The 72089-nt window shown below is 35.6% G+C and overlaps 4 protein-coding genes and 1 long non-coding RNA gene across 8 annotated transcripts; 2 read left to right on the top strand and 3 right to left on the bottom strand.

The window, feature by feature from the left end:
- Positions 1-19052: 19052 nt before the first annotated feature.
- Positions 19053-22390, top strand: LOC145031871 (soluble inorganic pyrophosphatase PPA1-like). Its single transcript, XM_078980520.1, has 9 exons — positions 19053-19253; positions 20801-20936; positions 21050-21078; positions 21183-21248; positions 21394-21501; positions 21576-21641; positions 21792-21912; positions 21992-22073; positions 22156-22390. The coding sequence occupies exons 1-9, from the start codon at positions 19068-19070 to the stop codon at positions 22196-22198; spliced, it is 837 nt and encodes a 278-aa protein (XP_078836646.1). The 5' UTR covers positions 19053-19067; the 3' UTR covers positions 22199-22390.
- A 142-nt stretch (positions 22391-22532) lies between these two features.
- LOC145031870 (dihydroflavonol 4-reductase-like) lies at positions 22533-24896 on the bottom strand. 2 transcript variants are annotated; one of them, XM_078980518.1, is made up of 6 exons: positions 24739-24896; positions 24467-24636; positions 24180-24377; positions 23324-23483; positions 23028-23235; positions 22533-22956 (listed from the first exon to the last, which is right to left on the bottom strand). In XM_078980518.1, exons 1-6 carry the CDS (start codon positions 24857-24859, stop codon positions 22701-22703), a joined length of 1113 nt encoding a protein of 370 aa, XP_078836644.1. In that variant the 5' UTR covers positions 24860-24896; the 3' UTR covers positions 22533-22700. The 2 variants fall into 2 exon arrangements, with proteins under 2 accessions (XP_078836644.1, XP_078836645.1); XM_078980519.1 differs by having other exon boundaries at positions 23043-23235.
- A 5957-nt stretch (positions 24897-30853) lies between these two features.
- LOC145031869 (uncharacterized) lies at positions 30854-31337 on the top strand. The gene has a single exon (XM_078980517.1). The coding sequence runs from the start codon at positions 30931-30933 to the stop codon at positions 31288-31290; it is 360 nt and encodes a 119-aa protein (XP_078836643.1). The 5' UTR covers positions 30854-30930; the 3' UTR covers positions 31291-31337.
- A 3465-nt stretch (positions 31338-34802) lies between these two features.
- On the bottom strand, positions 34803-35927 carry LOC145030181 (uncharacterized). The gene is made up of 3 exons (XM_078978588.1): positions 35612-35927; positions 35147-35305; positions 34803-35041 (listed from the first exon to the last, which is right to left on the bottom strand). Exons 1-3 carry the CDS (start codon positions 35925-35927, stop codon positions 34803-34805), a joined length of 714 nt encoding a protein of 237 aa, XP_078834714.1.
- A 7155-nt stretch (positions 35928-43082) lies between these two features.
- On the bottom strand, positions 43083-47333 carry LOC145029149 (uncharacterized). Of its 3 annotated transcripts, none has more exons than XR_013676394.1 (12): positions 46760-47333; positions 45721-45770; positions 45552-45633; positions 45350-45461; positions 45118-45277; positions 44790-45006; positions 44627-44696; positions 44018-44074; positions 43774-43928; positions 43591-43700; positions 43385-43510; positions 43083-43272 (listed from the first exon to the last, which is right to left on the bottom strand). It is a non-coding gene; the product is annotated as an uncharacterized LOC145029149 (long non-coding RNA). The 3 variants fall into 3 exon arrangements; XR_013676395.1 differs by having other exon boundaries at positions 43399-43510; XR_013676396.1 differs by having other exon boundaries at positions 43591-43674.
- Between the last annotated feature and the right edge of the window lie 24756 nt (positions 47334-72089).

The following is a 72089-nucleotide window of genomic DNA, read 5'->3' as shown; positions in this document are numbered from 1 at the left end:
TTGAGCACTATTATACACGTTGTTGTGATACTGTACATGAAGTCCTCCACCCCCAGACGTTTCCGCCATCCTTGGTTTGGGGGTGTGACATATAGGGAACTCAATAAACTCACGGTCAAAAATCGCTACCCTCTCCCTCGTATCGACGATCTATTCGACCAACTACAAGGAGCGAGTTACTTCTCCAAGATTGATCTTAGGTCCGGGTATCATCAGTTACGTGTGCTTGAGGAAGATGTTCCGAAGACAGCCTTCCGAACCCGCTACAGACATTTTGAGTTCGTAGTGATGCCCTTTGGACTGACTAACACCCCCGCAGTATTCATGGACTTGATGAATAGAGTGTGTCGTCCATTCCTGGATCAGTTTGTTATCGTCTTCATTGACGATATCCTCGTCTACTCTAGGAGCGAGGAAGAACACAGGGATCATTTACGACGAGTCCTGGAAATGTTGCGATCCGAAAAGTTATATGCGAAGTTCTCTAAGTGCGAGTTTTGGATCTGAAGAGTTGAATTCTTAGGTCACATGGTTAGTGAAGAAGGAATCCACGTGGATCCCTCCAAAATTAAAGCTATTGAGAACTGGTCAGCACCGAAGACGCCTACAGAAATTCGTCAATTTCTAGGCCTCGTTGGCTACTACCACAGATTCATCCAAAACTTCTCTCGGATTGCGAATCCTCTCACTATGCTGACACTGAAGGGTGTATCATTCGACTGGGAAGAGAAACAGGAGAAGGCATTCCAGACCCTGAAGCGAGCTCTATGCACCGCACCAGTATTATCCCTTCCCGAAGGGACATAAGATTTTGTTGTATACTGTGATGCATCCAATCAGGGGCTCGGTTGTGTCTTGATGCAACAAGGTAAGGTTATCGCCTATGCCTCAACGCAGCTAAAGACCCATGAGGTGAACTACACTACTCACGACCTCGAGTTAGGAACGGTCTTCTTCGCACTAAAAATCTGGAGGCACTACTTGTACGGGACGAAGAGCGTGGTCTACACTGATCATAAAAGCCTTCAACACATACTGAACCAAAAAGAACTCAACATGAGGTAGCGTCGATGGGTCGAGCTACTTAACGATTACAACTATGAAATTAGATATCACCCGGGGAAAGCCAACGTAGTAGCAGACGCCCTGAGTAGGAAGGAGTATTCTGGTTGAAGGACCAAATCGATGACGATGACTATCTATTCACATCTATTCACACAGATCAAAGAGGCTCAGCTGGAAGCCTTAAAGCCTGAGAATGTGACAGGAGAATCCTTGCACGGAATGGATAAAAATTTGGAGGTTAAGGGTGACGGAGCCTACTACTTCATGGACCGAATCTGGACTCCACGCCATGGAGGTTTCAGAGACTTGGTCATGAGGGAAGCACACAACACTCGCTACTTCGTCCACCCGGTTCAGATAAGATGTATCTGGATCTCAAAAAGTTATATTGGTGGTTGAACATGAAAGCGGAGATCGCTACCTTTGTGAGCAAGTGCCTTACTTGCATGAAGGTCAAGGTCGAATATCGAAAGCCATCAGGACTCCTCCAACAACCTGAGATACCGGAATGGAAGTGGGAGCGGATCACAATGGACTTTATAACCAAACTGCCCAAGACAGCGGGTGGGTAGATACCATTTGGGTCATCGTCGACAGGTTGACCAAGTCCGCACACTTCCTACCCATCAAGGAGACGGACAAGATGGAGAAGCTCACTAGAACATACCTTAAAGAAATAGTACGACTACATGGCGTCCTTATATCTATTATCTCAGACAGGGATAGTAGATTTACCTTGAGATTTTGGAAATCACTACAAAAGGTGCTAGGGATGAGGCTGGACATGAGTACAGCCTACCATCCGCAGACCGACGGACAAAGTGAGAGGACGATCCAAACCTTAGAAGATATGCTGCGAGCTTGTGTGATCGACTTCGTCAAATCATGGGACACACACTTACCTCTTGTGGAGTTTTCCTACAACAATAGTTATCATACGAGCATCAAGGCAGCTCCATTCGAAGCCCTCTACGGCCGGAAGTGCAGATACCCTTTGTGTTGGGCTGAGGTGGGTGACATTCAGTTAGCTAAAGGGCAAGTTCCCGATAGCACCCTCACTGGTTCGGAAATCATTCAAGAAACGACCGAGAAAATTGTACAGATACGTGAACGATTAAAAGCCGCTAGGGATCGACAGAAAAGCTACGCCGACAAACGAAGAAAACCCTTGGAATTCCAGGTGGGAGACCGAGTCCTTTTAAAGGTCTCGCCCTGGAAGGGAACGATACGCTTCGGAAAGCGTGGAAAGCTGAACCCAAGGTACATAGGGCCTTTTGAGATTCTCGCTAGAATCGGCCCTGTAGCCTACAAACTCAACCTACCCCACGAGCTAAATAACATACATCCTACCTTCCACGTCTCAAACTTGAAGAAATGCCTGTCCGACGAGACTCTCGTGATTCCCCTCGACGAGATCAAGTTCAATGAGAGCCTCAACTTTCTGGAAGAGCCTGCGGAGATTTTGGATCGGGAAGTAAAACGAACGAAACAAAACCGCATCCCAATTGTGAAAGTTCGGTGGAACGCCAAGCGGGGACCGGAATTTACTTGGGAGCGCGAAGATCAAATGAAACTCAAATATCCCTATCTCTTCACTTAGAAGTATTGTAATTCTTACCTGTATGAATTCTAATTTCAGCACGAAATTCCCCTAACGGGGGGATGATGTGACAACCCAAACTTATTGTCGTTACATAATCCCGTCTTCACTAACGGAATTAGTCGTTATATATTATTTTCCCGTAATGATTGGAGTCGTCAATAAATAAATATCTAGTTATTTATATTTCTTGATATTATCATAAGTAATTATAACTTGTAAGTGTTAACCCCGTTCAACCAAACAAAGCTATATACTCATAACCACTTCACCCGGGTAAAAAGTTTTAACTCCGTTAAACTTTAGCATCGGGTAGCCGTGTACCGGGTGCAATACCCGAGGCATATAAAATAAGAGTGAAAACCATTTGGACACTCTTTTACCACCCTCTCACACTCTCTCACTACTTTCTCTCTCTAGACCCGAACTCGACTCCAAAACCGCGAATTCCGACTTCCAAACGTAAGGGTTTCTTCCCTATCTTGTTCTAAACATACTTCATTGTATTTAGAGGCCAAAAATCATAGGATTTAGGGAACAAAAGAAAGTTTACGGCCTAGGAAGCCCCTTAGGTCGTAAACACCTAAAACTTTACCAAAAGCCCCATTTTTCCTTCCTTTAAGCTTGTGTACTAATTAAGGGATTTACCTAGGTGAGTTTGGACATGAAAACTTAAGATTTTGAAGCCTAAAAAGGAGTTTATGGCCCAAGCTTATGCTTAGGCCGTAAACACCCAAAAACCCTTGGTAAAAGTCCTAAAAACTCATCTAGGGCAAAAAGGAAATTAGCTATGACCCTAGGAAATGTTTAAGACCATTAAACAACACAATTTGGTGCCAAAAAGACGAGCTTATGGCCAAGACTAAGCTTAGCCCGTAAACACCCTATAATCATGCCAAAAAGTCCCCAAAACCCCATCTAAGGCCTTCAAAATTTTATCTAAAGTGTAGGAAAGTGTTTTGGACCATTTAACATGTCTTTTTGAAGAACAAAATGGATTTTACGGCCCAAGCCTAAGCTAGGACCGTAAACTCCCCAAAATGTCACAAAATAAGGATTTTAACCCTCCAAATTGGTCCTAGGCACTTGCTAGAAAATTTGGGAAGTGAAATAAGGCCTTAACTTGCACTTTTGGAGGAATACATGAGTTTACGGCCAAGCCTAGGGGGATTACGGCCGTAAACTCCCAAGGAGTCGCCTTTGGGCCGTAAACTCGAAGGGAGTGAACTCATGGACTCCCCCGCAAACCCCTCTTGGCCTTGTACCACTCCCGGGAACCCCCTTTTAGGCCCTAAAACCCCGAATCGATGCTAGAATGCCTAAATACTTTAATGAAAGGCATAAAATGATTAATCTCTAATAAAATACATATTTCATATGACATTAGGGTCCTAAAAGGTGCACAAGTCGTTATTTGGTACAAAACGCTCAACCGACACGTCCACCCGATTTACCCGATTCACCCGATTTACACGATTTCAGGTGAGTTCATACCCCCTTAAATGAACCTTTCAAATGTTTTATATGTTTTAGGGGGGGGGGGTACAAGTTTATTATACATGTTTGTGGAAATTTATACAAGAAAATTATTCATGTTACGGAAGTTAATCACTTGTGATTCACTATCCCTAGTTCAAATCACATGTGATTTATCACTATGCCTTATAAATAGATTCTACGTTTTCAAAAATATTTTGGATAAATAATCAAGTTTTTAAATGCTTCTTTTGGACAATACTTTTATTAAAAAAATATTCTTATAAAATGTAACCACGCTAATATAATTATATAAGTAAGACTTGAAGGACTTAGGACCGATAGCTCGCCTTATTTCCTGTTCTTGTTTGATTGTGGGCTTAGGGTAGTGGTTATCCGTCCGGCTGTCGTTGATTTCTTAGTTATATATCCTGTATATTAGTATGGGACACGAGTACTTCTCATTTCATTAGATGCCTAAATCACTAACATGACAAGAACCATACACACTAAGTTAACTATAATAGGTATAGTTAATGCTGCTACTACTACTACTACTCCTCACTATAGCTATTACTCTCTACACTATAATATGCACTATTATCAAACAATACACTAATAAGAGAACACCCTATGAACTATACTAAAAGACTACCACACTATTGTTGGAATAGTGTCTAAGGCTGCAACTATATTAGGCAAGTATTTGATCCGGTTGTGCATGGTCCTTTTGGGTTGCCTTCACCATAGCAACTTGATGGATGATTTGTTAAGAGAGAGTAAATATTATAAGGAATAATATATGGTTATTTGATTAATATAAGTCATAGATTAATTGGAATTAATTTGGTGACTTAAAGAGATTAATTAAATAAGAGGGTATAAACTGTCAATTGTTTGATAGTTACACTTTAGACTATAAATCCTTATCCATGATAGGATGGACGATTTCTAGGGCTTGGATAAGCCAAAATCTTCCATAGGGTTATCAAGGAAAGGATATGGATCAACTTAAAGTCTAAGTTATCCAATTATGGTTAAAGCTGTAATCCTTAAGGAGTTTACAAGTATAAATAGACCCTAGGGGTGAGGGAATTCGGGGTAATCACAATACACCATCTAAAGTAGAGACACTCTAGCCGAATTCCTCCCCTCTCCTCTCTCCTAAATCATCTTGCTTGCTATTGGTGTTTGTAAGCCATTAGAGGAGTGACATTTGTGACTCTAGAAGCTCCAAGACAACAAGATCCACAAGGAATCCAAAGGTATGATTCTAGATCTGTTTCAATGTTGTTATTTAACCTAATTAGCCATTAGAAGTCTTGGATTCAAAGCATGTTTAATTAGAAAGCCTAGATCCGAGCAATAGGGTTTTGCATGCGCACATAGGAAAGTTCTTATGGCTAAAACCCATCAGTGGTATCAGAGCCTAGCTTGGTTTTCTTTAAATTGTTGCTTGATTAACTGAAACAAACCTGCAAAATTCGATTTTTGGTTTATGAGTCATGGACTCGGCGAGTTACAAAGTGGACTCGGCGAGTACGCCTGACTCGGCGAGTCCCTTTGTGTACTCGGCGAGTCCGGGCGTCAGGATTAGGCAAATCCGGGATTTTTTCATGTTTATCTTGTGGAAACTTACCTTAATCATATTAGATCAACCCTAATCCGATTTTTTGATATATATGACTATAATCTTGATCTAATTAAAGATATTTATCATCTAATAAAATATTTAATTTCCTTATATGATAATTGATTAATTATTTTGATAATTATCTTAAAAAGAAATCTTGGATAAATCAAACAAAGATAATTAGGATATTAATTGTTAATTGGAATTATTTGTTATTTGATCCTCCGTGTTTTAAATGTTTAAAACCTACCCTAAAGTTTTGAAATTTATATTTGTGATTAAAAGTTTTAATTTAGACAACTTAAATTTCAAACCATACGTTTTAAAAGGTTTAAAACACAACCTTATACTAATATGATATTACTAGAATAATATATATATGTATAACTAAATTCTAGTCTTACCGTTAGTAGGCCTCATTCACGAAGCCAATCTATAAGGTGGGTATAAGGTTGCGGCCTATAAAATGGCGCTTAATGGGTGTACACTCACACCCACCGCTTGCTTGATTGGTGGAGGGTCGTTAGCCGAACGGGTAGGATAGGGCAACCTCATCCTCTCATTAAAAGTATAATAAGAAATACAAAGTAACTACACGTTTTAAAAATTTCCCAATCTTAGTTACTTTAGGAAAAGTGAATTGATGCAATCCCATGAAATTACACTTTGCACCCTTGCTAAGATGTTAGTGGAGCGTGTGTGGTTTACCAGCACACTAATTGGTTCTAAGCAAAGGTGGCAAAGGGTGATTCATTGTTTATCATAGTTCGATGGAGCGTGTGTGGTTTACCGGCACATCGAATAGGTGATCGTTACAATGAAGGCACCATGTGAATTTGCATGGTAATTCACACCCGCTTTGTGATCCTCGGCATCCCAGTCACAAACAAGAGGGGCATATCGAGATTTAAACATGCCATTGAATAGTTCAATGAGTCTCATCCGAACCTAGGAATTCTCAATACACTTAGGACTAATATTCTAGGTTTTGTTGTGGAGAATTAGTGAATCGTCATTCACTTACCTTCAATTTATTTTCATGTTAGATTACGGCATCCCTTTTCTAATATGTAAATGTTATTATTGGATCCTAACCCTAATTTTTCTTATTGGGTGATAATTAGGGATTCTTATTCTAATCTATCTTTGTCCTTTCTATAGATGTCGAACGCAAACAACGTTGCTGCTAGTTCTTTCACGTTGATGAGCCTTTGCCAAAAGGTCACCTTCGATGGAACGAACTTTAGCGAATGGATAAGATACATTCGCACCATTGCTCGCTATGAGGACAAGGAGTATGTCCTCGATGAGAAGCTCGAGAAAATCAACCCCGAAGTTGCTACTCCCGCCGAAATCACCGCCTTTGAAAATCATGAGCGAGATGCAACGAAGGTACATTGCATCATGATCGCCACCATGAACTCCGAATTCCAAAAGTCCTACGAGGACATGTATCCATACGAGATGCATCAAGACTTGTTGGAGAGATACCACCAAAACGCGAGACAAGAGCGTTATGAGATTTTCACTAACATGATTTCCGCTAAGATGGGTCATGGAGAGTCTCTTACCATGCACCTGCAAAAGATGCAAAGGTATGTCGATCGCCTTCGCAAGTTAAATGTTGACTTCGGTGAAGACTTGGCGATCGACATGGTGCTTCACTCTTTGCCTCCAATGTACAACCAATTTAGGATGACCTACCACATGAACAAAGAGGAGGTCACCCTAAGCAAACTCCAAGGTCTTTTGAGAGTCGCTGAGAGCAACTTCAAAGACAAGTCTGTTGCACCTACTCCCAATCCGTCCGCTGCTCCTGTTTTGGCTATTGGTCAAGGGAAGGGAAAGAAGAGGAAAGCTTCATCGAATAACTATCGCAAGGTGAAAGCCCGAGATGGTGCCTCTTCTAGTGGGACCAAAGTTGATCCCGCTAAGCCCTGCTCTAACCCAAAAGAGGCAGAGTGCCACCACTGCCACAAGATAGGACATTGGAAGAGAAGCTTCCCGGATTACCTGCAAGCGATCAAAGAAGGAAAGATCAAGCCATCTTTCGCAGGGATATACACAATCAAATCTAACGATTCTAATCATGCTATTTCTTGGGTTCTTGATACCGGTTGTGGTTATCACATTTGTTCTAATGTGCAGGGACTAAGAAGAAGTGGGGATGTAGAGCAAGGAAGGATCAATATAATCATAGGGAATAGAAGATCGTCGCCTGTGACCAAGATTGGAGTGTATTCTTTAGTGCTTAGGAATAGTTTGGTTTTAGATTTGAACAATTGTTGCTATTCGCCAGAAATGGCTAGAAACATCATTTCATTTCATGGTTTATATAGACAAGGATTTAGATTTTCTTTTAATAATGAGAATGGTTCTATTTTGGCTTATCTAAATGGTGTCTTTTACTTTAAAGCTATACCATGTAATGGAATATATGAAACTGTTATGATTGTTGATAACTTAGGAAATGATGTTTTGAATATTGATTCTTCCACTAGTTTGGATAAAGCATCCTTGTGGCATTGCCGTCTTGGACATGTCAACAAGAAACGCATAGCCCAACTCCAAAAGGATGGAGTGTTGGAGTCATTCGACCTTAGGGAAGATGACACATGCGAGTCTTGTTTACTTGGAAAGATGACTAAGTCACCCTTCACGAATACTTGTGAAAGGGGTGAGGGGCTATTGGACCTAATACATACCGATGTATGTGGACCCTTTAGATCAACCACGAAGGATAGGAACCGCTTCTATGTGACTTTTACCAATGACTATAGTAGATATGGGTATATCTACTTAATCAAGCAAAAGTCAGACACCCTTGAAAAGTTCAAAGAGTTCAAGAATGAAGTGGAGAATCAATTGGGCAGGAAAATCAAGATGCTTCGATCCGATCGAGGAGGAGAGTACCTAAGTCTTGAATTCCACGATTATCTCAAGGAGTGTGGAATAGTTTCGCAATTGATGCCTCCTAGGACACCGCAGTTGAATGGTGTGGCAGAAAGGCGTAATCGAACCTTATTGGATATGGTTCGCTCTATGATGAGTCGTGCTTCACTACCTATCTTCTTTTGGGGGTATGCCTTAGAGACTACCGCCCATATCCTTAACCGAGTCCCTACTAAGAAGGTTGCCAAAACACCTCACAAGATGTGGATGGGGAAAGCTCCCTCGTTGGCACATATCAAGGTTTGGGGTTGCGAGGCTTTCGTAAGACGAGATACTCACGACAAGCTTGAACCTCGAAGTGAGCGATGTATTTTCATCGGCTACCCGCAAACTTCCTTTGGATATCTCTTCTATAGACCGAAAGACAATGTTGTCTTTGTTGCGAGGAGAGGAGTTTTCCGAGAGCGAGAACTCATAAGCCAAGGAGACAGTGGGAGGCAAATCGAACTTGAAGAGATTCAAGAGTCGATAGATGAAGGAACCTCTACCGCTGGCATTCAACCCGAGGAGGAAACTCCGGTTGAACCGATTGACGAATCCTTACCTCTTAGACGTTCCGATAGAGTTAAAGTTCATCCCCAGTTTTATGGTTTTCATATTACTACCGAAGGGGACACGTATATTAGTGATGGTACACTAGTAAACCTTGATGAACCTAATAGCTATAAGGAAGCCATGGCAGGCCTGGAGTCTGCAAAGTGGAAAGAGGCGATGGATAGCGAGATCCAATCCATGTACGATAACCAAGTTTGGAATTTGGTTGATTATGTGCCCGGACGTAAGACCGTTGGGTGCAAGTGGATCTTCAAGAAGAAGACCGACGTGGATGGAAACGTACACACGTATAAAGCGCGATTGGTTGCGAAGGGCTTTACTCAAACTCTCGGAGTTGACTATGATGAGACCTTCTCACCAGTTGCGAAGATTAAATCTATTAGAGTGATGCTAGCAATTGCCGCATTTCATGATTATGAGATTTGGCAAATGGATGTCAAGACCGCTTTCCTTAACGGAAAGTTGGCTGAGGATGTCTACATGGCTCAGCCAGAAGGGTTTGTGGATCCGAAGCATCCGAATAGAGTGTGTAAGCTTGAGAAGTCCATTTATGGACTTAAGCAAGCGTCTCGTAGATGGAATCTTTGCTTCGATGAGAAAGTCAAAGAGTTTGGATTTGTATAAAGCGAAGATGAATCTTGTGTATATGTCAAAGCCAGTGGGAGTATAGTAAGCTTTCTCGTTCTATATGTCGATGACATATTACTCATAGGAAACGACATCCTGACTCTGCAGGAAGTCAAGTCCTGGCTCGAGAAGTGTTTCGCTATGAAGGACCTCGGAGAGGCTTCTTACATTTTGGGAATAAGGATAGTAAGAGAAAGAAGTAAGAGACTAATTGGACTTAGTCAGAATACTTACTTAGAGAAGGTACTAAAACGTTTTAGTATGGAAAACTCAAAGAAGGGAGAACTACCGATACAAGGAAATGCCAAGTTGAGTAAGACTCAAAGTCCGAGTACCGAAGCTGAGATAGCAGAAATGAGCCGAGTACCATACGCTTCCGCAGTTGGCTCAATCATGTACGCTATGACTTGTACTCGCCCTGATGTAGCCTTCGCTTTGAGCATGGTTAGCAGATATCAAGGGAACCCTGGAAAAGCACATTGGATTGCGGTGAAAAACATCCTTAAGTACCTTCGGAGGACGAAGGAATGGTTCTTGAGTGATGACTTGAAGGTGCAAGGGTATAGTGATGCCAGCTTTCAGACCGACAGGGACAACTACCGTTCACAGTCGGGCTGGGTCTTTACCCTAAATAGAGGAGCAGTGACATGGAAGAGTTCCAAGCAGGAGACCGTAGCTGATTCAACGTGCGAATCAGAGTACATTGTAGCGAGCGAAGCATCGAAGGAGGCAATATGGTTGAAGAACTTCATTGGTGATCTTGGAGTTGTTCCTGCCATAAAGGAGCCCATGGAGATTTTCTGTGATAACGAAGGTGCGGTTGCTTTGACCAAGGAACCGAGGGATCATGGTAGATCTCAACATATCGACAGAAAATATCACTTCATTAGACATCGTGTAGAAGAAGGACAACTCGTAGTGAAGAGGATATCATCAGAAGATAACCCAGCAGATCCGCTTACGAAGGGACTGAGTAGGGTTAAGCACTTGCAGCATGCTAGGAGTATTGGGATGAAGGATGATACTAGTATAGATTAGATAGTATTAGAAACGTATAATAGATAAATGTAATTAACATTTGATGATTAAATAAAGGAGTTTTATTTATAAGTAAAGTTACTGTCATATGTTAATTGTTTAACTATTGTTTCACTTTGCATGTTTTGACTTCCAGAATAATTAAGGTTATCAAGAATAATAGAAATTGTTCAAATTGTCCACAATCGTTCATATGTTGGAAGTAGATATGAATGAAGATTGTCATGAATTGGTGTGTAGATTGTCTAAATGGTGTTAGACATAGCAAAGGATTGCTGCAACGTTCATGAGTGCTTATGAACTGGTTTTGAGCATTGGAATAAACCCGCGCTTGCTGGAATCACTTTATGGAATACGATATAAAAGGTGATCGCAAGACGATAATATCATATAGTCTTAAAACCTAGATATATGGTTTATTATTTGTTAATTGATTGTACATTGATAATGAGAAAACGCATCAGTAACTTGGTGTTATAAAACGTATTGTTGTGTATAGTTGGTTAATGAATAAGTAAATGCATATAAGTCGAAGTTTATCTGTAAATTTTATCCTAAGAGGGTAGAAGAGATATCTTGGCCACTCGATGATTTGATTTGACTTATGTGTCGGGCCCGGTTAGAACTGAATCGATATGTTTGATTAAGTTCTATGTCGAATAAATCAGAGATCGAGAAAGCAAATGCTAGACTAACCATTCCATAGGATTGTCAGCATGATATCTAACAGAGGACTGTACGATCCCTTATCTAAAGGACAAGATTGATTAGATCAGAGTTTCATAGCGTCTTTGAGAGCTACGATTGCAAACTGAATTGTACTTGTATAGTTACTAGACTTATCCAAGTGGGAGACTGTTGGAATAGTGTCTAAGGCTGCAACTATATTAGGCAAGTATTTGATCCGGTTGTGCATGGTCCTTTTGGGTTGCCTTCACCATAGCAACTTGATGGATGATTTGTTAAGAGAGAGTAAATATTATAAGGAATAATATATGGTTATTTGATTAATATAAGTCATAGATTAATTGGAATTAATTTGGTGACTTAAAGAGATTAATTAAATAAGAGGGTATAAACTGTCAATTGTTTGATAGTTACACTTTAGACTATAAATCCTTATCCATGATAGGATGGACGATTTCTAGGGCTTGGATAAGCCAAAATCGTCCATAGGGTTATCAAGGAAAGGATATGGATCAACTTAAAGTCTAAGTTATCCAATTAGGGTTAAAGCTGTAATCCTTAAGGAGTCTACAAGTATAAATAGACCCTAGGGGTGAGGGAATTCGGGGTAATCACAATACACCATCTAAAGTAGAGACACTCTGGCCGAATTCCTCCCCTCTCCTCTCTCCTAAATCATCTTGCTTGCTATTGGTGTTTGTAAGCCATTAGAGGAGTGACATTTGTGACTCTAGAAGCTCCAAGACAACAAGATCAACAAGGAATCCAAAGGTATGATTCTAGATCTGTTTCAATGTTGTTATTTAACCTAATTAGCCATTAGAAGTCTTGGATTCAAAGCATGTTTAATTAGAAAGCCTAGATCCGAGCAATAGGGTTTTGCATGCGCACATAGGAAAGTTCTTATGGCTAAAACCCATCAACTATAACAAAAGAGAAAGCACTAAACAGACGATAACACACTAACTCACTACGAGATACTCTATTCGCTACCCACTACGCCCAGAGTTTTCCGATAGGAAGACGACACTCTATGTATAGATCTATACGGGGCAGACGCTATTACATCCCGACTGTTAACTTCAGTCCGAGCCACACAGGCCCAGGGATGCCACTACTTCACTACATTGTGCATGACCGGGAAGGTCATGGGGTCCACTATTACTCACACTATTGGTAACATACAAGAAATACACTATAACCGCACTAAAATACTAAACTAAAGGTTAAGTTAATATCCCAAAGTAACCAAGTATCTAATACTAAAGGAAGTTGGTACCACTATTATTGACTTTAGGCATAACTTGCCATATTGCATTACTTATTGGAGAGTCACTATTATACTTTTACGATAAATGGTTTTCAAAGATGAAAATGACATGTTTCTTAAAGGTTTTCACTTACAATGTATTTCTGGAAAATATAGGATTTTTCTAGGTTTTACTACTACTTATAACTGTAAATTTACAACTTTTCATACTATCGGTTCTAATGCTTTTTGATACAATAACTCACACTAAACTCTTATGAACTCACCAGATTTATGCTGATATTCGTTTTCAAAATAACTTGTATCCTCAGGTCAAAGATAGACAGGTATAGGTGCAACATTTTGGAGAAGGTGGAGCATACAAGATCCATCTCTTATTTTTGTATTACTTTTGGTGTTTGTTGAACATTACGAAACACACTTGTAACTAAACTCACTATGTAAATGAAATGGTTGTATGTTTCTTGTTTTTACTATTATGCAATTGTGATGATACTGTACACTACGTCCTCCACCCCGAAACGTATTCCGCCGTTATCGGTTTTGGGGTGTGACACTTGGTGTGATTTCGAGTCCAATCATGGACTTCGTCTAGATGGAAAAGACGAACTACGATGACTTCGGTGGAGGGGCCAACCTCCATGATGTGGTTAGCGGATGCCCTTGCTTGTTCACCATGGCGAGCGATGCGACGAACTTTGACAGGGAGAGCCCTGTCTGCTGAGCCCCCTCTATCGAGGTTTTAGAAACCTCATTTCATACCATAGGGAGGGCACTAGCCTTGTTCCTAACTCCATCTCTTCAAATCTACCGCCCATCGAGGCGTCGGGCCCTGGTAGTTCCGTCTAGGAGTGAGGACAGGAGGTGGATTGTAGACCTCTAGTTTCGAGTCGGTGTCTTCCTGATCCTCCTCTTCATTTTCTTGTTCCTCTGAATCATCTTCAGGGTCTTCCTCCATTATTTCTTCAGGATCTTCCTCGGGATCCTCTTCGATCCAACCACCGTTCCCTGGGTTAGGGAAATAGGGGTCTCTGGGTACATGAAATCCTGCCATTGCGTTTATGCGAGAATAGGGATATGAGAAATATTTGAAAAACTTACACGTATAATTCTGTAATATATTTGAGGGAAAAATAATTTTTATTAAAATATTTTTAATGAAAATTTTGTGTTGTGACCTGTGACATCCCCAATTTCACGGCTAGAAAAATACCGATTTCATTTATGATTTTATAATAAAATCAAAGTAACTTTTTAAGAAAGGTGTTGCGGAATTTGTTCCCAAAACAAAATATGATAAAAAATTATCAAAGCATTTCTTAAAGAAATGTATTTTCATTAAATTACAAAACTCGGGATGTCATTGTTAATACAGATCAAAAGCATAAACAAAACATCATAAGACAAAATTGGTCTTGAATACAATATAGGCCTTTACAACATTCCATATATTTCTACTGGCCTATAAATTCATAATCTCTCGTCAGATCATCCAACAATGCTCTTGCCACTACCTATAATACAAAAAACTGAGTGGGTCAGGCTGGGGAGCCTGGTGAGCATATAGGGTTTTCAACCCACAATAAATAAGTTTATTAATTTCATCAAACCAAACAAACCTTGATTATCAGTTTTCGTTATCCTCACTTTACATCCCTAAAACATCTAATAAAAAGGACCTAGCCTAAGGATCATCATCGGGGTAACAACATTGCTTAGGGGATACCTCAGCTGCTTATGTCAAATAAGGAAACCATGAGGGGAATGGAGTACACCTGGTGAACACTTAGTTCAAATAAACACCTACAAGTTGTGAGCCTGCTAGCGTTCCACTAGACTTCCTAGAAAAGTTTGTGGTCGTCATCTATACTCTGCTAGATGACTAGATCATCGTTAACACCGAGGCCTCTCATTATTTTATGTCATCACACCCCAACTATTTAATCTACCCATGCTTTACCCAACATATTTATAGATAAAAAATACATATAAGTTCAGATCTGAAAAATGAAGTTTAAATCTTTCATACAACATAGATCTCAAAGTATTATATATATATATATAGTTTAAATCTGAAAAGTTTAGATCTGAAGTGAGAAGGTCTAGATCTGAAGGAAAAAGTTCATATCTAAAAGAAAGAGTTTAGATCTGAAAGAAAAAATTCAGATTTGAGAAGAAAGAAGTATAGATCTTTTCATCCAGCATACATCTCAGGTAAACAGATAATATATATATATATATACACACACACACACACACACACACACATAGCACGTAATTTATATAAAATACTTCAGATCTATGTGTAAGATGAAAGTGACTATTGTGACATCTCCAATTTCACGGCCAGAAAAGACCGATTTGTTTATGCTTTGTTTTTAAAATCAGAGTAATCGTTTAAAGAAAATTGTTGCGGAATTTGTTCCCAAAACAAAATATGATAAGAATTATCAAAGCATTTCTTTAAAGAAATGTATTTTCATTATATAACAAAATCTCGGGATATCATGTTCAATAGAGACCAAAATCATAAACAGAACAAAATAGACCTTACAACAATTATTCATAACTACTGGCCTATAATCCAAAATCTCTCGTCAAGTCCACCAACTTATACTCTTGTGCCATTACCTGTAATGCAAAGAAAACTGAGTGAGTCAGATTTGGGAGCCTGGTGAGCATATAGGGTTTTCAACCCACAATAATATAATTATTATATTTAATTATCAACCAATCAATTCAAATACCCACCCCCATTGTCTCCATTTATTTCTTAAAGATTCACCCTATGAACCAGTTACCCTTCTCCCATTCATTCTTATGGATTGCCCTAAGGAACTGGCACAAAGTCTAGTGTTGCAAAGGTTCTTAGATTACCTCTGGTGAACACGCAATTCACAATAATTAATGAACACCTAGTTCAAGAACACCTAATGAACACTTAGTTCCGATATTACCCAATGAACACCTAGTTCACAAACACTTAATGAACTCTTAGTTCAATTATCCCTGATGAACACTAAGTTCAAATATCTAATGAACACTTAGTTCGAATATCCCTGGTGAACCCAATCACCTAAGGAACACAGAGAATGAAAGCTCTTAGTTCAAACACCGTGATAATAAAGTATATCTCGATCCTGCGAAACCACTAATGTTATAAACACATATAAATTATATTTCTAAAACAATATATCCCATCCCGTCGATCCCCACATATTGACCCTATACAATGATCTTACGAGATCTAGCCTAAGGAGTCGATATGAACCACAAACTGATGAAGTTGCTTCGGAAATTCCCTGGCAGCAAACGAGGATCAATAAAGACATCAATTGAGGGGAATGGAATAAGTTTCACCACGAACCTTCGCTCGTAAAAGAAAGAACCACAAGACAATTAAGTCATGGGTAATTATCAATGCCTAGGTTGTGGTCTGAATATCGTGAGGTATATAACCCCCAGACGCACCCTATCTGGCAATGGAAACGCTGACTAATGCCTAGGTTGTGGTCTGAACCCCCAGACTCACCCTATCCGGCATCGGAAATGGAAACACCGACTAATGCCTAGGCTGTGGTCTGAATACATGAGGTATTTCACCCCCAGATGCACCCTATCCAGTAGTTTAACACCAGACATACCTAGCAGTGGTGTATTACCGATGCACTTTATTAAGCAGTCTACGGAGTTCCCTTAATTACTTCGTGAGAGGAAACGCTGACATATGAAGCTCGGTCGATCACTTCATAAAAGAAATGTTGACTCCAAAGCTCTCTCAAAATAAAAGTATGGGGAAATACTAATAGAGTATTCCCGTACGCTCCCGTAACCGACACACAAAATTATCAAAAGACTTTGTACATGATGGTACTTCTGGCACAAGCAACACCCAAGACACAAAGCTTTGAAAAGGACTTCGTACATAAAATGTATTTTTGTACGTAAGACGTACTCCACCGATCATCAATCTCACAACACACGTATTCTTAATAAGAGGCTACCCAATGTCCAAACTTAATGGAACTAAACATCCCTATTTAAGTCTTAACCCATCACTAGGCAAGCCTACGATGCCTATAATCAATTTTCGATACTATCTCCATTTGGAAATGCTAACTACGAGTATACTTAACACAAAGTTTTAAGTAATATATACACATCTTAACACATATGGGACCATAACTGGTACGTACGTTGTATATCATCAATTATATATATAACACATATTTCGGGCAAGAACAAATACTTCACATACATATATAATTAACACTTTAATCAATACTTGTATTAAAATTATGTCCATGAAAGGGACTATGCACATGATATCCTGTCATATGAACACTTAGTTCAAAAATACATAATCCGTACTCCCGGATCTAACATTTACCTCATTATCTAATCCGTATTCCCGAATCTAAAAATAACCTCTTGATCTAATCCATACTCCCGAATCTATAACAAGTTTATCTCTTTACTCTTATATCTTATGATCCAAATCATCTTTTATCCCATACCAAGAATCTCATCAACCCATGCGCTACCCAACACATTCGTAGATACAAAATACATATACGGTTTAACTCATTAAAACCTATATAATTTATCCATTCCACAGTTATTTCAAATAAACAACAAATATATATATATATATATATATATATATATATATATATATATATATATATATATGTATATATCTATACACACACATAATACGTATTTCATAGCAAATACTTAATATTTATGTGTAAGAAGAAAGTGACCACACACTTACTTGATTAGAAGATGATCGGACAGCACTACGACTTGTAGAATTAGTATTCTTGGGTAGATCTGGAAGATCTTCACAAAAACCGGGCTCCTCGCGGGCAGGGCTTTAGTTCGGGAATCTCACTTCTCGGGATCTTCGGGACTTCGAAACTTGCTTCAGGGATCGGGAATGATACCGGGGCTTCGGGATATAATTGGCACACAAAACGATGCAAAGCTTAGAGAGAAAAGAAGAAAAATCGCAAGGAAAATGGCTGATCTCGAGTTCTATTTATAGGCTGCTGGGTCTGGGATTACGCTGGACGTAATTTCCAAGTAAGCTGCGCGTACTTCGACGTCACTGCATGCATCATTTGGTGGCACTCGAGTATTGGTCAGACAACTTGCACTCCTCTGAGTACGCTGGGCGTACTCAAATTACGCTCGGCGTAATTTGACTCGTCAAACTTCTAAATTGCGTAACTTTCGCATACGAGCTCCGTTTTTGACGTTCTTTATATCCACAGAAACCTTGTAACATATAATATAACTTAGTTAAGATTATTCATTCTAAATAATTTTTCATGAAAAATCCATTTTTGACGCATATCGTCTCTAAATTGACTAGCCCGGATCTAAGGACGTTACAACTATGTACTCACTTGATAAGGTGGTGATTTGGACAACACTTCGCTTCTTAAAATGATATTCTTTGACGAAACTGGGAGGTTTGCTTGAAAACCGGGCTCTGCTTGGGCAGAGTTTCTAAACCGAAAAACTCTTTTTCCTGGAGCCTTCGGGCGCGCTGGAGCTTTCTTCTAGTGCTAGGGAGGTATGTCAGCTTAGCTAATGCGAACACCGTCCAGGGTTGTGGCCTAGGCGCTTCCTCGTGTCACACTTCTCTCCTGTATCCTTCTTTTATTCTTTCACTCTTTTTCTCTTCTTTATTTCTTCTTCCCTCTCCTTGTCCATTGTATGAAATAGATGACACCACCACCATTTGCCCTGGTAGAACAATAACATCATTCCCTCTTGCCTAAGGGCTAAGGCCTATACAATTTAGAAGGTTTTTTGTGTTTTTGTACTTACGCACATAGCTTTTTAGTTTTGTACTATTCTGGAAAACAAACATGCCATATTAAATTCTTTCTGTCCAACAAAAAAATTAAAATTCCTAAATAAAAACAAACACCACAAATCTTTATTGAAAACAAATCTAAAAAAACGATTCTTTATTGAAAACGACATGCGAAACAATACACAGTATAACGAATGTCATATATTTTTGCTATAAAGTATGCAATACAAATAAACAAATATTCGCATCAAATTTTAGTTAAAATTGATTCCATTTTCATGTGCAAGAGGAGTAACTGTTTAAACAGCGTATTATCCACGTGTACAGATCGTCGATGATATTCCCTGCCAATCCAACGGTTCGCAGATTCCGTAGACCATCCGTTCCTTTTTTCAGAAAAAGGTTTCAAAGCGTCAAATTTGTGCGTTCACTCTCCGACCCCAATATCTCTCTTCTTTTTTCTCACTCCTCACATTCTTTTCCATTCCAGAACTCGATTTCGCTGTCAATCGTTCAATCTGTAAGTTTTTCTCTACTTTTTCTTCTTCTTCAATGGCCTTCGTTGATTACTAGTCCTAAAAGTAAACAAAGTGAAAATGTTAAGGAGAAGAACAGAATACAGACTCACTGTTTCACTGATTTTTTGCTGGTAAATTTTTTGTTAGTTAATTAGTTTTTGATTCGATTGTCTTTTTTGTTAGTTTGCTGTGATGAGTTTGTGTTCTAAGTCAATGAGTTTGAGACTGATGGTTAGGTTGTTTTTTTTCTTAGTATGTCGTTTCGTTCATCATCGATGGTTTTTTTGGGATCAATTTCCAGAAGATGGAATGAATCAAGGCGCTAGTATGTTTATTGAAGGCTTATTAGTAGCAGAAGTGTGTTTTTGTAGAATCTTCGCTTCATAGATTATTGTTTTGATTTATCCGATTTACTTTTACTTCTAATTTCACGACAAATTAGCATGCACTTACATTTTACCAGTTTGATTCCGGCAAATTTCATCCGTTTTTTTGATCAATTGCCAGATGTTGGAATGATAGAAGTTCCTAGTATGATTATCGAAGAGCTTGTTTGTTAGGGCTCATCTTCTAATTTTCTGTTTCATCTTCTCCAGTCAGATGTATGGATTTGAAGTCGTTTAGTGTTACAAGATTGTTCGCGTGGATAATTTTTTTTTCCTTTTTCCAAAAACAAAGCGTATACATTAAGTGTTGAATCTTCGTTTCATGGATTATCGTTTTAATTAATCGGATTTACTTCTAATTTCATTCCAGATTAACATGCACTTACGTTTCACCAATTTGATTCTGGCAATTTTCATTTTTCAATACTCCTCCATTTGACTTGGAGAAAAGTCTTCTAATTTTCGATTTTGAAACTTCTGAAACTCAAATTTTACATCGATCGTTTTTAATTATCAATTGGAAATGTTCTTCTCACTTTCTCATAGTTTTATCTAATAATCGTTTTTTAATCTACAATCAGAAGAATTCTTATCAGTTTTTGGAATCAAACAATGGGAATCGGTCTATTGAATCAAACAATAGTTTGTTAAAAAAAAAAAAATTAAGCAACTCATTCATTTGTGGAGCAAAATTTAGGTTTAGCATAAATGCATAATTGTTTCGTTTGTAAATCTATGATTATCATCAAAGTCGCCATATCTTTAAGTGTAAAAATAGAATTTGATTTAATACACATTCTGTTCTCACAATTACACACTATTCAATAATAACGAAAACAGAAATAAATGGATTTTTTATAGTAAAGTTGGTGTAGCAATAGATTTGGCCTTTATGTTTTGAATTATTTGGTTGGTTAGTAAGGTCAAAATATTTTCTGTATACCTTTTATATGGTCCCATAATTATTTCAATTTTTCTTTTAAAATAAGCCCCCACTTTTTAGAAGCTAAAACTCGTTCATTTGACTCTTAATGTCAATTGTGGGGTCTTCTTATAAAAAGGTTGCAGGTGGAGGATATTCTCAACAGTTTCATACAGTTAATCTGTATTATCAGAAGTGATAGTTTCACAATTATAATTTGTTAAATAATTTCAAATTGAAGGTACACATGGCTAACAATGAGGGAAAAGGAAGCGAGAAAAGCTCTGGAAATAATCGTGTGAGCCTCAATGAAAGGATTCTCAACTCAATGTCACGAAGAGCTGTTGCTGCTCATCCATGGCATGACTTGGAAATTGGTAAATCCTTTATTTTCTAATACTCTATTCATAATCAGAGTTTTATAAAAATCTAGTGTGCAATTAACAATCACTCTTCTTAAAGGTGTTGTTTTTGTGTTTGATAAATGCAGGTCCAGGTGCACCTGCGGTTTTCAACTGTGTATGTTTTTCGACATTTCTGTCAATTTGTGCTTTTGCTAATTCTTGTAAATTAAGATTTTTTTTTTTTTTTTATTTAATTAAAATGGTGTAACTTTATGTTAGGTTGTTGAAATTGGAAAAGGCAGCAAAGTGAAGTACGAACTTGACAAGGCGAGTGGCCTAATCAAGGTAAGGTTCTTCTTATTACTACCTTTTTATCAATTTTCCTTCTGCTTAATAACAATAATGAATTTTAGATAATTGATTTTCTTATATCTCTTCTACATTTGTTGGTGCATTGTTGACTTTTAAATTAAAAAAAAAAAAAAAACAGGTTGACCGGATTCTCTACTCATCTGTGGTTTACCCACACAACTACGGTTTCATCCCAAGAACCATTTGTGAAGACAGTGATCCCATGGATGTATTGGTACTCATGCAGGTATAAAATTAAAAAAAAATTAAAAAAAAAAAAGTCGATTATATAATATTTTTGAAGTTAATTGGCTTGTACAGGAACCAGTACTCCCGGGCACCTTTCTTCGTGCGCGTGCTATTGGATTAATGCCTATGATTGACCAGGTACATGTCCTTTTCAATTTTAAATTTTCTTATTTAATTAAATAACAAAACATCTGTTTTCATAAAACTATGTTAATTTGTGTCGTTTCCTGCATTTAGCTCCATTGTTTGACTTATTTGACCAATTTGAATTTTCTTTTGGTTTTGCAGGGTGAATCTGATGACAAAATCATAGCAGTATGTGCAGACGACCCTGAATTTCGCCACTACACTGACATCAAAGAACTTCCTCCCCATCGTCTTGCTGAAATTCGTCGTTTCTTCGAGGACTGTATCCGTAAATTTGCGTTTATTTATTTATTTTAATTATTATTTTGGGGCATTGTATAGCCTTAATTAACTTGATACAGACAAGAAGAACGAGAACAAATCAGTGAAAGTGAACGATTTCCTCCCTGCAAATGATGCAATTGAAGCTATCAAGTATTCCATGTGAGTAAATAGTAATCCAGAATCTTTCATCTTTCTGTGTTTCTTGCATGTGTTTCAAATGAATATATATTTGTGATTGCAGGGATCTGTACGCCTCCTACATCGTTGAAAGCTTGAGGCAGTAAAAATTGGTGTTATTATTATTATGTGGTAGGATCCTTGAAAGTAATATAATAATAATATATGGGTTATGTTGATGGTTTGTATAATCATCGTTACTGTGTTTCTAGAACAAGAACAAAGGTTTAAAAGGGCTGTTGTGGTGATGGAATATTGCTCTACACATTTTAACAACAGAAACAAAACATCTTTTCTTATACTGTCACTAAATAAAATATATACGTATAAATAATCTAGGATGCAGTATAAGATACCGTAAATTACAGAAATGGTCCTTGTGGGATATTGAAATTCTCACTTTAAGTCCAAGTTTCAAAATTTTGGCACCATTATTCGTCATAGTATCAAGTTCTTCCATTCAATTTATTTTAATATTTATGATAAAGATACAGTGGTTGATAAGGATGCATTTGTGGCTCCTACACCGACAGTATCTTTCCGGTAAGAAAAAGAAATCATACAAACATACACATAAAGGCGACTTCTTATAATGAGACACAATACTTTTCAAAAGTCTAAATTTGCCCCCTGATACTCTATCACTTGGTCTTTGATAGAACGAAGAACATCATGAACATGGTCTCCAGTACATGTGATCAATTTCTTCTTGATTGTGGAATATGGAAGAAATCCTTTTTCTCTGCAACTATCAATGGCTCCTTTGAACATCTCCTCCATATCATACTTAAACTTGAACCCCATATCGGTTAATTTCTTTGATGAAAAAGAAACTACGGGTAACTCATCATTAATCCCTGGAAACCTACCAAATCACCATATATGTGAATATCAACACTCAACACAAACAAGATGAAAGAAAAAAAAAACGCTAACTTTAGATTTTCATACTGAGTTGGAACGTGGTATTCGGGCCATTTCTCATTGATCATTCTTGCCAATTCATGAATCGTGGCATCATGGGAAGAGCAAATGTATCTCCCTTCAGCTTTCGGGTTCTCATATAGGTATATATGGGACTCACAAAGATCATCCAAATGCACGTATTGACCTTGTTTTATGATCGAATAGTGTGATTCCTCACCTGGTTGAAGTGTAAACACACACACAAAAGTGAGAGCATATATAGAAAATACCTTCCTTTTTATGATTTTGTGGGGTGTGGTATGTACCATTGATTAAAGAAAGTGCGGTAATAAGGCTTGGAGGGAATGAGGGAGTGATGAATGGACCAACGACTAAGGTCGGTATGATACTAATGAAATCGATATTGTTTTCCTTTGTTGCTTCGAATGCTGCTTTTTCTGCCAATGTTTTCGATACGAAATACATCTGCGCTTGTTCACAAATTTAAACAATACAATTAGCAGACCAAGTATTTGAACTTAGTAGTATTTGATATGATGGAATAGGAAACAAATAGAATGATTTATTCACATGAACCAAAAAAAATATGATTCCTTCCATTTTGTAAATTTTCATTATTGTTATATTCTTTTATCATTCGTTCCAACGAAATAGCCGTGGATCCCGGGAAAAACTTTACATGTTCAATAATTAAAATTCCGAAATTTGGGTTTTGTTTTTATTCCTATAAAAGAGTGTCATATACTGAAGTGGGGACAAATTATACACTTTATGTACTTTTATGTTTATATATATATATATATATATATATATATATATATATATATATATATATATATATATATATATATATTTGAGACCATTTTCGGTTAGAGGATATATAATGCATAGATGAACAAGAGAGTTGAATAGGATGACATGCCTAATAAATAGATTAAACTCTATTATTTTAGGTACCATTTTCAATGAAAAAAAACCTTTTAATTATTTAAAATATATTTTATTATGTAAACCGTAAAACTCTAATAAATTCAAATGACTTATCTATCAATTTGAAAATGCATTAATTTACTAAATGGGTCGCATAAACCGCTAAACAATGTGTTTTTGTTTTGTTGTATGAAATATAATTGATAATAAAAACAACGAATTGAAACGTACCCAAGCAGTCATTTTCTTGGAGTAGATGAAGTCCAAATCGCTCCAATGAGACTCATCATAGACCGGAAGTTGATCATTTCCGTGCACGTTCACAGTCCCGGCAGAAGATGTAAACACCAGTTTCTTGACTGTTTTGACTTTCACACATGATCTTATGATGCTTAAAACACCTTCTATTGTTGGCTTTATGATCTCATTCTGTAATATACATAATAATATTCGTTATCGATCATCCCCACAAGAATGGAATATGCATGCAAAAAGTATAACATTAGTCATGTAGCTACCTCAGGATCCTTGGATTGAAAGTCCATAGGGGTGGCCACATGAAAGACTCCATGGCAACCTTCAATGGCTTCATCAAAGCTTCCTTCTTGTGCCAAATCTGCCTTCCATAACGTCAAGTTTGTTTCTGCTTTTGGTAGTTCCAATAGATGTTTCACTTTCTTTACGTCATCTGTTTGATCAAAATTACGTTATATATTTGTTTTAACTTTTAACAAAACCAACCAACAATATCTTAATTAAAAAAAGAGTCGAGAGGACTATATATGTATACCGGGGTCACGAACTGTGGCATGAACATTGTACCCACGTTCAAGAAGTCTCATAACAAGCCATGAGCCAATGAATCCGGCAGCTCCAGTGACACACACGGTGGTCGGAGAATCCTCTTTCATGTTGTTTTTGATGTATTTGTGATGATTGATTAATGATGAGGATCAGTTTTTGTAACATAATATTATATATAGATGGGGTTTTAGTTGAACAGCACGTGCCGAACCCACCATTCAACTAGGAAGATAATAAACGATGGAGAATGAGGGGTGATGGAGGAGGGTATCATGCTTGGACGTTTGACCGGTTGGTTAGACACCAAGGTGGTTTTGGGGTTATTCTAAATTCACAAATACACTTTTCTTAACACAAAATCATATCTTTGAGATCATACTTGATATCTCAAGAAGGGTGGTTAATTCGTGACACAATATGAATCCACCACGAAGATAAATATCTTTGGGTTGAATTTTTCTGAATCATCTATCCGTTTATTATATTGGTAGTATTCGGATTAGCAAATACTTTGGTGAGTTGACTTTGGACTCTTTTTTTATAATATTAAAAAAACAAAATTAAAATATATATTTATTTCTTGTGACCTCCAACCCTTATTTTGCAGGTTGATTAGCAAATACTTTGGTAGTCTTTGTGAACCCGTTTATTTTGTTTGACCCGAAAACTTGATTCTGACCTACGAACCCGAAATGACCTAGGACCCCACAAGCCCTTTTAATTAGACGGTTTACGCGGGTCATATCCATGTTAATGTTAAACAAGACAACATAAATATTTATATGGTTCATATCCGGATTGAACTTTCTAACCCACGATCTGATAATCCGAATACGACGTGATTGATTGACACATCTGATATAAGTATATGAATGTTTCCGGGAACATGAGTGTTTTTTTTTTTTTTTAAATGTAACGGTTTTTAATTTTTTTTTCTAAAAACTAATAAAATATTAAATATGGAAAGATTTATATAACAAATATAACCAAACCAATTTAAAATAAAATTTAAAATTTTAATGCAAACAATTCAACAAAACGAATATCATAATATTATAAATATTTAATGGGATAATTTGGTTTTATCCAAATAATAAACTTATCTAGTAATTTTGTGAGGTATATTTTTCACATCACTCATAGCCAACACATTTTATATTCGATTTCGTGCCACCACAGAAAGGATGGTGATTGTGTTCACCATTATCACGCCATGAAGAGACGCAAAACAAGAGAACATAGTCTGTGTGTTGATTTCGACATCTAAGGGACAGGTTGTCACTTATAACGATTAGGATTAAAAACCGAAAAAAATGTTCATTTACAAATAATCATAAGATTCAAACTCTCCATTTCTTTATTTCGTGCAACAATTTATTATGCTGTATTGTTTGATGTATTTTCATAAGAGGCCTTTTGTAGTATTTCCTCTTCTGCTTGAGCTTCATAACCATCATATTCAAACTCTTCATTTTGTATAACATTAATCTTTATGTTATCTTGCATATCTCCTTCATTCTTGTCTTTAACTCTTTGTATGTTTCACACTCACTCAAGATCTATATAGATAGGGGCGGACGTAGAAATACACAATAGGTATTGCTGAGAAAAAATAAGTGTTGTCGATACATGAAAATTAGGTAAAATAAATTGAAATTTTTTCCATTGCGGACAAAAAAAACAGGCGTTGTCGGTGCCACACCAAAACCGGCCTAAAACCGCTCCTGTATATATAGACAACAAAGTTGAAATCCCTCATGCAGACCTCTACCTCATCTACCAAAGAGGATCGGTCCTATGGTGAAATAAGAAAAAGGGTCCTTCTAAAACAAAAAATCAAATATATTAATGATTCAAAAGGCATACCATTTATAAAAATTCATTACAAATATCATCAAAAACACAAATATAATTACAATATTTACAAAAAACACCAAATTTAAAGGAAAATATTTCAAGCATTTTAGATGCAAAATCAATGATAAACTACCAAGATAAATTCTAACATATCTTTCCTTATACATCATACAACCATTGGAAATTTCTTTTAACACTAATAACCTTAGATAATTTTTCAATAACTTCAACTTTGAAAAAATTTTAGCTGCATCATGTGTCTTGACGCACTTCCCACAACGGCTCCGGCCCTACTGGCCCTTCGACCTAGAGTCGAATCCCTTGAATTTCTTTTCCAAAAACCCAGTTGTCTGCCTAGTCTCAGCCTTACTCTTCTTGAGGTGCTCTATATCAATCCCTGTCTCACTCACCCACACACTCATGTCGTCCAAAGTTGGGCATGCCGAGTACCTGACATGTTATCAGATGCCAGCCCTCAACATGTCGTGGTACCGGGTCTTCCTCATCTCCTCATCACCTGCATACTGAGGCACCAGTAAGGCCTTCTCTCTGAACTTGGCGGTAATCTCCACCACTGACTCAATCGCCTACCTCATATCATTAAACTCCCTAGCTAGCTGTCGAAGCTCCACAACTGGTGCAAACTCATCCCTAAACGTGGTCATAAAGTCCGGCAAGGTCATAACCTCAATGGTTGGGGCTCCCAACGAATCACTGATTGCCTCCTACCAGTCTCTAGCTCTGTCTCTCAAACATCCCAAGCATACCGGACCTTCGACCTCTCAGGGCAGAAGCTAGTCAACTGTGTAGACTCGATGTTTGCAATCCATCTCCTGGCTATAATGGGGTCCTTCGCTCCGTAAAAGTATGACGCACCACATCACCTGAAGTCCTTCAAGGAGAGTGTGTGCATCCTTGTCTGGCCAGATTCCATGTCACTCCAGAATGCCATAATCCGCTCCCCCAACAGCTTGATGATCCCTTCCTTGATCGACCTAAAAATCACAGGGTTGCCTCAAGGATTCCTTTCTTAATCTCAGACGCGATGAACTTGCGTAATCCATCATCAACCGGCTCGGAACCCGCACCCAAACCTGAACCTGAACCTAATCCAGACCCTGAACCTGCTGCTCCATGATGTCTCACCACCATTTTGAAACAAAACACATAATTGTCAGGGTCATACATAACCTCGAGAGGTCTCACACACTCCACAAGTTCCCTGGTTCTATCTCAACCCTCCTGGACTCGAGTACGAATCCTCTGCTTTCAGTAGTACGGGGCCATACTACCTTCCACATCTATCTGTACTTTCCTCAAGGATTGCCTTGACTTTACCAAGTCCCTTTCACTAATATTTCTCTATGTACTAATCTTATCCTAGGCTTACCTAGGGTAATCTCCGACCCTCTCTTCGCCATCATCTACATAAGAAGTTCCTACTACCTCCCCCTAACTAGCTTGAGAATACCATTACATATTACTAAGACCAAATAATTTGAATGAGAGACCCTGCCCTACAATGGTTGGACACCGACAAGAGCTGCAAAATAGGGCTACATTAACCTTTTGAAATTATTTAGTAATCATAATATGTAACCTAACATATTCATCTACTAGTTAGCTAAAGATAGCTAGGATTCCTAAAGCACAAAGATAACAACATTCAGGCTTTGAGTAACCCAAACCAAACATATCCTATCATGGCTATCATATCAATGACTAATCCGTACTATCATATAGCTCGATAAGCACATATAGCAGGCATACAAGGCATCTTAGTTGATCCTTAGCCCTAATGTAGCATGTAGTTCTCATAATCATATCATCTATCATTGCAAACATGTATGGGTATCTTGGGAAAAACTTACTTGAGCTCGGCTAATTACACACATCACACTCCTTGTTCTTTCTCAAAACTCTTTATTTTATTTTTTTTGAAAAATTATTTTCTTTGTAAAGACTTCCAAACCCTTGATTTCAGTTCAGAAACCCCAGAAGGTGTGTCCAAATCCCTTAAACCAAGACTCTGATACCAACTTGTAACATCCTAAAAATCATGACAAAAAATTTCCTTTTAAATTATTAAATAAACCATAGTTATCAAGATTATTTCATCCAAAAACATAAGTCGTCATATCAAGCCAGAGTATCATATCAAAACACATGTCAACATATCAGAGTACAAATCCCAAGAATATCATTGAGTAGAAAATAGCGGTGTGATGCGCTGCAATCATGTCGGTTCCTTTCCCTTCGAAGAAGAAGTACCTAAAACCAAAACTAAAAATCTTAAGCACAAAGTTTAGTGAGTTCCCCCATCATACCACATAACATACAATAACCTAATGCCTTGGATATTTGAGTGCTGGCCTACCCCTTCGGTGTCTTTCAACTGGTAATCGTCTTGCATATCTGGGTGTTGGCCTACCCCTTTTGGTCTCTTTCAACCGGTAACTACCTAGCATATCTAGGTGATGGCCTACCCCTTCGGTCTCTTTCAACCGGTAACGGGGACTATTTCACCCCTATCACTACCACATATCATCCTAGTACACAAACATATAAGTTACATACTGCCTAGCATGTCTGGGTGCTAGCCTACCCGATCGGTCTCTTTCAACCTATAACAGGGACTATCTTACCCCTCTTACCACTATCACATAATATCATAGCATACTATCACATAAAGCATAACATAAAGTGGCATACCAGATAATTATCACAAAGACAATCATCTCAACTATAATCAACTACTACTGGGCCGACATTGGTGCCTTCGACCCACTTCTACTAGAAGGTAACTTACCTAAAATGTTGTGAAGTATCTGAAGTGACATCGACTTTGAAATCTCCGTCACTAAAACTCCTACCTATAAAGATTTCCTTTAATTATCCTTTCATGCTCATACCCTTGAAGGGTCAACTTGGTCAAAGTCAAAGTCAAGGTCAACACCCTGGTTAAAGTCATCCTTTGGTCAAAGTCAACATCTGGTTGACACAACTCACCGAGTTGGTCCATCAACTCGTCGAGTTCCATGAATCATAAAACCTTGAAATCACGATTCATTATGGCAACCCTACTCGTCGAGTAGACTTTAAGTTCCGTGTTCCAAAAATCCATTTGTACTCGACGAGTTTGGGGCCTCCAACTCCTCGAGTTCCTGTACAAAATAAATAAAGTCGATTCAAATTACATATCAGAAACGGGGCGTTATAGTTAAAAGCAATGTATCTACTGGGTTAAGAATTAGACAATTAAACTCCATGTTATTAAGGGTGTTCACAGATGCAGACTAGATAGGATGTCTAGATAATTGGTGGAGCAGGAGTAGACATGGTGAGACTGGAAAAGAAAACCAGGGGCCGAAGATGAAAGGAAGAGAGATAGAAACGAGAGCTCTAAGATAGCTCTGATACCAAGATAGAATACGTATTTGCCACACAATAACCCGTAGGTTCCATCTATAATATATATATATATATATATATATATATATATATATATATATATATATATATATATATATATATATATATATAAGAATTTTTGGATTTTTCCATTTATTTTGCATTTTAAAATTATTTTTAGATTTGGTCTTACGGTCTCACAAAATTAGAATGATCTCAAATGAACCTGAACATATATATATATATATATATATATATATATATATATATATATATATATATATATATTTATATTTATATTTATATATATATATATATATATATATATATATATATATATATATATATATATATATATATATATATAACATTTGAATATTTGAATAATACATTCCTTTCTAATCTTCTTCTGTTTACAGATCGTGTCTTGAATCAACCTCTAATTTTCATTACGTCCTAATTATTTATAGTCAAATCGTTAACTTGTTATTAAGTAGTCGTAACATTTGTTTAATATGTCGACACACTTATTAAATCAAAGTAAATATGTTTTTCAACTGATATGCTTATAGTGATAAAACTAAATAGTATTATATTTGTTAGACTATAATAAAATACATCAATCATATCGCACATGTTGTTGTGTTAATATGTTATATTCATTTTCATAGAGCGAAAAGTCGTGGAGATCGACATAATATTAATTTATAAATATAACGTCACGTTTTAAGAAAAAAGAGTTCACATCAAACACACTTTCCGAGAATGTGTTTTTCTTTTTATCGCCTACCATACAAGACCATGAGAACAAATTTCCACACCTACAAAACCTGTCATCTTCCTCGCTTTCCCAATTACAACACTCAAACTCAATACACAAACTCCCTTTTCTCACTACAATTCTGTAGCCATGTTTAGAGCGATGAGCACCAGGAGAGGTCGCCGGGGATACGATCAATTGATCAGCGAACCCACCGTTGACGACTATCTATTGCCGGAGCCTCAGATGATCAGATCCGCGACGTTGCCTCCTAACTTCTACGGCGACTTGCCGTTAAAGTATGTGTCAGCACCCAAAGTTCCGGCGAAAATGGATTTCATAGAGAAGCAAGTGAAGAAAGTGAGTAAAGTTCATCCACTGTTCAGCTTATTCGAGAACAGGAGCCGGAGGAAGAAGGCGACGGCTAAACCAGAGTTCTCAAGGTACATGCAATACCTCAAGGAAGGAGGTAGCTGGGATCCAAATTCAAATATGCCTGTAATCTACTGATCATTTGTTTCAATCAAGGAATGAAATCTGATATTTTGGTGCGTAAATTATGTAAACCTCTCACAATCGAGTAGTGTTATATATATATATATATATATATATATATATATATATATATATATATATATATATATATATATATATATATATATATATATATATATATATAATCTTAGATGCCTCCACTAGATCTTATACCATTTTTAGTAATTGTATTTGTAAACACATTGTAGTACCATTTTGTATTCTTATAAATCTTGAATTTTTTACTAAAGCATTGTATTTCTAAAAAATATTTGTCATGGTATTTTGGAAATTATTACTTTATAATTGTACTTTTTAAAGAAATACTAAAAAAAACCTAATTGTTCATCCCATACACTTTCTTTCAAGTTTGTTTTCTTCCCAACGGTTTTCCACGTCTCATCAGTGACAGATTCACCCCCCCTGCCATCACATAGCTCTAAATCTATATGCCTCTAGTCGCCTTATCTCTATGTGTTTCATGTATATCTATCGTGTCTCTCTCCATTCGTGTTGATTATATTCTTTAATTTACAATGATTTACTCAAATTTTCGGAATTTATCACTTCACCAAGATAACTACATCTATCTAATGACCGTATTTGCAAAATGCATGTTAGATCATTACTCCCAATGAGGAATTTCTTAAAATCTATCTCTACTCTCAATATCTCCTCTAAAAATTTTAGTTTACTTTGGTTTTTCACCTTCAGTTGAAACCGTGTATATCGACCTCTCCTACAACTTGTTGTAGAATGAAAAATCGTCAAGAACCAGGAACTTGTTGTAGAACTTGTTGTAGCGGTATAAACACCATTAATGATGTGTTGGTGTTTTGACTTTAATTGACATGTCTGATTGAATTCAATGTTCAACAGAATCTACTTCGATACTATATGATATTAAATTTAGTGTAAAAGGGAATGACATTAAGAATCAAAAGAGCTTCTTTCCGTCCATGAAAATTTGATTGAATTTATTGTGTTATAAAATAAATGAGCTCTGATACCATTTGTTACAAAATAGATCAACTATTAATGTGGAAAAACATAATAGAATAACCACACGAACACTACGATATAAACTGGAAAACCCAAATCGGAAAAAACCACTATCAAAACAACACTCGTAAAGGGTTACATTGTTGCTAAATCTCCAAGGAAAAAAGGAGAGAAAGAAAATGTTGAAATGAGTAAAATAAGATATCTAGATAGATATATTTATATAATAGTCTTAAAAAAAAAATAAAAAAAAAAATAAAAAAAAATAAAAAAAATTAAAAAAAAAACACACACACATAAATAGGAAACATTCTTAATATATAACTTACTTGACAGCAAAGCAAATAAGGTTTAGGATCATTATAACCATAATGTTCAGCAAAATCTAGTTCAATCATATATATTTGATTTTAAATTTAATGTAAAACATTACACATTTTAATCCTTCAGTAGACGAAAGTTTGATTGTTGGTGCCAACAATCCAATTTTACAACATTACTTATGTTCATTCTCATGTAAAACGTTATAGAGTTGATATGAAATTGAAGGTACATAGTGATTATTGATTTTCAATAAAATGGTTGTTAGGATTTGGACACACAACCATCATGATTCATTAAGAAGCTTTTTGTACAAAACCTTATAGAAGTTATAATATTGTTGTTTGTTTTGTACCTTCCGCAACAAATGTTTTTGTGAATCGGAAGGTTCTTACAAAAGAGCTCAATGTGATCAGAGGCTATAAAGCAGTCGGAAAGCAAGCAAGAGTGTTTGGTGTGCATAGGGATGTCAACGGGGGCAAATGGGACGGGGATAGCATCCCCCGCCCCCACCCACGAAATTATTCTGCTCCCCCGCCCCCGCCCCCGCCCCCGAAATCTCTAGCCTCCCCATCCCTGCCCCCATCCCCGAATCCCAGGATTACCCCCGCCTCCGCCCCCGTTTCCCCGCACCCGTTTGGGTTGACTTTTTTTTGGGCGAACAAAGGTGTAGTTTATGCTAAAAGAAGTTATTTTTAAGCAAAATAGTTATTTATAGCATACGTTTATATATTTAAGATAAACATATTATAACATCTTAAAAATGTTATACTATAAGCTTAAAAACATGATATTTAATTAAATTTTGGAAGTTCAAAATCATTGCTATTATTTATTATATTTTTATAATTAATATTTATTAATATAAATAATATATTAACGGGGTCCACATTGGGGGTTCGGGACGGGACTATCCACCCCCGCCCCCGCCCCCGCCCCCGAAACTAAAACGGAGGTTAATATTGCCCCCGCTCTCGCCCCCGTCCCCAATTTTTTAAACAAATATTCCCCATTCGGGATCGGGTCCCCACGGATTCGGGCTCCCACGGGACTTTTTGACATCCCTAGGTGTGCAGTGAGCCTAGACCCGGTTTAGAGAAAGGGTAATTTGTACTCGATCAAAACTTTTAGGGGCCAACTTTTTTTACTATTAAAAACTTATCTATGTTGGTGCAAAAAAAATGACTAAGAGGTGTGGAGCCAAGAATTAAGATTAAAGGGCTCACATCGTAATAATATATTAAAATATAATTTTATATCGCTTAAATTAATAAGTCTAAATTTTTAAAAAAAATAATAAAGAATTAAAAACTTGTCTCCATTAGCCTTAATCTTCAAACGTTTTCAACTAACTAAAAGTATCGATTCATATTCATCCATTAATCTACAAAATATTAAAATAAGTAATTATAACATAGATATATATGGTTCATTTTAGAAAATTAAAATATAAATAAACATAACAAATAGTACCTTATGCATTTTAAGTTGTGCTCGTCTTTGTTTAATGAAATAGAAATCATCTATAATATCATCCGTATGAAATGTATCAGCAATCTCTCTCTCTCGATGTTAACAAGGAAACAACCTTTAAGAAAATCATCATTCATGGTATTTCGAAGTCGTGTTTTCACAATTTTCATTGCTGAAAAATGTTCTTTTAGATGTCGCAGTAGAAACAGTGAGAATCAATATAAGACGAATCAATCTATCAAGCAAAGGATAAGTAATTGACTTTCCTGTTTCATGCAGGCCTCTACACATCTTAGAAATTATAGAAGAATTTTTCAGTGTGGGTGATTTTGCACATCTAATTTATAATGTTGTAACTCAAGTTTCAACAAGTTCCTTTCGTGCTCCGTAAAGTCCATAGGATAATATGATGTTGCAAATTTACATATATCCTCAATATTTAAGGATTTTCTTGGATCTTGCATAACACTGAGACGGAGAAGCTTTCTTGCAGACTCATTAAATCTAGAGTTCAACTCTTGTAACCGACTATCAGTAGCAGCAATGAATACTTTAACTCGATAGTGATGCTGTATGGTTATATTATCTTTTTCACGACGTTGGCGAATTATATATCTATAAGTTTCATTCATGTTAGGGACAAGAATACTTTTTTTCTCACAAAAAGAAACCACTTGGTCCAAAAGCGATTGTCAACCTTCATCTCTCAACTTTTGAATCAATATTTTTGTTGTAGAAACCAATGATAAAGCATTAACAATATCAATAGATTTTTGTTGTAAAGTTTGGCATAGCTTGTTAGTTATCCCCATTATTTCATTCATCATGTGCATAGCAATGACAAAATTTAATGATAATGCATGTGTAAGTGCATATGTTGCATCACCTCTTTGAGAAGATGTAGAACCTTTTATAGCAATGCCATTCAATACTACACAAGATCGATCAAACAATCTTATCAAACTGCATATTGATTTGAAATGAGAGCTTCACCTAGTATCTCTAGGCCTCTACAATGTTTGTATTTGATTTATGCCTTTTCCACTCTCAATTTCTCCAACCTCAGTTAAATGAGAAATTTCAGCAATTTGAGCATCTTGCAATTGATCATTACGTTTGGAAGAAGAAGAGATGACATTAACTACAAAGTTTAAGGTTTTAAAGAAGTTATGTACCTCAGTCACATCTTCAGACACTGCAATTAGAGCCAATTATAGTTGATGTGCAAAACAATGTATATAATAAGCGTATGGACGTTCCTTTAATAATAAAGCTTGCAACCCATTCCATTCTCCACGCATGTTACTAGCCCCATCATATCCTTGACCCCGAATATCTTGAACACTAAGTTTATGATAAGATAAAGAACATAATATCTCATTTTTCAAGGTCAATGAAGTTGTATCTTTAACATGAATTAAGTCCAAAAATCATTCTTTGACATGCCCATCTTGGTCAACGAATCTCAAAACAATAACCATTTGCTCTTTCTTAGATTCACCTTGAGACTCGTCAACTATTAAACAAAATTTTGACATCCCGATTTCATCACGAATTGCTTTTTGTACATTTGTAGCTAAAACATGTAATATTTCTTTTTGGATATCTGGTGATGTGTACTTTACATTTTGAGGAGCATTTTCTAACACAACATCAGCAACAGTCTTGTTATAAGAAGCAATGAACTTAATTAATTCAAGAAAATTCCCTTGATTTCTTGAGTTAGGTTGTTCATCATGACCTCTTAAAGCACATCCTTGAAACATGAGCCATTTAATGGATTCAATAGAAACTTTAAGGCATAGTCTATTGTCCATAACTTGTTAAGTCGTGTAAGGTCCTCAAAACGGATATTTACCAATGATCAAGCAATCACACAATCAAATAGAATAAGAAATAAAGTAGAAAAAAAACTGAAACAAGCTTGCACATGCTTATATTGAATAAAACGCCTGGTACAACTTGCTATCTATGACCGTGAATACTTGTGGCATCAACCACCGTTAATGACCTAACCAACCCCTATATATAGTGGGATTGAGGACTTCGGCCGAATATTAGTTTTACGACCGTAAACTCTCTACTAGGCCGTAAACAACTAAACAACCTACCAAAACCTAATAATGACTCAAAAGAACTTATTAAAATGTAAGCCTAGACCAAACCACTAACTAGACCCTTCAATCTCCCCCTTGGTTTGGTGCTAGCTTAAACTTGCCCCATTGTGACATCTGCTCAAACATCAGTATTGTTGATTGATTTGAAGAAGATCTTGTTCAAGCTCCGAGTATTGTGGCCTACAAACGTGCAAAATTGGCTAAAGCAGCTGTGAAGGGTCGACTTCTATTTAAAAGGAGCTCAGATCAGAATGCTCCTGGGGATCAACCCTAGATCACTGTTACAGATCTTGGAGAGAATCGCTTCAAGAATGTATATGGTGATAGGTCTAGGATCATTTCATGGGGATTTCACGACACCCTAAACATGTGGATTGTGAGACGAAAGAGTGGCAACATTGAGTTGTACAAAGATGCTCATGATTTTCACTCTTGGACCATAGTTGATCTTTCAGGGTTGTCGAAGGCTCCGTTTGCAAATCCATCTCAGAATCCCAGGGCTACACAGTTCAAGCATTTCCTGGAGGATCAAGTACTCAAGAGTTTTCCCTCAATGAATACTGCATACTAATTATAAGTCCCTAATCTGCATGTGTATCAGTCAGATCCGTTTGATGGTGCGGAATCCCAATCAAACGGATGATGTTAGATCAAATAGAAGAGAAGGAGAAGATGAAGATGATGAATCTTGTATGTATTGATATGAATGAAGATCCGGATACAAGATTCATACACTCTAACACACACTCTCTTTTCTCTCTCTCTAGAACACCTTCAAATGCACACACTTAAGCTCCTCTATATTGTATACTCTCTATCACCCCTCACCTTATATATAGTTGGGAACATGGGCTGTAAATGGGTTTACGGTCCAAGACACAAAAATACATTTTCCTAGAAAAGAAAAGTATAAACCATATTTTTGACCCAACAATCTCCCTTTGGTTTATAGCTTTCTTATCTTAATTGACCCAACAATCTCCCCTAAAAAGTAATTGGCTTTTCTTGTTAATCTTTAGTTGGAGATTGGCTTCAGCGTTTATCTTCGATTTCTTCACAGCATCAAGATGAACATATGAATCTTCAATGTATGACTTCATCTTGAGCAGTTGGGCTTTTCTTCAAAATTTGACATTGAACGCACATTGGGTGAGGATGCTTGATGTACTGATTCTTGAAAGATAGCGCTTTCAACTTGAGAATATTCAGAGATAACATCAGAGAGAACAAATTTTCTGGATCACTTCAGCAGGTTCATAGATAGTAGCAGACTGATTGAGGAGGCTTCAATGCAATCCGTCACATAATCTTCAATTTCTGCTTCACATTGCTTCTGGGGTAGAATAATTGAATGTTGAAAAAATAATCTTCATTTCTTGCTCCTTCGAATGAGAATTCTTCGATGATCACGGATGAAGCCTTGGCTCAGAAAATCTTCGATTTAGTCTCCATGATTCTTATCTATACCTGAAATCACTTTTCAAGGGAAAACAAAACTAAAAGAAAACTTATCACAAAATATTTTTGGATTTTTCATATTTTCTAGAAAAAAAAACAAAAACAAAAAACAAAAACAAAATATTTTTGGATTTTCTGATTTTTTTAAACAAGAAATAAAACATAAATAACACTATTTTTGGATTTTTAATTTTTATGATTTTTCTTTGATTTTTGAATTTTTTAATTCTCCCCCTAAATTTGTGTATAAAAGAAAAAACTATGAACAAATTTAACAAAAACATAAACAAAACATTTGGGATCAAAGTTATAAGACAACCTGAACTTGTTTATCAGTACCTTCACTTTCATGAATAGATCTAGTCAATTGTCGGTATTATGGTCCACTTAAACAAGAAGGATATTGACAAAATTTTCTAAATATACCATTTAGCTGACAACGACCATGGGTATTGTTGTCCACTTAAATTAAGCAGCGAGATCTACAGACAACCTCTAAATGGTTCAATTTTAGTTGCACTAGAACGTGTTCCCCACTTCCCGATATACCATGGTTATTAAGAACTTCCAAAGAACTCCTTACTTTAGGTGAGTAAACAATTATTAAGGAGGAAGTTAGATTTAGAGATAGATGCATATGTTATATCCCAGGTAGGATCTCTTTCAATCACGCAAAGGGGACAACATATGACTAACAGAGATAGAGAGATTAAGAATTAGAATGTTGTATATGTTGTGTCCCAGATCGGATCTTCCGATCATGTAGAGTGGCCAACATATGGCTAAAAGATAGAAAGAATTCCAGAGATAAGGAGGTGCGTAGAATTAGAGTTGCATATGTTGCATTCCAGGTCGGATCTCTTCCAATCACATAGAGGTAGCAACATATGACTGACAGATAGAAAGCAAGAAAATAATTTCCTATAGACCTACTTTATCAGAACCCCCCAGTCGCCCTATCAAAACCAAAATTAAGGGCATAAGTCCGTACATCAAGGAAAATTCGAACCACTGTTCTAGATGCGTATTAATTTAGTGTATCCTGTAGGTTCCCGTGTTTATCTCACTGCTCAATCTACCTAAGCGTCGTATGGTCAGTCCAAACAATCCTAACTAAATCCACACTTTCAAATCCTTTGTGCCTACCATCACACACTTAAGCTCCTCTATATTGATACCAATTGTAATTCCCCAATCTGCTTGTGTATCAATCAGATCCATTTGATGGTGCTAAATCCTGATCAAACGGATGATGCCAGATCTAATAGAAGAGAAGGAGAAGAAGAAGATGATGAATCTTGTATGTATTGATATGAATGAAGATCCAGATACAAGATTCACACACACTCTCTTTTCTCTCTCTCTCTCTCTCTCTCTCTCTCTCTCTCTCTCTCTCTATAACACCTTCAAATGCACACACTTAAGCTCCTGTATTATTTTTCTCATCACTCCACTCCTCACCCCTTACATCTATATTTATAGGGAACATGGGCTTGGTGAACATGAGCCGTGAATGGGTTTACGGTCCAAGACACAAAAATACATTTTCCTAGAAAAGTAACTGTAACGACCCATTTTTCATGTCCGAAAATTTCATTTTTAAAATATTACTTTAGAAAACATTAATAAATAAAAACATTGTTTGATCACACCATAACACATCGCAAACCATGTTTTAAAAAGTCAAACCATACATCCCATCAAATATCAGAGTACAATCCCAGTGAATCTCGTAAATGCGGAACCCGAAGAGTGTGTGTGTGACATGCTGCTACCGCGCCGGCTCCTTTCCCCTAGCTGAGGAGGTACCTGAAACCAAAACTTAAACCGTAAGCACAAAGCTTAGTGAGCTCCCCCATAATACCCCATACCATGCAAGCATTTAACAAACAACATGCAATTAATAGATACGGGCCACGCCCACACTCGTGAAGATACGGGCCCCGCCCACACTTCGCTTTCTGAGAGATACGGGCCCCGCCCACACTCGTGAAGATATAGGCCCCACCCACACTTCGCTATCTGGGAGATACGGGCCTAGCCCACACTCCATTCTCGGAGAGATACGGGCCTCGCCCACACTCAACCGCCAACTCATATCATACAAGTATCGCACAGACAACAAGTGTAAAAAAATTCTATCATACTGGCATATATCATAATCAACTCAACTAAGAGATACGGGCTCGGCCCACACTCTAATACTAATGTCTCGTCCATACGGGCCGGCCTTGGTGCCTTAGACCCGTTACTACTGGAAGGAAACTCACCTCGAAATAGCTGCTGGTCTGTGTGGGAATTGATCACCTACTACTGCTGCTGCTGCTCCGGAAACTCCCCAGCTGTAATTCCCACAATATACTTAATCATACACTGCTAACTGTCCTTTGGGTAAAAAGACCATTTTACCCCTGGTCTAGCCCTAAGTCAATACGAAGTCAACTTTTAGTTGACCCAACTCGCCGAGTGGATCTCCACTCGCCGAGTCCCTGGCAGACTATTGTCTTGGGTCCCTGATTCTACTCGTCGAGTTGGGCTATGACTCGACGAGTTCATCTTCTAAACTGACATTCAACTCCTTCATCCTACTCGCCGAGTTGTATGAACAACTCGTCGTGTTCATCTTCATCCGAAGAACACATATGCTAAGACTCGCCGAGTTGTATGAACAACTTGCCGAGTCTGTTCTTGATCTATGAAGATTGCCTTGGACTCGCCGAGTCAGGGCATTGACTCGCCGAGTCCTAACATGGGTGAGTTCAGCTCCCAACTCACCGAGTCACCCCCTGTGACTCACGGCTCAACTCGACACGTCATGAAGGGACCAATTCAGTGACTCGCGACCAGACTCGTCGAGTCACATATACGACTCGCCGAGTCGCAGCCATGCATCCATCAAATACACCGATTTGCTTAATTCCAGTCCATACCATTCACAGATCTGGGCTTCTAGGACACAAATCACACGTAAAGTTTCCAACTTTACATGTAGATATTCACCAATATGGATTTTAAGGCTCAAAGTGCACCAAAAGAGGTAGATCTAGGGCTTTCATGCAATATGACCCCATAAAGGCATTAGATCCAAGCTCCAGGGACTAAATCATGCCTAGATCTAAAGGCTAACAACTTATTACAACCCACAAAGCACAAACAAGCTTGGGGAAGAGCCCAAGAAGGACTCCTATGAAGCTAAAAGAGATTACAAGCTTGAAAACAGAGGGGAAACGAGCTATACCTCAAGGAAAACGTTGAGATGACACAAAGATGCCTGGTCTCCTTCTCCTCTTCTTGATCTACTCTTCTTTCTCCTCAAAATCTTCAAGAACACTCCAAAAACACTTCAATCTCTCAAGGAAGTAAGGGAAAAACGATGTTGGGAGTTCTGGGGGTGAATGGGGACGAGTTTGGGGCGGAATGAGGGTTTAAATAGGGTGCAAACCCTTGGAATTTAGGGTTTCATCCAGCAGCGGTGACTCGCCGAGTCTGGGATATGGACTCGCCGAGTCGCCAACTTAAACATGTCCTGAGTCTCGTCCCTACTCGGCGAGTCGGACCTTATGACTCGCCGAGTCCAAGGCTAAAATAGGGAAATGCTCAAATAAAATTCACATACCGGAAACCAGGTGCTAGAGTAACGTATAAACCATTGATCACAGAGCCTAGATAATTCAGATTCAGTCCTTTACATATGTTTTAGACTGCCCGTTATCACTTTCTTGATATCACTTCCCAATAATAATTACTAACGAAAAACTATTACGAAAATGAAAAAGTGTCTTTAAAACGAACCAGAGTAAGATAAACTTAGGAGTATAGAGAAGAAAACGCAAACCATAATTCATCAGTTGAATTTGCATCTAAAAGGTCTGAGAACAGCACGCATAATCTCAGAACAGATTTGAAAATTCTTCATGTCATTAAGCACTAACCCCATGAGTGATCACTTCCTTTCTTCCCTTCCCGCAAGGACACATACTCTCAAACAGTGGTCTGAGTGTTGTGCAGTTGAGAGATGCCTCCATATCATGTGCCTGGACAGCCACTACCAAAAAGCCGAAGTATGATGATATGCCTCCATATCTTCTTCAAAACATAGTGGGATCAGTTGGCCTTTGGAAACCAGTCCATTTTGAAACTAGGTTGACCTTTGTCATCCTTGCACGGTACTCTCTCCCATGACATATCCTTCTTATCACAAACAGAAGATGTAGAAATATTAGAAGCATTAGGAGATTTGGGAGAGTGAGCTTTTAGAAACCATTTATAATCGGGTTTAACCCATTTCTTTTTTGATATGATGGATGGCTCAGTGATTTCTTTTGATCTTGATGTCATCTATTGAGATAACTTTGACCTAACCGGTCTTTGTTTCACCGGAGCATCTCTTGGATCGGGCTTCTTGGCCGACATTCCCTTCTTTCCCTTTGGATTCAGATTCTTGGCCTTGTGGGTTTGATTATGAATGTAGCAAGTAGTGTTAATCGCCTCAGCCCAAAAGAAGATGGGTAACTTGGAGTCACACGACATCGTCCTTGCAGCGTCTTTTAAAGTTCTATTTCTCTTTTCAGCAACACCATTTTGTTGAGGTGTGTAAACGGAGTTGTATTGACGCATAATCCCTTTTTCTGTGCAAAAATAATCTAGAATAGAATTCTTGAACTCTGTTCCGTTGTCGGTACGAAGCACCTTCACCCAATTATTGGTTTGGTTCTCAATCAACACTATGAACTTCTTTATCAAATCTGCAACCCCAACTTTGTTGGATAAGAAGAAAACCCACGTAAAACGAGAAAAATCATCAATCACAACCAAACAGTACGAACTTCTGTTGATGCTTAGGACGTTGACTGGACCGAACAAGTACATATGTAATAATTGAAGCACCTGACTGATTGAGTTAACCTGTTTTGGCGGCACTACTAGAAAAACAGCCTTTTACGACGCACATCGCGCGTCATAAAAGGCTCAGACGACGCGCAAATGCGCGTCAAGGAAGGTCACGTCATAAAGAGAGACGACACGCTTTTGCGCGTCGTCTATAGACGACGCGCATTTACGACGCGTAATTATGACGCGCGTTTATGACACGCAATGCGTATCAAGGAAGGCCCTGTCATAAAGGAAGACGACACGCATTCGTGTGTCATAACCTTACGACGCGCGTGTTAATGACACGCAATACGTATCAAGAAATCCCCTGTCAAGAAAGGCCATGTCATAAATGAAGATGACACACATTTTTGCGTATCATAATTTTAAATGTTTTAAAAAAATATTATTTATAGATTTACTAATTTTCAAATTAAATTTAAATTTAATATCTCATAATAGAAAATAAAATATCATATACAAAAAATACAATCCATTGTATAAAATTTAAAGTCATACAAATAATCGTTCCATGGAAAGATAAAACAAATCAATAGTTGTAACAAAAATTTACAAACTAATTAGATACAAGAAATATAAAAAAATATATACCCTCAAATGGGAGATATTCAAAGTCTAATCTCCATGTCAGCTCTTCAACTCACTTCTCCAGTTTGTCCTTAGGTTCTCTAAGGGCTCCAGTATCTCTTGCAGCCTGTGAAAACATATATTATAATTTTTTAATTACTATTTATTCTTATAATTCAAAGAATTTAGATAAAATTGTATTATATAATACTTAGATTTTTTACAGAAAATTCACTCACGAGCTTCAACATACTTAATTTTTTTCCCAAGTGACACCTTTTTCCTGTCTGTTAATTTCCATGTTCTTGTGTTGAGTAAAAAGGTCAAAAGATGTCCATCCCAAGTGCACACAACAAGTAAGGTATCTGTAATTAAACATTAAACACTTTTTACAAATTTGCCCTCATAGACGAAGATAAAGATGAAGATGAGATGAGAATCATACCCCTTCAAAGGCACAAAGAAGAACAGAACGTGATATTATTTTACCACCTAGATGTTCCTCAGTGATGTGATGAGAATCATACCCCTTCAAAGGCACAACAAGTAAGGTATCTGTATCCAGTTAAGACTTCAAATCAATAAATAATATCCAGTTAAGTATTAAGTCCCTTTTTGGTTTTTTTACCTGATTTGTACAACAAAGTTGCTGCTGAAATTCCAGGGAGTTATTTGTAATTCTCTCTTGATGTGGGAAGCAGCAGCTAAAGCTATTGCTTCAGTAGGGAGCTGATTCATTGTGGAGGAGAGACCACATGGATGAGTCATGCTGATTCCTAGGAGCTGATTCATTGCAGAGGAGAGACCACATGATGTGATGTTAATATATTGGTATTTTGAGTAACAAAGTAAAGTAAAGAGTAAAATTTCACCTGAAAATCACAGAATAACTTTAACCTTTTTCTTAAAGAAACTACTGTGCTTCTATCCTACAAAAAAAAATGTAAGGGTAAATTGGTCATTTAGTGATTTAGTCTTATACAAACGCTTTCTTGTTTATTTGGACTAGAAAAAAACATCCCTAAAAGTACTATATAATCAAACTAATAATGACTGTTTCTTTTTGGGACTGTATGAATGATCTGAATATGAACATTTTACCCTTCTTTCTAGAAAAAAGAAACCTGCAACCAGGCTTGTTTGGTGCTCTGCATGACATCTTGATCTGCATTTATTAAAATCATAGCAAACCTATTGTGATAGTATTCTGATTTCTTGGTTAAGGATTATAATGAAATGATCTAAATCTTTATTGTTTCTCTTATTATTGAACTTCAGTTCTACTTCATTAGCTTACCCAAATATAGACTTCTGAAATAATCGGAACATTAAAACAAACAAGAAGTTCCTAAATAAAGGGTAAGTTGTTAATTAGCTAAAAACAAATAAAATATGAGGAAAAAAACAGAAAGGTAAATAGGTGAAATAATCTGAACAATAAAACAAACACAAAGTTTCTAGAAAGGTAATTTGTTAATTACCAGTCAAGCAGCCTTTTGTTTTGGGTTTGGCTTTATCCTCTTTTCTAGAAAGCAAGTGCCAAACCAGTTCCTGAAATTAAATATGATGAAGGTAAGATAAATAGTAGCCAGTAGCAAATGCAAGTTGTATTTTATAAGCAGTATCCATATTTATAAATTTTACCAAGTGACTTGATGGGAGACACTAGTGTCTGGAAGAAGATAACATAGGACGTACACTGGTGTCACTGGATTTACCATTTGTAGTATCAAATACAATACCTGTCACTCCTCTCCACATACATACTTTTACTTTAACACCTTGTTGATAACTATGAAAGCATACACCAACTAGAACAGACCTCACACATAGCTCTCTCACATTAACACCTTTGACTTGCCTAACAATTTAAAAAAATTACAACAATCCCTTGTTCATAAAATTCATATAAATATCACAGTTTAAAATATTATACAGCAATTGAGGTCTATATATTATATTATATACTCACACTAGACTGCAGGTACTCTGGAGTAAGCTTGAAGCCTTCTAATAAGAAGACAAAAGGGATCACAAGATAAAAGAGATGATGGTGATAACTGAGAAGAGATTGATATTGTCCAAAGCTTTCTGTCCAGGTCCATCAACTAAAAGCACACCAGCATTCGCACCTGCAATAATTACCAAATCAACTCACCCATTTCTTGAGTTGTGCATCTGTTTTAGCTTCTTCTTTTCCTTACTTGTAAGAGGAGCACGGGCGAAGAGGTCTTCTTCCCTCCTTGCACGTTCTTCCATTTTTGCCTTATATCTCCTCACCTCACTATCATCTTCAGTACCAATAACCTCCCTCACCTATAAATATATATATATATATATATAATATTAATTCATCAAAACCCACAAAAAGCATTTTTATTAAATAATAATAATAATAATAATAACCTCTTGGGGTCTTCCCTCGAGATCATTGCCAACATTTCCTTTCTTTCCTTGTCCCAACATTCCAGTACTTGCCCAAATGTACCTGAATGATACATTAATCAATCAGATTAGTCAATATAATCATATATTACAAACAATTAGATGTAATTTGTTCATAAATTATACTCACCTTCTCCCATTTTCCCATGAATCTTATCTGCAAGTCACACAATCAAACAACTAAAGAAAAGAATTAGTCAGTATCAAACATATATATATATACATATCCAAAAATACAACTCAACAAACATAAGTTCTATGAGTGTCTATAAATAAAGAGTAGAAAACCACTGTTTCCTATTGATTTCTATTTTATTAGTAGCAACGGTGCAATCAAGAAAATGAAGTTTCTTTGATGGTGGTGAAGGGTAGTTACATCGAGAAGTTAGATTATCTCCAAGTGCAAACACATTGCTCTTAATTAATATACACATAACATAATATATAGTAATGCTTTTTATAAAAATAATATATTCGAAAAGTAAATATTATGCCTAAAATGCCCCTGTTAAATACCAAAGGAAAATAAATTCAATAAAAGTAAATATTATGCTTAAAATGCCCCTGTTAAATACCAAAGGAAAATCAATTCAATAAAAGTAAATATTATGCCTAAAATGCCCCTGTTAAATACCAAAGGAGAATCAATTTAACAAAAGTAAATATTATGCCTAAAATGCCCCTGTTAAGACAATATTTTTTGATGAATTGGAATTTCAATTACTGTTTACAGTAAAGATGTGGATTAAATTAATGCCCACCACAAATTTGTGGCCCCTAAAGTTGCAAATTGCTTGAAGTTTCAACGAAAAGATGCTAGATTGAAAATTGTTTACCAAACATTGCAAACTGAAAGTTACTTGACGATGTAAAAATCCCATGGACCCATAATTCTTTTTAATTTTATCAAATAAAAATGATGACCGATTGAAACCCACTCTGCAGTCAGCCCATGAGGATAAAAACATTCACAGGAGTATGTAAACATAACAGTAAAAAATTGAGGAAGAAGCAAACAGATAAACTGGTTCACAGATAAACTTGTTGAAGCAGAAAAATTGTTTGAAGCAAAAAAAGAAAAAACGTGAGCATAATATACTCGACTAATGGCAGCAATGAAGCAGAAAAAAATTGAGAAAATTGGGGTGATAAGGAGAAGAAGGTGAAACCTGATAGCAGCAGAGACTTGCAGGCAATCGTTACTTGTGTATACAGAGGTGGAAGAGACTTCGCCTGATGCGTGTTGTATGTTTGAAGAAATCGCTATAAAGGGTGTAAGGGTATATTGGGAATACGTTCAATTTATCTTCATCAGTGATTCTCTTCTCTCCAAATCACTCCAATTTGGGAGGAAGATTAGGAGAGAAGTTAATCCTCCGAAATCCTATCCATTCTTTCCGAATCATTCCAAAAAATAACTCGGGAACACGATCCACATAACCTTTCGCTACTTAAATTCCACTAAAGAACAGGGTGTAAGAATCTGAAAAAGTTATGCGGAATTACTTCTAAGGCTTCTTTGGATCATAGTCTCGCACTCCTCCACCGTCATGTCGTCCTTAGCGGCGGACGAGAAGTTGTTGGCGGAGGGGGGGTGCAGAATCGGAATCGGATCCTGCTGCCTCTTTGTTGGTGCGGCGATTACGATAATTGCGGGTTTGGTCATTGAGATGCAGACGTTGGGTCCAGTAGGGTTAGATCCGGTTGCAAGCAGGCCTTATGTTGGGCTACTTTGCATATGACAAGCTTTTCTACTTGGGAACACAGATATGGAATCAGTAACAAAAGAATGACGCCAACCAAAGAGCCCTAATGCCAGAAATATGAGATGAATAATACCTGTTTGACGAGAAGAAGAAGCCGAGATTGACTGTTCTAACTATACGATAATTTGATGCATTAAGAAAAATTGCTCCAATTATATAACGTACGTCGATTTTAGGGAGGAATAAGATTACAAGACATCACTGATTTGGGGGATTTGAGGGAGGAAGAGAGAAATCAAATTTGGAGAATGAATAGGAAGAGGAGAGTATTAGTAGGGGATAAGTTGTTGGTATGTTCGATCGCTTAGGTTGATCGAAGAGGAATGATCGAAAATGTGTTTAGTCTATTTTAGGGTTCTTAATTTGGTAGAGGATTTTAGAAGGAGAAAAAGAGGCGGGGTGTTTAATTTTTTTGGGATTTCATTCCCCCCGTAGTCTATTAAAAAAATGGAGAACGCGCTTCCTAAAAAATATAAAACGACACCCTTACACGACACACTCCATATGATAGGTGCCCTCCGTGTTTTTCTTTTCGGACACTAATTTTAGGGCGGGTAAAAATACGTGTCTTCTATCCTTCAAATTTTGGAAAACTGACATTACTTTTTAAGGTACGCCCACATGCGCGTCCTCTATCAGTGTGTGTCATTAATTGCACGTCGTAAAAGGCTGTTTTTCTAGTAGTGCGGGTCTAATTTTCTACGATGTTTATCCTGGGCACATGACACACACTTCTCAAAAGTTAAAAAACTACCTGACAGGTAAACCACGGACCATCTCATTCTTTGCAAGACGAATTTGGTTTTTGGCGTTAGCATAACCGAGTCTTCGGTGCCACAACATTGCGTTTTGTTCTGAGACCTTCGAAAAGAGGCAAGTGACTTGCTCATGAATGTTGCTATTCATATTAATAATGTAAGCATTTCCATTCCGCTTAGATTTGACGAGAATCCACTCTTCCGGAATGACAATGCCTGGCTTGAGAATCATACACTCCTTGTCAGTGAAATGTATAGAATAACCTTTGTCGCATATCTGAGACACACTCAACAAACTATGCTTTAACTCGGGAGGAAAGTTGACATTCCCGAAACTTAACACTCCATTTGTAATGGTTCCTCTCTGAGTGATCTTGCCACCTTTTCCACCCGCAAAGGAAACATACCCCCCCCTCCCCCCCCCCCCCCCCCCCATTAAAAGATTGAATGTTGTTCAATTGGGAGATAACTCATGTCATATGCCGGGAACAGCCGTTGTCGACGAACCAAGGTCTGACGACATTCCTCTGCAACTGTCCCTGCAAAATGTGTGGGATCGTTTAGATTTGGAAACACAGGTCATCACTTTGCCGAGTTGACCCTTCACTTTCTCAGATTTATCATTAATGACTAACTTTTTCAGAGGATGTTGATGATGGATTGGAATTTATTTTGGGCATCCATTGGTAATTAGGTTTCCTAACAGTCATCGATGGTTTTGAAATAGGTTTCTTATAAGTTTTCATTGAGCACTTGGGTTGTCTACCAGAAGTGGTTGAAGACCTAGAGTTGCTCCTTGACGAAACCGATCTTGGCGGAGCCGTGTTCGGTTTTGGCAAACTGCTTTGGACTTTGTTATGAAAAACCTTTTTATTAATTTGAAAAACTACCCTTTTCTACTATGATCATCATTCCAATCCTCATTCCGAGACCGAACTCTAGAGGACATTCTAGTTAAAGACCTTCCTCTAAATTTGTTCTCTCCTCTTTGTGACGTATAATGTACAAACATTATATTTGGACAATTCCTAGCTATATGACCACCAATACCACAACTAAAACAAATCTGTTTGTTATTATTAAAACATGTACTGCCTTTTTCAGATTTATTTTCCATACTGACACCCTTACTTTTCTCACATGAACATGAACAAGAAGCAGGTTGTGAGATAAGTGAGGGTGTATCAGATGGAGTGACTTGTGGAAACGGTGAGTTTTTATTAGAATCATTACAAGCATCAGCATTATCAAAAATCTCATCAAAGACTTCAAAACAATTCAAACCAGTATCAACATGTGCAGAAAAATCACAAAAAATATTGTCACTTTTAACATCTGGAAAAAAAATTCTTTAATGGAAACTAAAACTTCAGGTTCAGACTCAGTTTTATTATCAGAAACATATCCTTCAACTTCGTGCTTTGACTGATTTAAGGATTGATCTGCAAGAGAAGTAGAAACGTTAGTATTTTCAACATAAATAACTCCTCCTGAAACAAAACCTGTTGGTTTTCCATAAACCATGAAAGATTCATTGGCAACCTCCTCATTAGAGACAAGGCGATACTAATAATTGTGATTGAAAGGAGGAGGCACTTTATCATATCCAAAACCCTTTTTCTGGTTTTGTTTAAACTGTAGGTAATGGTCAATCATGTTGGCAACTACCTCGCTTGATATATCATATATTTTAAAATCAAAGTTTGCAGTATCAAATTTATTTTTTAATGTATCAATCTAGCAATTAACTCAAAAGTCTGTCTCTTGACATAATCATAGTTTTCACATTTATTATTGTAGTCTTCTTGAAGTTTCTTAAAGTCCTTTATTTTTGTCTCTAATTGGGCTTTTAAGGGTTTTTTTTTTTTATCTTTTTCTAAGTTGATAGCCCTCATATCTAAGGTCCTCTACTTCTCTACGTAATGATTCTATTTCCTCACGAAGAATTTTAACGTAATCAATACAAGCTTGAGAACAAGAAGACAAACTTACCTCATTTTTCTTCGGTTTAGAAGTAGAAGATACCATCAACGCAAACTGAAGCTCCGTCATATTTTCTTCAGCATCAACACTCTTTACGGAAGCTTCATCCTTAACTTGGGCCAAGTGAGCATTTTCAGTTTTTGAAATGTTTCGGGCCTGAATATGGTCCTCTAGTTCAAATGATTGAGCAACCATAGCTTTCTCACTGTTGACCTGAGCACCTCCCCGATTGTTTCCCACTGCAACCATTGTCCGGTCAGTGTTTAATCTTCTATCCGGCTTCAGGCACTCACGAGAAAAATGACCTGGCTCGTGACAGTTGTAACAACGCAGCTTCCTCTTGCTAAACCCCACCTTTTTATCAGCGCTCATCCCCCAGTTATTCTTCCCTGTCTTCTTAGAAAACTGCTTCTCCTTGAACACTACCATGGCAATTTTCCATGTAATATCCATTTCTTCCACATCTTCTGGATGAATCTGATCCAGATCAACAAACGACAATTATGGTGGAAGATCTCCAGCTACAAGAGCATTGTAGCAGTTAACAAGTCATGTGGCGAGAGCAATATTTTCATCACTTTCTTTAGATTTTGAAGAAGAAGCCACATTTGAGGAAGGAGTAACTTGAGGAGCAATAAACGATTGGTTCTGAGGAAAAGGCATGGGTGATGTAGCAGGAATTGAAGTAGCTGATGAAGTGGAAAAAGGTTGAGTATGAGCAGGTTGAGCAGCAAAAGATTGGTCTGGAGAGGGAAAGTAAGAGATGAAACAACATTGTTAAAGGAAATCCCAAAATTTGCAGTTCAATACGATTTCACATGGTTAATCTCTCGCTGTTTATCATCAATATCACAAGCCTTGATGATCACCATTATTTCAGCAAGAGTAAGGCGATTTAGATCCTTGGTCTTCTTAATGACAACTACATTCATGTCCCATGATTTTAAAAGAGCATCTAGTAGCTTTTTATTTATTTTGGACTTGGTCAAGAAGATCTCGGTTATACTCATCTCAGTGGTGAGAGTTGTGAATCACTGCAATTGTGCCTCCAGGGTTTCTCAAGGACTATAGTTGAACATGTTAAACCTTTGACGCAGCATATCCTGGCGGCTTCCTTCATGTCTTCATTACCTTCATATACCTCAATCAGGGCTTCCCACAAAGCCTTAGCTGAAGTATCCTCTCTGAACCCTTGAGCTATATAAGGAGATAAAGCCATGGTTAGAGTGGCCAAAGCCCTTTCCTGTTCTTCCACTTTCTCAAAATCTTCATCTGTGTAGTTTTCAATTGCTTTGTCAACTACTTGCCCTGCAACAATGGTTGTTATTCTGACAGGATTCTTGATGATGCTTTTCCAAATCTTGAAATCCTTCATTTTAATATATTTTTCAATCTGGTATTTCCATTCAGGAAAACCATCTACAGACAACAGTCTTGGAATGCGAGTAGTGGTGCCCATGACAGAATCCAGCTCATGATGATGTGTTTGGCTTTGAGAAACCATTGATTATTAAAATTTAAAAGCAAAAATTTAAAACAGAACTTATCAAAATTGAGTTTCCGATCAACACTTGAGTTTACGGTCAAAGTAAGGTGTACGGCTGTAAACTCAGTTTACGGTCGAGAGCTTACGGTCGAGAGCTTACGGTCTGGGTGTTTACGGCCATAAACTTAGTTTACGATCGAGAGTTTACGATTTTTGAGGCTTAGATTACGATTATTGAATATGCTTGGTTTACAGTCCAAGAACAATGTTTACGGTCCAAGAATACTTTTGAGTTTGCGGCTGTAAACAGAGTTTGCTGCCATAATCTCTTGGCAGTAAGCTCCTAGAAGCACAAGAAAGCACGTTTTTGGATTACACTTGATTCCCTTTAGCTGTAAAACACTAATTCCAATCTCAAATGGTGAGGAATACGGCCAAAAACTTGATTGCAAGATGCTTTGACACTGGTTTTGCTCTGATACCAATTGTAAGGTTCTAAAAACGGATCCTTACCAATGATCAAGCAATCACACAATCAAATAGAATAAGAAATAAAGTAGAAACAGAATTGAAACAAGCTTGCACACGCTTATATTGCATAAAAAAGTCTAGCACAACTTGCTCTCTATGACCGTGAATACTTATGGCATCAACCACAATTAATGACCTAACCAACCCCTATATATAATGGGCTTGAGGACTTCGGTCGGATACTGGGTTTACGAACGTAAACAAGCTTATGGCCGTAAACTCACTACTAGGCCGTAAACAACTAAACAACCTACCAAAACCTGATAATGACTCAAAAGAATTTATTACAACATTTTTTTTTTTAATTTGTCTCATTTTTTTAAATGAGCATAACTCATTCATATGATATCGGAATTACTTAATTTTTTTTTCCAGCATGTAATTTGGTGTTTGTAGTTCATTTTAGATTATAAAAACACATATTTTGGTTAGATATTTAATCGGTTATAGACACCGGAAGATAGCATATCAATGTTGCGTATTTTCTTTTTTAGCATTTTCTATTTGGAATCTGTCCCGCTTTTAAAATGCGCATAACTCACTTATACGAAGTCAAAATTACTTGATTTTTTTTCATCATGTAATTTGATGTTTGTACTTCAATTTAGAATGTAAAAAGCCTTAATTTGGTTAAATATTGAATCATTTACAAGCTTCGGAAGATAACATATCATCTATAATATTTCAACCGGTTCTAGTATGAAAAATAACCGAAAAACCGGGATTAGAATAGGAACCAGCGCTAGAACCGGCGATTCGGTTCCCGATTCTTATAATATAGAAAAACTGCTTCTGATTCCGAACTGGTCTGGTTCTAATACTCATCCCTACCTCTATTATGTATAGTATAAGTTTTATTTTCTTAACTAACTTTATTGCCCTCCATTTATTATATAATATAGGACTAAGTAAATTTCAATAGAAAAATAAATCTTATTTGGTTATTATTATCTACCCTAATAAATAATGATTATTTTTGTCAAATGTAATTTGACACGTATCATTTTTTAAGAATTCTAGAATTTGTTTTCTTGTTATTTTTGTATTTTTTTTTCCTTTTGTATTCAAATTCCACCTATTAAATATCACCTTATATTAATTAATTTTATTAATATATTAATTAATATGTATTAATGTAACTAATAACTTTCCATTTGTGAATTCATATTTCTATTAATATATTAATTAATCTTCTCTTCTTTTCTAATAAAATACTCTTAAACTTGCCACTTGTCATCTTTTTAAACACCTAACCTACCATGTGTCATTCTTTTGAACCCTCTACATTATGTTTTACCGCTCATATATTCTCCTCTTCAATTAGATGTTTCAAAAACAAAAAAAACCAAGAATTTATTTTCGAAATTTTCAATCATATCATGCCCCAAATATCTTCCTAAAATTTGATCCCTTGAATCTCCCTATAGTTTGAATTAAAAATCCCTAGCTTTATCCGGTTGTAAAAACTACAAAGCCTACCTTCTCGCAATCTTCATTTTGGCTACTGCAATATTTGATGTGAACCAGACAACCAGTTGCCTAAGGCTGACCCTTCCCTTCACCGTAACCTTCATTTAAGGTATGCTTCATGTTCAATGGCCCTTAGTTACCATCTACGACCCCTTCTTCATCCTTCATTATTTCTTTGAGATGAATTCCACATTGAAATTCTAAATCTGTTTAATCTTCCATTTAATAATAAGCCATTGTTTGTTGTTTATCTTTTTTTTTTTTTGAACCGACAAATTTAATCTACTTCTAACCTAACAATACCTATTCCACCTATGTTCACGACGAGACTTGAACCCTCGACCTCAAAGAGGGAGAGCACCACCAGATACCACTGAGCTACAAACCCTTTGGTGTTTGTTGTTTATCTAACGAGCCTGTTTTGAGTGAACACACAATGGTTGTATCATCTAAATTGTATTGATTTTGCCCATCATTTTCGAATATCTTATCAGATTTAGAATATGTTATATTTTGTTTAAGTGTTGATTTATTCTTCGATTGTTTTCAATGGATTCTGAAATTTGATTACTTCGATTTGATGAAAAAACAATCATACAAATAAATATATTCATTAACCGGTCCATATCGTGTAGCCCTTCAAGGATTAGCTTATGCCATTTATTAATATAACTAACAAAATTGTTTATTTTTGTTAATTAATTGATCTAACCATCTTTTCATTGTAGAATGGAACATGTGAGGATGTTAAGAAGATTGTGTCAACACTTAATGTTGGTCAAGATGTTGTAGGTAAGCCCTAAACTATATAATGTTCCGATTTCATTCTAAAGTGAAGCATTGTTAATAATTCATTCCTATTTGGATTTTGATAAGATATTACAATTTCTTGGTTAATATCTCAAACTCAACTGTTTTCCATTTTTCATTTTCAAAGGTTGTGGCTAACCCTCCTTTTGTCTTTATCTCTCTGTTAAAACCGAATTGAAGCCTGAATTTCAAATCGCTTACCAAAATTGTTGGGTTAATAAAGGAGGTGCACTCACCAGTGAAATTAGGTATGCTTCTATGGATTTAATCAATGACATATCCAAAAACATTTATTAATATCTTTTTTGTATATGCAGTGCAAAGACACTTGTGAATTGTGACATTCGTCGGGTCATCATTGATCGATTTGAAAGTAGATCTTTAATGAATGAATCAAATGTGGTCCTCTTTTTTTTAATGAAATTCCATCATGTATGATGTTTTTAGTGGTCTTTCTAATGTTTATATCCCATCTACTTGATTGTGGTTTTGAGGTTAACGATGGAGTTTTTTATGTACCTTATACTTTTGCAGATGCACATCCTGGTGGTGATGGTTTTTATATGGTTACCAATACCACTGCCATTTACTACCTTTTATATTATGATTATATGCTTTTTTTTACTTTCATGTAGAAAATAGTTAATTGACTCCTCCATGCTTAAAGGAGGATAAGGCCTTAGATCTACTAAAGCACATATGCATGTTTCCCAATTTATTTATGTTTGTTGCTTAAACGATTGATGTCCGTCTTATATTTTTGACAATAATCTAATCGGGTGAAAAAGATTAATATGATTTTTCTTTAGGGTGTCATTAATTTAGTGTAAATCATGAAGGCTAATCATTGATGAAGGAAGCTTCAAAATGTATGTATTGAGTTGAATGAGTTCAAGCTGCACCAACATTGTTTGACTATTGATTTTTAAAGATAATAGTCGCAAATCTGTTTCCCCCTCCGAGTTGTATATAATTTCATTGAGTTTTGTTCCAAGTTAAAAGGCATAAGTCGTATAATAGTCGCAAATATGTTTTCATTGATTTTTGTTCCAAGTTAAAAAAAAACTAATTTTATATGCTCATTTCGATTAATAGAACTAAAAAGCATTATTCTTATATATGTTGTATACAAAGTAGTATTTGGAAACTATGGTGTTCTGAAAAATCATTAACATTAATTTAAATAACAATGATATATTTATTAATAAAAATAATAATTGTTTGTAATTTATGATTCATGATTACAATTTTGATAGATTTATATTATTTTATTTCTATCTTTCCGTGTTCTACACGGATTATAACCTAGTATATTAATATAGATAGTAACATTTTTATTTGTGAATTCGTATTAATTAACTTTATTATTATATATTAATTAAAAGAAAAAATTACATAAATGATTCTTGTGGTTTACCAAATGTAACAAACTTATTGTTTTTTTTTTTTGTCGAACATGGTCTTGGTGGTTTCAAAAACTTGTGTGAGTGATCTTTTTTTCTCATACCGTTACTTTTGGTCTTATTAGGTATGAAAGATTGAATTTATGATCATGCGTAAACCACAAGGACCATTTATGGAAATTTTTATATATCTTATACTTATGAGTATGTGGTTTTTTCGTTCCTTTACTTTTTAAAATGTCATTTTGACCCATTCACTTTGAACTATGTAAAATATTATTTTCACCCTTTATTTTCTAAACTTTCATGTTTATCCTTCGTGGTATATATAATTTGATTTTCTTTAATAGCTTCCGTCCGTTAACAAAAAAAAAAAAAAAAAAAACTATTTTTTATGAGTTTATTTTTATATATATATCGGTATAAATTGAAGGCGATCAACGTTTCAATATGAATTTAGAAATTTTGTTCGTTAATTTTAAAAAATAAACTTACGTGCCTTTTCTTTATGCACGTGTTGGTTTAAATTTGAGATTGTATATATTTCGACGTAATTTCTTTTTTTACATTTTAATGCTTAATTTTATATATGTTTCCTACGTATGAGTTGGGTCGCACATAATAATTTTCATTCATTAACTTAAAAAAATAGAGAATTTCATCTATATCATTGTAAATTTTCCTAATTAAGTCTATATCCTTCTAAAACTTCAAATCATGTATATATCTAAAACTTATAAACTCACCTATATACCTAAATAATTAATTTAATAATATTTAATATATTAAAAAATGAAAACAATATCTATAAATTCATTTTATTTGTTAAGAAAATAATTAACTTATAGCATCATAATATTACCATTCTATCACATTGTTATTCTCGACATATTACTTTATCAATTTGTATAAAATATTGATATCCACATCAAAATTAGTTTATCCATGATTTTATATGTAACTGAAGAACCAATGAACAAAATTATTTAAAAGAGAATAATCACAAATCTCCTAAATTGATTGTAGGAAATGGAATAAAAAAAATTAGCAATCGATTATAAATATGTAATTATCGGGATGTGCTAATCCATTATGCAAAATATGAAGTGGTAAAAAATCAAGTCATGAATAATCATATCGTAAATAAGGAGATCGGTTATGGAAGATATTTCAAATTAGTATTTTAGTGATTTAGTTATAATATTAAATATAATGTTTTTTTATTTTTAAATATGTTAGTTATCATTAAAATGACTACTTAGGTATATACGTGAGTTTATGTGTTTTATAATGATACATATGTAATTTCAAGTTCTATAACGATATAGATGTAATTATGCAAGTTTATAACGATATATATGAAATTCCCCCTAAAATGTATTATATTTGAGTTTGTCTACGTTTAGACGTAATTTTTTTACGTTTTTGTGCTTAATTTTATTTACGTTTTCAACGTATGAGTTAATATTTTTTGTTCGTTGACTTAAAAAAGCTAGTTTTTATGCGTTTATTTTTATATATGTGTCAATTTAAATTCAAGGTGGTCAACGTTTTGACGTACATTTAATACTTTCGTTTATTATATATATATATATATATATATATATATATATATATATATATATATATATATATATATATGTTGTTTTTTTATATACCTGTTGATATAAATTTGAGTTAATCTGTGTTTTGACGTAATTTTTTTTATATTTTCTTGCTTATTTTTATGTACATGCTTTTTTTTTCATTCGTGCTTATTTTTTTTACGTTTCGACATATTAACGATTGTATTGCTATAAGTTACGCCAAAACGTAAAAAAAAATAAGCACGAACAAAAAATAACGAGGCTACGGGTTATAACATTGGGTAACGATGTTGTAGAAACATATGTGATTTACGAAAGTAATATCAAAAACCGTACGATTATTCCAAGAATATGTTTGACACATTTGGATGAAATGATTCATTTCACATTTCAAAGAAAACAATATTCAATGGTTGTATGTTTTGCGATGATAATAAAAAATAATCAAAGGCAATCGCTATTGAATGTGAGAGTTGTTTTTGAGACAACAAATGTTCATTCATGGTCATTTGTATGTTGCATTATTCATAGTTAAAAGGAAAGATGAATTAAATTTTTAGACAATAACGGTAAACTTAGCAATATCATATTTAATGTTGTATTCAAAAAGTTTCTGGAAATTTGTGATTCATAACAATGATTTACAATATGTAAATAGTTTTTTATTAGTATAAATTCAGTTATCTATTTATTCATGTTTTTATTGTATTTATTTTGAAATTTTACATTAAAAAATGTTTAACTTTTACACCTTGACACACACTTATCTAAAAAATGTCAACAACTTTTTTAAATATAGATTGAATTATTTAATCATTAATTCGTTTTCATTTATTTCAAAATCTTATATTAAAAGATATTTAATGTTTACATCTTATATTTAAATTTTTTTAATTAATCCGTATATTACAGAGTTCTCACATTTAATGAGATTAATAGAATACAAAATTATATAAGCAACCAATTGAATTGCGTAAATTTACTAAGAAAATCAAAAACAAATCATGATTTTAAAAAGATATTAACAATTCAGGAAACTAAAACTCTACAAGTAAACCCAAAAAAAAAAAAAAAAAAAAAAAAAAAAAAAAAAAAAAAAAAACTATTCTAATTTACAATCTTTTAATGTAATCTTTCAAAATAAATTAAACCCTAAACTAAAGAATATTACAGTGGCTAGAAAAATTGCTAACCGGTAAATAGAGTAGCTACCAAATACGATTTACTCTCTGGAGTTCTCACCGGTGAACAGTAGTTCTCACCGGTGAACATTAATGCAGCTACCACCAAAGTGCTCGCCGCTTCCTATATTGTCTATGACTGTGCTGAACTCTATGGTCAAACATCTAATCTTCGTAAAGCTTTTCTCTTTCTCACTCTCTTTATCTTTGTATTTATTTTTTTCTTTCAAAAATGAGATTAGATAAAGTATTGGAATGTGAAAAAGCTGTATAAAAAAGTAATTGAAAAACATGTCATAGTAAAGCTAAGATTGCAATATATTTAGAGAAAATTACGAAAATAGTCAATTTTTTAATTACTTTGTAGAAAATAGCCAAAAAAACTCAATATTACAAAAATAACCATTAAAATCGCAAATAGATTAAGCTCATCTGCAATTTTTCCATTTGATATTCGAATGAACAAGTCGGTAAAGTACAAGCGCGCATTATGAGTTGTAGTAAATGTTTTTTTAGTTTTTATGATTTTTTCCAATATAAATACCTTCACACCTGACTAAAATCGTAGATGAACTTAATCCATCTGCAATTTCCTTTGAAGTTCATCTACGATTTTGGGGTTTCTCGTTTTATTTTTTTATTTTTTTTACGAAAATACAAGTGTTTAAAGCATGGATGAAGAGATAAAAAGAAATTTACCCCATTTGAACTATTGCATATGCGTGCTTAAACACTTGTATTTTCGTTAACAAAAATTAAAAATTAAAAAATAATAAAACAAAAAAACAAAAACAAAAACCCTAAAATCGCAGATGAACTTCAAAGGAAATTGTAGATGGACTAAGTTCATCAGCGATTTTAATCAGGTATGAGAGCATTTATACCAAAAAATATTAAAAACCAAAAAAAAAAAAAACTATCTATGAACATACAACTCATAATGTGTGTCTGTGTTTTACTGACTTATATATTCACAGATCAAATGGGGAAATCACAGATTTAATCCATCTGCAATTTTGATGTTTATTTTTATAATGTTGGGTTTTTAGCTATTTTCTATAAAGTAATTAAGGAAATTGATTGTTTTTGTAATTTTCTCTTATATTTATTATTATTTACTAATTTTTTAGTTTTTATTAAATCAAGAACTACGATTAAAATGTTAGTTTTTATTAAATCAAGAACTACGATTAAAATGTTAGAAAAGTCAGATTTTAGTTTTGTTTCTTATAAATGTATATGTTGATTGATAATATTTTTATATTTACTAGTTATTAGTTAGTTTTGTAATTTGTTAATTGTTGTTAAGAGTAAATTATAAATTTTATAAAACAATTCAAGTAAAGTTAAAAATCTATAATTTCAATTTTGTACCACGTGAAAAATACAAAAGATTAAAGATTATCACTTTAATAAGTGATGTAATAATAATTTATATTGAGTTTTTTTTTACACTTTTAAAATGTTGTAACTCTGAATCATATTAAATTTGTTTACAACTTGTTATCCGTTTGTTTTCAATCGATATGTATTGAACAGATAATTTATTTAATTATCTTAAATTATAGGAAAACTTATTTTAAAAAAAAAAAAGTTTTGAAGATTTAGCTTGGGCCCCTTTGGTTTTATTGCTCCTGTTTTGCCTCTGGTTTTAACAAACGTATTAAGCTTTTTAAAAATTATATATCTCTATTTTAGCTAGTTTTATAAAATGTTCAAGCAACTAATTTTTATGTATCAGTTAACTTTTAACCTAATCAACCAAACATATGTTTTCTTTTATAAAATGTTCAAAAAAATTTTAAGGATTCTTTGAAAATATTCTACCTAACTCGATCCCTCACATCCACTAACAATTAAGCAGAATAGTTCATGATCGACAAATTTCGTATTTTATTGTAGCTTTTAATACAGGGAAATTCCTTGTGTACCCCCACGACGACATGCATAATAGTTAGATAATACGACAAAATATCTACTTACCACATTGAGTTAGTTAAAATCAAAACAGAAGAAATTTAAGGAGTTGTCATTAAAATAAAAGCTCAAGGGTGGTTATATGCTTACATTGGTAATGATGAAGAAAAAAAGAGAGGCGCAATAGATACTATGTATGGAATTTATTTTTATAGAGAAGGAAAAGGAAATGATAAATTGGTTTCGTGTCTTAAGTGTAACTCTAGTGAAAGGTTTTTTATAATTTCAGGTCGGCTCTTTGATTATTAGGGTTCCAAGAAAAATAGGATCCTAAATATAATAAATATAATTTTTTAATATATAAGAAAACAAATTTAAAACGATCAATTATTGTTACTGAAAACTTAAAAGTTAATAAATTAATTAAAAAGAAATATATGTAATTTTATAAAAAAAATTAGTTTTGAATATGTAACTTTTAAAAACTTATTTGTTAAAGATATTGGAATGAGAGTTTTGTTAATATACAGCATAAAGAAATGGTAAAATCTATAACTTGAATTTAAAAGATCAAAATATTGTGAAAAAAATAAACACACATTGCTTTTGAATAAATGACACGTGTTAGTCACTTGGGCTACACATACTATATGTAATTATTAAATATATAATTTAATTAAAACTCGGTCTTTATTTTTTTCGGGACCTTATGCGGGTGCCCCTCTTATCCTTCCTTAAAATCGGGCTTGTATAACTTATTATTATTTGGCTAAGTGGTTAAAATAACTATACATCATTGGAGTATATAGCTTATTTGCTCATTTTTATTGATCACTCAATATGTATTGAATGGTGAATATAATTTAAAGGTTTGAACAATCAATCTTTTTCTTTTTAATAATATTTCAATTTATCCCTTTGATTTACATTTATTTATTTATTATTTATCTAAAAGTTATAGATAAACAAACATATAATATATAAATATAAATTATAGTAATGTGTAAATCGTTTTTACGTGAATGAATGTTTATATTAAAATGTGATGTTTAAAAAACGAGAGAGTTTTATATACCATTTTAGATAAATAAGGATAAAATATTTAAATTAAAAAAAAAAACCATAAAAAAGTTAAATCATTGGAGAAACAATTTAATTAAAAATCAATAAAAATAAAACAGTAAGGTGGCAATATTTTTGACCTATGTTATTGGTTTACCATTAAAGATGCTCTATATCCTAACAAAGAAATGTAAATAAGTTAGAACTAAATAACTTATAAAAAATAGTCTATTTGAGTCAACAAATTACTTGTTATTTTATCTCATTTCATGACTCAAATAGCTTATAAATATATTAAATCTTAGTACGTTATATAAACAATATCAAAAACCCTAATCGTCTTGGCAACACCTTGGTAAGACTAAGGTGGACTCGGCAAACACCGGGCCGTGAACTCGATAAACCGAGCTTGGAGCCCAAACTCGGCAAAGGCAAGCCAAATCTCTTTATTCGTCCCTTTCTTCTCCACTCAACAATCCACACCCTCTCTTCTTCTTCCTTCCATCTTCCCCACGTTTTCCTTGCCAGAGGTGAAGCTCGGTTTGGCCGGCACCACTCCCCTAAGTCTGATCTTACCGAAAATTAACCCTTTAAATCATATTGTATGCTCCAATTATCGTATTAAAAACTATCGTTATCAAACAATATATAATTAAATGTCCAACAAAATATAATTAAATGTTCTTTTTTTTGTTTGAAAAGGTGCAATATTTTCATTTTAAATTATATTTCAAACTAAAAGTTACGTTTAACCATGATCCAAAAGTTTTTCAATATTTTATATCAACATCATTTTAGACATGGTTGTCAAAATCGTGATCCTGATCGTAGGATCGTACGATCCAACGATCCTAGGTATGAAAAACGATCTGGATCGTAAAAGGATCGTATTTGGGGTAGGATCGTAGGATCGAGATCCGATCCGATCCTACCTTCCTTTGATTTTTTTTTTTTTTTTTTTTTTTGCAAATGAAATTTTCTTTACTACTTTATGTCTTTTACCCTTTATCAATCTATCATTTATTATTTTTTTATTGCGACTTATGACTAATATTTTGAAGTTTTTATAATTTTTGAACGAAAAAATAAAATGTTTGAAAGACTGAACATTTCAGGGGTTGGAAGACTGAACATTTCAGGGGTGGGGTGGAGATAGGGGAACAGGGAAATTTCGAAGGTGGGGTGGGGGATGCACTCCCTGTCTGTTTGCCCCCGTTGACATCCCTATATCCTTGGCTGCTGGCTGCTAGATCCACGAACTGCCAACATCAAGACAGCACCCCCATCAACAACTGATTCCATGAACAATCTCTGACTGCAGATCCACTATCACACACACGCAAACAGTTACCAAAATATCAATCCATCAACATCTACCCAATGACTCATACTATGAGTCCAATTTAGGGTAAAAGACCTTTTTACCCTTCCTCAAGCATGGCCTAAAGCCACGACCCAATTAATAACAAAAGGCCTAACATCAAAAATAAACTCCTTAAGTCCGATTATGGCCCAATTTTCCAATTTAGGCCTAATTCCTTTCATGGCCTTCACTCAATAAGATCCAACAAGCTAAAAGCCCAAACAATAAAATCCAGATGGCACAACATGGCCCATGGAAAATGGAGTCCATAACCGAAGCCCAAAACAATTAGGCCCACTACAGTCGCGTACGCGGGGTGTACTCCGGAGGTACGCTCAGCGTACATGAGACCTCGCATTGACCACCATCATGGTGGTTGACTCATTACGCGGGGCATACATCAACTTATGCAGGGCGTACCCCCGCATGCCTTAAAATCCTTATAAATGCTTAATGTATTAAGCACCTAAGCTCAAACTTCAAATCCATGACTCTAAAGTACTCCCAAATCATAAAGTTTCAAACTTTAACACTTTAGACATCCAAAAAGGGATTAATACATGGTTTTAACCCATTAAAACCTCCTATTAGCAACATGAAGCGAAACCAGATAAAGGGACCTCATATTTATAACTAAGAACCCTTCCTAGGGTCTGAAAGGACAGTTCAAAAAGTCCAAAACAAAGCATGCATAACAATGTGACTTTTAGGACAAGAAGAACACTAAAAAGCTACCAAAACAAGATCTAAACAATCCAAGCATAAAGGTAGAAGCTTTATACCTCCTAAAGCTCCCAAAGAAGATGATAATCCCAGATCTACAAGCTTGCTTCCTTCCTTGAATCCTCTGATGCACTAACTTCTCCTTCAGCCATCCAAGAAACACACTCTTAGCTCATACACACACACACACACTATAGGAGTTAGGGTTTGCCAACAACGATCCCATAATTTGGAGCCTGAAAAGATGGGGTGGGGGGAAGTCTATAATGATGCTTAAATACTCCATAAACCCTAAAAGTTAGGGTTTCACCCAGACACTAGTATGCCCTGCATACATATGCGTACGCCCAGCATACTAGGCGCGCCCTAGTATGCTTAGCATACTCACATGTATGCCCAACGTACAACTCCTGCTCCAAAAATCACTGTTTTTCCACTAGGGCTTCCTATAGCCACTCCTTGCCAATCCAAGAACTAAAAATGACATAATTACAACCCAATGGATGAATTTAATATTACTTGAAGATTGGGGTGTTACACAATGGATGTAGAGATAAGGGGCACGTGTCGAAAGATTTCCCGAAGAAAAACAAAATGGAAAGTCATAAGGTTACTAAGACACTAGTAGTTGAGCTATTTTGTTCATTTCCATCATTACCTTTGTTTCTATAATGGCTACGAAGATAAATATTCCGACCATAGTGGTCATGTCAAATCAAGTCCGACTAATCTACAAAGTAAGTTCGATGTAGTGTCTGACTTTAGTTAAAAGATCAAAGGGAAAGATAAATCAAAGTGATCAACAAAAGTATCGTGATTATCGCTAAAATTAAGCAGCATGTAGCCAAAAGTGCTACATACTAGAACTTGATTATATCACATTAGAACATGATGGTAGGTATCTTTCATACTAAAGTCTAACTCAAAGAGAACTGGGTCTATCTTACATCATGTAATAAAAGATCATTAGAATATGATTTATCAGTCTGTTACGACAGTCGAAGTAAGGATCTTAATTTAGGTAAAGTCTATCCTAAAACGAACAGGAGCATCCGATGGAGATCATATTCAGAAGGAAGAGTAGGTGTAGCACCACCAACGGTCAATAATTCTAAGAGTACGTAAGAATTACACTTACCACCTAGGATGGAAAGAAAATGTGCGGAGCCATTATACAAGCTTTGTTTTGTTGATGATTCTGGGATGTAATCATCCTTTGACGGAGATAATTGTAACACCCGCAAATTCGGGCTAGGCAAATTATGGATGTAAATAGTTACACCTACTTTTATATATATATATATATATATATATATATATATATATATATATATATATATATATATATATATATATATAAAAACTAACTAACTTAACTAACTAAATTGCACCTAGGCGGTGTACCTAGTCAAATTATAGAATAGTCGGGTAAGTCGGGTAAGTCGGGTGTCGAAAACAGGGAATGGTATTGACTAATTAATCTATCTACAACTAAATTAACCTAATTACTAACAAATAAATGGGATTTATCTAATTTTTCAAGTTTAGACGAACTTAACTCTTTAACACAAATTCAATCAATAAATAAAACACTTCTGTTAGTTCGAATCCACTTTCCCTCAATGGTTTATAAATTAGCTATGACAATTATTGTTGGTTATCAATTAAGATACTATTAGCAATTTAGTTCTAAATCTACTAACATTAATTAATTCATGTAATTCAAAGTATGTTCACACTTAAGTTAACACATAATCAAGTATTTAATGAGTTGGAGCTATGTAAGATTGATTAACAAAACATAATTATGGTCATAACATGAGTTCTCTAGCACAACCTAATTCAATAATTAATTGTTTAACTAAGATTTGTTTGATCCTAGCTCTAACAATTTAATATTCACTAAATTACCAGGTATTCCAATTCATGCAATTTAATGGTCATCAACTACACAGAATAAGAAATCAAAGCAATCAAATACTAAATCAAACATGCTAGGTTAAATCAATCTAACACAAGTCTTAACAAACAAATAAATCAAAGCTAAAGTATTACACCATGAGTTCTAGCTTCATCTAGCTAACAAAAGCACCTAGATTTAGCTGGACATACTGGCTAACAAACACAAATAACTCATATTCAAAGACATAATTAAAGTGTACCAAATTCTTAAACTAATATGAACTTCTTCTCTCCTTAGATGCTAATAGCCAATTCCAGAACTTTCCTCCTTCTGAAAATCGTCTCCAAGAATCCTCAAAACAGCCAAAAAAGTCCCCAAAGTCGTAATGAGCGAGGCTATTGTAACACTAGTCAAATTTAGGTCAAAAATAAATTTTTCAATAACCTTAATTGGGATAAATAAATTGGTAGAGATCGTAACTAGGTTTCCAAAAAATATAAAGAACACTGAAATCGGAGTTATAACAAAGAAGTTATGACCAATCGAAGATCCGCAACAAAACTGGTAAAATATTGTTAAGCATAAAATACGAAATTTCAACAAAATACTTTGGCCTTAGATATCTAAATGAAAGTCGTAGATATCTTTAAACCATGAACATGCATAAAAAGAACACCCAAATCTGACTTCGTATGAGGAAGTTATGATTTTTCGAAGTTTCGGATACAATAGTAGACAGCTAAAAACTCGAAATAGAGATCGAGCGACTTTTGGTCAATGCAACCTAAATGAGAGATGAAGATATCGACAATAGTATCACAATGGTAAAAAGACAGACGAAAACAAAATCCAGAGAAAGAAGTTATGGATTGTTAACGGACTTTTTCAATCCCGGCCTGTTAAAAATATATTATTAAAAATAAATTCAAAACTAGCCAGCGGGGTCTAAATGAAAGTTGTAGAGTACAGTCTCACCTACGCGTGGATATAAAGAACGTCTAAAACGGAGCTCCTATGCAAGACTTACATAATTTAGAAGTTTGATATTCGAATTACCCCCCGCGTAAGGGTGTACGCCCAGTGTTTACAGGCGCAGAGCCTCGTCCCATCGGCCATCAGGTCTGAGTACGTAAGCAATTACGACTCCGGAGTATGCCCAACGTACCCCTAGAGTACGCCTAATGTATCGATGCGGTTCATCCTCCTATAAATAGGATGCGAGGGTTCCGGGCGTATTTACTCATTTCTCCTCTTTTCCGTTCTTATGCTCTGCGTTTAACCCCTCAAAGCCATCCCGGTTTTCATATTTAAGTTCGGAAGGAAGTTTTACACTCCCGATATTCCCGAGAATCCCAAGAAATCAGCTTTCTCCAGTCGAAGTTTTGCTCGATTTTCGTCTCACCCTCAAACTACCAAGTGAGTTCATACCCCCATTTCTACGTTTTTAAACACTTTTTAAATTCTTTCGAACACATTATGGGGGAGAATACAAGTAAATACCTGGTTAATTCCGAGTGAAAATATGGAATGTTTTGCTATACTTTGCATGCAGTTATTTTAACTATCGAATGTAATTGTTAACATGCAAAATATCATACTTTACCTTACCCTCATGGGATGAAACATGATTATAAATATCATAAGCTTTATTTATACGTTTGCATCATATCAAGGGTAACCATTTTCACTATACTATTCTTATACATACAAGAACATACAAATCGTCATTTTGCCGTTGTCAAACATTGTGGAAAAGGGTAATCATTGCATACAAAATCATCATTTTCAAGAATACGCGACTTAATTTAGAATCCATGAGTCATTTGTCTTCACTATACCTATTAAGGTACCACTCGAAAGTCCTGCTTCATAACCAGAGTCTCCCGTCCGGAGAACATGATAAGTGTGTATAGATCTATACGGGGCTGATGTTTCCGCACCCTGACTGTTAGCTAGAGTCCCCAGGGTGACAAGTGTCATATCATTTCGACGCCTGAAGAACGTTGCTCAGGCAAACCCATCATAGTACGGTTATGAAAACTCATTAGATAGACAATTATTATGGTATTATGATTTCACGGGAAAAGTGACTATTACTGTTACTTTTCATTTACAAATGCGATCTTCTTATAGTTTTGTTTTATAATAAGACTATACATCATTCTTTTTTAGAATGACATAGTTGCTTACAGATTACGGTCTTGGTCATTTGAGACTGCATTTCACTTTTAGGAAAATAAGGGATTTTCCTGGTTCAAATGCATACAATTTATATATCGATATCTTATACATCATTCTTTTTGAGCATGTCATAGTTGCTTACAGATTACGGTCTTGGTCATTTGAGACTGCATTTCACCTTTAGGAAAATAAGGGATTTTCCTGGTTCAAATGCATACAATTTATATATCGATCTCTCATACTCATTTTATACACTTATAAGACAATAAAGGATTTTCTGGAAAATATACACAAACTTTCGAATGGCATACATTTTCTCAAAACCCTACTTATGAACTCACAAACTTAATTGTTGACACTTTTTCTTTGAAATAACTTTTATTCTCAGGAAACTGCTAATTAGGGTTAGCAACTACTTTTAGGGATTAACGCTCTGGCGTTAACATCATCTTTTGGAATTCATCATGTTGTATTTGACTTTAAACATGTAATCGATACAATCATGTAAACTTTTCAAATATATGTTATGGTGGTGTGTACTTTCTTTACTATTTAATTGTTATGATACTGAATATGACGTCCTCCGCCCCCGAATGTTTCCGCCGTTCAGGTTTGGAGGTGTGACAGATATATATATATATATATATATATATATATATATATATATATATATATATATATATAGTTTCTCAAAATTTGCGCTTCACGTCGTGAATAATACATTCACGTCGTGATATAGGAGAAATCCTTATCGGGAAAGGATTATTACTTCGCGCTTACTTATCTTCCAGAATTCTCATGTCACGTTGTGAACTTGTAGTTCACGTCGTAAATATAGCTGATGTCGTGGGTTTCTTTTTTTTTTTTTTTTTTAATTCTCCAAGTCTTCAAAGTTCCATGTTTTGTCATTTTTAGTCATTTTCCTTCAAAAATGCTTCTACTTGACTGCAAAGAACAATTTATCCTCATAAGTACCATTATTCAATGCAAATAACCAAAATATTAATAAAAATGTAAATAAATATTGCCTAAAAACATGTATAAATATGGCAAGGTCAGCAAATAAGTTATTATACATCATAATATTGACTTTTATATTGAATTTTATTTAGGATAATTAACCGTAACCAAGGTTGTAGTATGTGCAACATGGATTTCGTATGTACAAAAATGATTTCGTACACATAAAGAACGTTGAAATCCGACTTCGTATGAAGAAGTTATGATTCTACGAAGTTTCAAGATTAAACTGGCACGACTCTGCATATCATAAAAAGTAAAGTTTTAATAAATTAGTTTTTATACTAAGTAATCTTATAAAAATCATAACTTCCTCTAATGAAGTCAGATTTAGAAGTTCTTTATACGGCTTATAAATCGAATTTTAGATCAGTTGATTTTTAAACGAAACAATCTAAATGAGAATCGAATATCTCGTTAATAGAAACCCGACAATATAAAGGCAGTCAAGACCGGACGTCGGACGAGAGAGTTATGAATTTTTAGCGGACTTTAACAGTCTAAGTATGTTAAAATATAACTTTAAAAATAAAGTAATAATTAGCCAACAGATTCTAAATTAAAGTTGTTGCTCTCGTCGATAGCTACGCGTAGATATAAAACCCTTCGAAAACGGAGCTCGTATGAAGAAGTTATGAGTTTTCTAAGTTTTTATGAAAATCTGCGCATAGTTGTGCACATAGACAAGATGCTCATATGCATCAACAACCTACGAGATTGCAACACATGGCACCACCAATCGAGAGACACATCACCCAGGACGACCAGATGCACGAAGCGTAGGGGATCGGGTGCACAGCGTGCACCCTAAATCAACCTATATAAACTTCTAATTTCAGCTCATTTTCTCACATCCTTCCTCCAAATCCTTTGGAGATCATTTCTATTCCTAACTCCCTTTACTCTTTAGTTCTTGGTCACTTTAGAGGGGCCCTACAGTGTCATATATCTGAAGAATAGAAGCTCCTTGATCAAGATTTTGTCTGCGTAATTTCCTGATTTTCGTTAGATTACTCTATAAGTTAAGCTAGAAGTCATTTGATTGAGACTCTTAGGTATCAGATCGTTATTCTTATTGACATGTTTGGGTTTTAGTGAATTGTTAGGAGTCAGGAGACTCAGTGACCAACTGGTTCGGATGATGTGGTTAGTAAAAGGTTTTTAGGAGTATTAATCGTGCATTAGAAGTCTCTTGCAGAATGTTTGCATTATGAACCCTATTTGCTTGCAGGTTGTTTAGTAGGAGTTTGGTTACCAATGTTGGGTATTAGTTCTAAAATCTCAAGTCATGAATATTGTTGTAAATGTCTCGAGTGATTTATCTGGTGGATGTGCACCTGAGATGATGAGGGATTTGGATGCAACCTGAGACTTCTGGAGTGACCATCATTATACTCGTAGGAGCATCATGTTGGTGATGACTTGTTAGGAAGTCAAGTGTGTATTTAAAGTTTTGGGCATAATTTTTGGATTTGGGATTAGAAAAAATTCACAATCGGGGTGTTTTGAGTATTCTTTTGCATGGTTTGATGGTGTTCATAGTCAGGAACTAGGAGTAGATACGAAAAATGGATGATCATTAGTCTTAGGGTATATTTTTTGAAATTTAGACTGATTGGTTCTTGGTTCCAGGAAGTATATTGATGGATTTGGTTTGTGGTTGTAGTTTTGAGAGTTCTTGGTTTGAGTGGTTCTTGTGACAACCCAAAATTTCCATTTGTATAAACCCTACATTCAAGCACTTCAATGAAAGTCAAACTTACTCCTGCTAACTTTTAGCATAGTTTAGAGTCCATTTGAGCATTCTGAGCTATAATACATCAAAGGATTGAGTGAATAAGTGTGTCAGTTGAACTTAGAAACTGTAAAACAAGCCTTAAGCCCTCAAGATAGGAGTTTACGGCCAAGACCTTGGATTTTACGGCTGTAAACTCAAGGTGGCCGTAAACCCCTTGGTATATATATATATATATATATATATCCCTTAGTCATTTTTCTTCATTTCTACCACTTCTAGCTAGAGAAATCCGATTTCTCTCCCAAGGATCTTCAAGTTTCTCTTCAAATCTTCACATATGTAATCCATCTCTTCCATCTTTGTGTTAATTACATCCTTTCTACTTGAATCCACCCATAATTCCATCTTTTATGCTTAGATCTTCAAGATCCTCAAGAACACTAGTGTTCTTGGACCTTAAACACCCAAACAAGCTTCTATATTGTAAGTACTCTTGTCCTAGCTTGTTGTATACTAGAATGAACTTGTTTAAGCCTTGGAAACATCAAGAAATATGGAATGTAAGGAGTATACAGCCAGGGCATTTCCCAAGGTTGTAAACTCTATTAGAGGGTGCATAGATGCCCTAAATTCCTTCCTAAGGCTTGGCACTTGAACTAGAACCCTTCACATTTGAGCTAAGGACCTTAACACATGAATTTTGGGAGTTTTCCATGGGTTACGGCCGTAAACCCACTAGGGCCGTAAACCCTTGGCCGTAAACTCCATGGAGAGTGGTCCTTGGGCCGTAAACTCAATAGCAATGCCTTACAACCCTTAGATGCAACCCTAAGTTCGTATAACACTTAAATCCAAGTGTTTTCCATGTTCTAGGGTGTTTATACTTGCTTAATCAGTTTTATAATGACTAATTAGTTACATATATATGTCTTGAGATGTTAATAGGATCATTGTGTGTGTTCAAGTCTTCACTTGACACCTAGCACCTTGTCCAACACTTCCATCCAATCCACTCACTACAGGTGAGTTCATACCTCTTAATCGACTATTTAAATGTTTTTAAATGCTTTTATGGGGGAGGGGGAATACAAGTCGAATCATACTAGTTATTATATCAATCACATGTGATTAATAACTAGCACACAAATGGATCTATGCAAAATAAATGGCAAGCAAGAAGCTCTATACCTCAAATAAGCTCCAAAGGATGATATCTCTTCAGATCTACAAGCTCCAATCGCTCCTTTCCTTCTTCGAAAACTTCTCCTTTCTTCTTCTAGCTTTTCTTTTGCCAAAAATGAGCTTTCCAAGGCCAAACACACCCAACAATGGAGGGAATACGGGTTTCTAGGGTTTCTGAGGTTAAGGGTGAGCTTATAGAGGCTAGGGTATGAACCAGCATGTTCCTTATATAGTGGCTGACCCTAAAATTAGGGTTTGGGGTTTCTGAGAGTATGCTGGGCGTACTCACTTAACCACCCCGCATCTTTCCTCTACTACGTTGGGCATACGTCCAGCTTACGTTGGTCGTACCCAGCCAAACATCAAAACACATGCATGGCTTGCATGGAACCCTTTTTGTGACAACCGTCAAATTTCGATCAAGTCAAAGTCAACT

Source organism: Lactuca saligna, chromosome 2 (assembly GCF_052625555.1).
Source record: "Lactuca saligna cultivar CGN05327 chromosome 2, ASM5262555v1, whole genome shotgun sequence".
In the NCBI taxonomy this organism is placed as follows: Eukaryota; Viridiplantae; Streptophyta; class Magnoliopsida; order Asterales; family Asteraceae; genus Lactuca; species Lactuca saligna.
This window is presented reverse-complemented; position numbering and strand designations above follow the sequence as displayed.

Bases quoted from the DNA above. Each gene is read 5' to 3' on its own strand.
- LOC145030181 (XM_078978588.1), bottom strand. From the start codon at position 35,927: ATGGACAATAGACTATGCCTTAAAGTTTCTATTGAATCCATTAAATGG. The intron at 35,306-35,611 runs GTGAATCTAAGA...CTCTAATTGCAG, and splicing joins AATAGTTGACGAGTCTCAAG to TGTCTGAAGATGTGACTGAG. The intron at 35,042-35,146 runs GCATAAATCAAA...GATCTTGTGTAG, and splicing joins AGAAATTGAGAGTGGAAAAG to TATTGAATGGCATTGCTATA.
- LOC145031870 (XM_078980518.1), bottom strand. From the start codon at position 24,859: ATGAAAGAGGATTCTCCGACCACCGTGTGTGTCACTGGAGCTGCCGGA. The intron at 23,236-23,323 runs GTACATACCACA...CACTTCAACCAG, and splicing joins CGCACTTTCTTTAATCAATG to GTGAGGAATCACACTATTCG. The intron at 22,957-23,027 runs GTTAGCGTTTTT...GTGATTTGGTAG, and splicing joins ACTCAGTATGAAAATCTAAA to GTTTCCAGGGATTAATGATG.
- LOC145031871 (XM_078980520.1), top strand. From the start codon at position 19,068: ATGATATTCCCTGCCAATCCAACGGTTCGCAGATTCCGTAGACCATCC. The intron at 19,254-20,800 runs GTAAGTTTTTCT...TTCAAATTGAAG, and splicing joins CGCTGTCAATCGTTCAATCT to GTACACATGGCTAACAATGA. The intron at 21,642-21,791 runs GTACATGTCCTT...TTGGTTTTGCAG, and splicing joins TAATGCCTATGATTGACCAG to GGTGAATCTGATGACAAAAT.
- LOC145031869 (XM_078980517.1), top strand. From the start codon at position 30,931: ATGTTTAGAGCGATGAGCACCAGGAGAGGTCGCCGGGGATACGATCAA.